Source organism: Rana temporaria, chromosome 4 (genome assembly GCF_905171775.1).
Source record: "Rana temporaria chromosome 4, aRanTem1.1, whole genome shotgun sequence".
Taxonomy (NCBI): Eukaryota; Metazoa; Chordata; class Amphibia; order Anura; family Ranidae; genus Rana; species Rana temporaria.
The window spans coordinates 85,785,677-85,857,765 of NC_053492.1; the positions used below are offsets into that span (position 1 = coordinate 85,785,677).

At 45.1% G+C, this 72,089-nt stretch overlaps 1 pseudogene; it reads left to right on the forward strand.

Moving 5' to 3' along the window:
* Positions 1-18,241: 18,241 nt before the first annotated feature.
* Positions 18,242-49,828, forward strand: LOC120935634 (annotated as a pseudogene).
* The last annotated feature ends 22,261 nt before the right edge of the window (positions 49,829-72,089 follow it).

A 72,089-nucleotide genomic window follows, 5' to 3' on the forward strand; every position in this document is an offset into this window, starting at 1 on the left:
GAAAAAATAAAAATAAAAATTCATGCGGGTTTACAACCGCTTTAAACAAAAGTCAAAAATCATATTTTTCCATTGACATGAAGGTAAGGTTACTAAAGCCCAGGGAGCTCAGAGTTCCCCCTTGCATCAGAGTCTGACGGATTTCCCCCTTACAGTGAAAGGGAACTCTGGTGTAAAGGGGAACGCTGCAGATCATGATCTAAGGGGGAACTCTGATGTAGAGGGGGTTTGGTGACCAGAGACCACCTTATATCCTCTGTCCATTGTGTTTTCTTTACATCAGAGTCCCCACTTGCATCAGGGTCCGCAGACTGAGTTCCCCCTTGCACTCTAAAAGGGAATCCTGCAGACTCTCATGTAAAGGGGAATGCCAGGAACTCTGATGTGGGGGGAACTCTGGTGACCAGAGACCACCTTCCATAGAGTAAATACACTAAGGTAAAGGGGGAGGGTTACTAATATAGGGGGGAAAATGTTATATCAGTGCCCCCTTACATTATTGAATGCACTCCCCCTTACATCAGCAACCCCCCCCCCTTCAGACTGGCCAGGTGGTGCTGTCACTGACCTCCTCTCAGGTGCACCATGTAGGACTCAGTCAGATGGTTCCATCTTGGCGGCTCTGGTTTTGTCCTATAGTCTCCTCTCCACAGTCCACCCATGTCTGAGTTCTCCTGTGATCCCTATCCTGGAGGCGCTCCCACTCTTGACTCCTCTCCAGACTCCTCCTCTGAGACCGCAGACATGATACAGGAGATGGTTGGAGGCTGTAGACATGATACAGGAGATGGTTGAAGGCTGTAGACATGATACAGGAGATGGTTGGAGGCTGTAGACATGATACAGGAGATGGTTGGAGGCCGTAGACATGATACAGGAGATGGTTGGAGGCTGTAGACATGATACAGGAGATGGTTGGAGGCTGTAGCCATGATACAGGAGATGGTTGGAGGCTGTAGCCATGATACAGGAGATGGTTGGAGGCTGTAAACATGATACAGGAGATGGTTGGAGGCTGTAGACATGATACAGGAGATGGTTGGAGGCTGTAGACATGATACAGGAGATGGTTGGAGGCCGCAGACATGATACAGGAGATGGTTGGATGCCGCAGACATGATAAAAAGAGATGGTCATAGACTGCGAACAGGATACAGGTGATGATCAGAGGCTGCAGACAGGATACAAGAGATGTAAAACTCTGGTTAAAGATAGTATACGCGCCCCTTTACCTTCTCAAACCACCACTGCGCACAGGAAAAATAAATGCAAATATATATATATATATATATATATATATATATATATATATATTATATATATATATATATATTATATATATATATATACATACATACATACATACATACATACATACATACATACATACATACATACATACATACACACACACACACACACACACACACACACACACACACACACACACACACACACACACACACACACACACACACACACACACACACACACGGCCAGATTCAGAGAGATCGGCGTATCTTTAGAGCGGCGTAGCTCATCTGATATGCGCTACTCCGACGTAACATAGAGAGGCTCGTACTGTATTCACAAAGCACTTGCTTCCTTTCTTGCGCCGCCATAACGTAAAATGGCCGGCGTAAGCCTGCCTAATTCAAAGTAGCAAGGCAGTGGGCATGTAGTATTGTGAATGCATGGCCGAACGAACGGCGCATGCGTGCGCATGCTCAAAATCACGTCGCAAACACTCCCTAAGATACGTCGGCTCAATGCTTTCGTCGTGAACCTAGGTTACCTACGCCCAGTCCCATTCACGTACGACTTACGTAAACGACGTAAAATCCGACGGCAGTTCCGACGTCCATACCCTAAACGACTTAGACCAGCTTTTTGGTGGTTTGAATTTACGCCGGAAAAAAGCCTTACGTAAACGACATAGATTACAGCGACGGGTGCAAGTACGTTCGTGAATTGGCGTATCTTGCTGATTTACATATTCGACATGTAAATCAACGGAAGCGCCCCGAGCGGCCAGCGTAAATATGCACCCAAGATACGACGGCGTAGGAGACTTACGTCGGTCGTATCTTGGCAAAATTCAGGCGTATCTCATTTAAAGAATCGGCGCATAGATACGACGGCGCTCATTTGGACTTACGACGGCGTATATGTAGATACGTTGGCGTAGGTCTCTGTGAATCCGGGCCAATATATATATATATATATATATATATATATATATATATATATATATATATATATATATATATATATATATATATATGCCTAAAGCTGCTACTTGAAAGGTTTGATATATATGCAAAAATGCAAATTAAAAATTTGTAGCGCTGTGTTCATAAATCATATAAATGTAGCGGGGTGCCACTTTGATATGGATGGAAGACTGCCGTCTGTAGATAAAGAAGGAACTCAGCTCCCTCCGGTGGCCAATTGTTGTCATAGCCACCTGCTGTTTTGTTTTACCATGATACAGCAATGAACTCTGGGAATTGAAGTGCAGGGAGATAAAGACTCCATTGCCCTGGTCAGTTGACGGACTACAATGTCCAGAGTGCAACTGTGCGTTCCCAATATAGTTTGGGCCCCGCACGGCCTGCTGGGGGAAGGAATTTTGAGGAGGACATCCTTGGCTCTCTCTCTGGACCACCTCTCCAAGCAAGGAGGCCTGTGTGAGGCTCGTCTCCTGGAGTATAGGCATGAGAAGCCTGGGGCCTATACTTGCCTATGGGGATCGCCCCATCCTGTGAGGGGGGGTTTTCTGACGGAGTGACCGGGCCGTGTTCAAGAGCATCTGGTGACCTGTTCGATCAGCAGTGTGTGACGGCAGCGTGGAAGACCGGGAACTGTCGGTGACGGAAAGGACCGAGTGTCTGAGTTTTCACCGACGGAACAATCTAGAGAGCCAGGCCTGGTTGGGTGAGACGGGCACCTGCCCAACAATATTTCAAATTACTCATTGCGTGCAAACGCATGCCAACGAGATTGTTGAGAACGATCGTATTGAGGTTTGGTCTGATCAATAGTGATTAGGGATGAGCCGAACACTCCCCCGTTCGGTTCGCACCAGAACCTTCGAACGGATCGAACGTTCGCGCGAACATATCGAACCCCGTTGACGTCTATGGGACTCGAACGTTCAAATTCAAAAGTGCTAATTTTAAAGCCTAATATGCAAGTTATTGTCGGAAAACGTCTTTGAGAACCCGGGTCTTGCCCCAGAGAACATGTATCAATGGGAAAAAAAAGTTTTAAAAACGGTCGTTTTTTCTGGAGCAGCGATTTTAATGATGCTTAAAGTGAAAAAAAAAATTGAAAAATTCCTTTTAAATATTGTACCTGCTGGGTGTCTATACTATGCCTGTGAGGTGGCACGTGTTTAGAACTGTCCCTGCACAACATGAGATTACTATAAGAAAAACGTCATTTAAGACTGCTTGCGGCTTTAATGTAATGTTTGGTCCCTGCAATATGGATGAAAATCACTGAGAAAAATAACATGGGTTTCCCCGCCCCCCTCCCCCCAGGTCATTACAAGCCCATTTGGCCATATATACTTTGTACAGCAGTATACAGGCGGTGCAAACAAGACAGGGACTGTAGGTTTGTTGTTAAGTAGAATCTGTTTTGTAATTTTCAACTGGTACTTCTTTAACGTGTAGCTTCAGCCATAAAATCTTTTTTTAAGCTTTTCTGAAAACATAGAGAAGGGTTATCACCTCTGTAACATTTGTTTTGCTGTCTGTGTGCATCTGTTCAGAAGATTGCACCTCACTTTCTGTCCAAATGACAAATGATTTTTTTTTTTTTTGTGAAACAAGGATATGTGATAAAGCATCAGTGGACAGGAGACACCTTTTACAGAAGATAATTTCCCTTCCTAGGGGTAGATTTTCTCTCACTTCTGTTGTCTCCTTCCGTTTGCAAGTAGGAGTCGTTTGTAAGTTGGATGTTTGAAAGTAGGGGCCTGCCGTATATACTCTGCAGAAATTTGGGCCCTAGGCGTTGGTGTTGCCACAACACTGTAAGCCCTCAGTTAATCTTGGTGGGCACTGGAACGCCCTGCTGTGAAATATTAGATCAAGGATTGTAATTACACGCTCCTGTTCAACAGGGGCAGAAAAATTGGGCCTTAGGCACTGGTGCTGGTGCCACAACACTTCAACCCCTCACAGATACTCTAGTTGGAGTGCAGGAATGAGCCCGCTGCAAAGCATTGCATCAAAAATTGTAATTACACGCCCCTGTTAAACAGAGGCAGAAAAATTGGGCCTTAGGCACTGCTGGCGGTGCCACAACACTGCAACCCCTCACAGATACTGTAATTGGAGCGCAGCAAAGAGCCACATGCAAAGAATTGCATAAAAAAACTGTTATTATACACCCCTGTTATACAGGGGCAAGCAAATTCAGAACATGAGCAAAACAGGGCACATGGGTCAGTTGTCCCTGTCGCAGGGCAGAGAGGAGGTTGGTGCCATTGTTGCTAACCACCATTCCTGGCTTAAGCTGGCGTGGCGTCAACCACCTCTGAGCCTGCCCCTGCAGAGCTGACAGAACCTCTGCCCCAGTGGGGCTCCTGTCTCCCAAGCACACCAGCTCTAGCACCGCATGGCATCTCTTTGCGTGCATTCCTGCGTAGCCCCTTGTACGCCTACGGAGCACCGCTGGTTCAGAGGACACATCAGCACAGGAAGAGGCCACAGAGGAAGAAGAGGAGGGGGTGGAGGACACTACTGTACCTTGCCCTGCGTCCTTGCCAGCAGAGTCACCCAATGCGCCGTGAAAGAGAGGTAACGTCCCTGTCCATGCCTGCTGGACCATGAGTCAGCAGTAATATGCACCTTACCACTGACCGCCCTGTCCAGCGAGGCATGGACATTGCCTTCCACATGCCGGTAGAGAGTCGGAATCACCTTCCGTGAGAAAAAGTGGCGTTTGGGAACTTGCCACTGAGGTACCGCACATTCCACAAACTTGCGGAAGGGGGCAGAATCTACTAACTGAAAAGGCAGCAGTTGAAGTGCTAGCAATTTCGCTAAGCTAGCATTTAACCTCTGGGCATGTGGATGGCTGGGAGAGTACTTCTTTCGGCACTGGGGCAGGGAAATTTGTCTGGTACAATCTGCCATCGGTGTACCGATAGTAGATTGCCCGCATGTACTACTGGGTTGTGACACACCTAATTCTACACCTTCAGTCCTATCAGTGCAGGCTTCAGAGAGGCCTGAGGGTAAAGTGGGGTTGGAGATCCCAGCTGATGAGGGGCAAGGGGAGGTCCGCTTTGTTCTTTGGTGTGGGTCTTTCAGGTATGCTTGCCAACGAACTGCATGGCAGGTTGACATATGTCTGGTCAAGCATGTGGTGCCCAAGCGGGTGATGTTTTGGCCATGTGAGATGCGCTTGAGACATATGTTGCAAATAGCAACGGTGCGATCTGATGCACATGTCTCAAAAAAGCCCACACCAAAGAACTTTTGCAGTAACGCTGAGACACAGCAGCGCCCTGCACAGGCGTAGCTCTGCGATGTAATGCAGTTGGTGTGCTGCCCTTAAGCTGGCCCCTGGAGGGCATCCTGCCTCTTTGGAGATGTGCCTCCTCCTCCTCTTCCTCCTCGCGACCTCATCATCCCCTCCCTTCTCATCACTGTCGAAAACCTGGCAGTATGCTGCAGCTGGTGGAACATGACTGCCAGATTACTGTCCTTCTTGGGCACCCCCTCTCTCTGGGCTCACATTACTGCCTTCATCTCTCTGTGTTTCATCATTGGAGCCTTCAAAACGCTGCGCATCTTCATGCAGCATGTACCCAACACTGTGTTCAAACAGTTCGGGGGACTCCTCAGGAGGACATGGTGGGACTAGGGAAGGAGTTAGTGATGCCATTGTGCAGAGGGAAGAGGACGCTTTGGCAGGTACTTTGCCAGACAAAGTAAGCTCAGCCTGGGTGAGAGAGGATGAGGACGGCTTGGTCATCCACTCTACCAATTTGTCTGCATGTTGAGGCTCAACACGGCCAGCTCCCGAAAAGGACGAGCGTGTCAAACGGCCACGTGCTGAAGAGGGTGCACTGTGTCCACCACCAGCACTGTTGCCTCTAGGCGCAGAGCCTGCATGCCCTCGTGACTCTCTGCCTCTTTGTTGTCCTTCCAGACATTATAATGGCCTGCAGAGGATAAAGTCAGTACACACACCTCGTAGCTTTAGGTGCACACTGCAGAGGACACGTGCAGTACACACCAAGTGGGTTTAGGTGCAAAGTAATGAGCACACTTGCACTATACACCAAGTGGGTTTAGGTGCAAAGTAATTAGCACACTTGCACTACACACCAAGTGGGTTTAGATGCAAAGTAATTAGCACACTTGCACTATAAACCAAGTGGGTTTAAGTGCAAAGTAATGAGCACACTTGCAGTATACAACAAATAGGTTTAGGTGCACTGAGCACACGGGCAATACAACACATGAGAACACTGCACCTAGCACAATCAACTGCCTGACAGATTAGGAAGAACCAATCTAACTAAACTATACAGTGTATAAATATATCTACAACACCTGGGATGTATATATATCCTCTACACACTGTAAATTTAACTGACTAGCCTGCCTGCTCTATCTAGCTAGAAAAAAAAACACTCTCTCTCTCTGACTGATCTCTGTTCAGCGCCGCAACACACTACACGAGGCCGCCCTGCAGGTGGCCTTTTATAGTGTGGGGCGTGTACTAAAGCCCTGAGCCATAATTGGCCAAAGCCACCCTGGCTTTGGCCAATTACGGCTCTCTTTACTGACGGCGCTGTGATTGGCCAAGCATGCGGGACATACAGCATGCTTGGCCAATCAGCGCGCAATGCCGCAGTGAATTATGGGCCGTGGCGCGTCACTCGAATTTGGCGCGAACGACACGTTTTGTTCGTATTTAGACGAACGATCGAACATACGATGTTCGAGTCGAACATACGTTCGACACAAACACGAAGCTCATCCCTAATAATGACGGACGAACATCTGACGGGGCAGTTCGCGAACGCTAACCGCGGACTTTCTCAAATGTTCGCGAACCGCAAGTTCGTGGCGGGCCCCATTGACTTTAATGGCAGGTGAACATTAAAAGCCTGCAGGTCATATTTGCAGCCACAAAATACTTACTAGCTGTGCACAAATAGTCCCACAACATGGACACTGACCTACCAGAAATATTAAGCGAAAAACCGGATACAGAAGTAAGTGTCGGCCATTACAGGCCCCAAAAATTAGCCCACAGGCGTTCACCTGACAGAAAACAACTTTGTATTCTGTGGCTGGAGGTACATTACCATTCACAGAATAAATAAGTGCAGGCCCCAAAAATTAGGCATTCAACGGACATAAAAGGCCTTTTATGCCGCTGTATTTACCCAAGACGGGACCATGAATTGATATGGGTGGTGGCGGATATTTGTGGCCTGTCATGAGGAGTTTGACTCAAACATGGTCTACTGGTCACATGTGTTGAATTCCTCCGAGATCCATGCCTCATTCATTTTTAGAAATGTGAGGTAGTCAACACTGTCGTGAGCTAGGCGAGTGCGCTTATCTGTCACGACCCCCCCCCCCCTGCTGCGCTGAACGTCCTTTCGGACAGGACACTGGATGAGGGGCAAGCCAACAGTTACATTGCAAATTGTGCAAGCTCTGGCAAGAGGTCAAGCTTGTCCACCCAGTAGTCCAGGGGTTCATCACTTCTCAGTGCGTCCACATCGGCCGTTAACCCGATGTAGTCGAACACCTGTCGGTCTAGGTGTTCCCTGATGCTGGATCCAGAGGACAGCTGTCGATGGGTCGGCTGAAAGAATGATCTCATATCATTAGTGACCAACACATCTTCCAACCGCCCTCTTCTTGCAGAATGCAGCATTTCTTGAAGCAAGGCCTGGAAGTGCTGCATTCAGATAGCCCTCTGTGATGGTGGTAACATTTCCACCATGTTTTGTTTGTACCGGGGGTCTAAGTACGTTGCCACCCAGTACTGGTCCTTGCCCTTTGTGCTTTTTATACGGGGGTCCCTGTTAAAACACTGGAGCATGAAGGCCCCCATTTGCACTAAACTGAAAGCTGTGTAGTGGGCTGGCTCCTGCTCATCATCCAGGATAATGTCGTCCTCGTTCTCCTCCCTCCATCCACGGACAACACCAGGGATCCCAGAAAGGTTTAAGGGCTCTTTCACACTAAGCGCCCGCACAGGTCCTTCTGTCAGTTTTTTTTGCGGACCTGTACGGGCGCTCCGTGCTCCTCTATGGAGCCAGGGATGTCAGCGGTGACATGCCCCCTGACATCCGACCCGCTCCGATCCGCCAAAGTGTGACGGAGTAAAAACCTACTTTTCCTTCCGTCTGGCGGATCGGATCGGGTGAACACAGACATACGGTCCGTGTTTATCGCTCCAGAAAGAAGGCGTAAGGTACAACGTCACTGATGGCGCCCTGGCTGCGACTGACCTGTTTGGTGATCCCATCAAATGGCCGCAGAAGTCTGGTTGAGTCGCGCATGAGCAGCCACTGGCGTGGTGAAAAAAAACAAGCTCCCAGAACCTGTCCTGCCGCAGAGTTCGTACAGGTAGTTGTTCACTGCACGTTTCTTCTGGAGCAGCCTATCAAGCATATACAAGGTTGAGTTTCATCGCGTCGGGCAGTCACAAATAAGACTTCTTAAGGGCAGGTTGTGTCGCCGCTGAATGTCAGCAAGGCGAGCCATGGCCGTGTAAGATCTTCTGAAATGGGCCAAGATTTTGCTGGCCTGCCGCAAGATGTCCTGGACCCCAGGGTAGTTGGCAACGAATTGCTGCACGACCAAGTTCAGGACGTGTGCCATGTTTCAGCACGCTCAGCAGATTGGCACCGTTGTCGCACACCACTTTACCAACTGTCAAATTGAGCGGTGTTAGCCACTGATCTGCCTGTGAACGCAAAGCTGAAAGGAGTGCAGGACCAGTGTGGCTCTCGTCTTCCAGGCACAACAGACGCAGCACAGCATGGCAACGTCTCACCTGGCATGTCGAATAGGTTCTGGGGATCTTGGGAGACGGTAGCATTGGAAAAGGAGGAGTCAGCCGAGGAGGAGAGGGATGATGGAGTAGGAGGAGGAGAAGGAGAAGAAGAAGAGGCAGGCCTGCATGCAGTGGCAGTAAAACCAAATCTACATGGGTTACATGCTTGACGGCCGTCAGAAGGTTCACCCAGTGGGCAGTAAAAGTTATATACCTTCCCTGCCCGTGTTTGCTAGACCACGTGTCTGTGGTCAGATGTATCTTGGCACCGACACTGTGTGCCAGAGATATTCACTTGCTGCTGAACATGGCCATATAGCTCTGGGATGCCCTTCTGTGAAAAATTTCCTTCATGGGGCCTTCCATTGTGGTGTTCCAGTGACCACAAATTTTCGAAAGGCCTCCGAGTCCACCAGTTTATGTGGCAGTATTTGGCGGGCTATCAGTTTGCGACAAGTCAGCGGTTAACCGTTGGGCAAGAGGGTTATCCGGCGTCGTCGTTTTTTTTACGATCGAACATTTGGGCCACGGAAGCCTGCCTTTTTGCAGAAAAAACGTGAGGACGGCGTGATGGAAGGTGGAGTGGAGGACAATTGTGAGTATAGAGGAAAAGGAGGAGAAGAGGCTGGACGGTGAGAGCCTGGAGTGTGGCTTTGTGGGTTCTGATGGCGTTGCTCCCACTGGGCTCGGTGATGGGAGGCCAGGTGCCTTCTTAAGGCGGTCATCCTAAGGTGAGTGTTGGGCTTACCGCGACTTATGCGTTGACTGCAAAGGCTGCAGATGGTAACACTATTGTCAGCAGCGGACACGTTAAAAAAAGCCCACACTGCGGAGCCATGGGCCGGCGTCCTGGGAGCGTCAGATGTGACTGTACATGGTTGATGACTCGCTCCTGATACATTAGCAGTCTAGTTTGTCCCTCCTGTGCAATGTAAGTTCGGCCTGCTTCTCCTCCCTATTTGCTGGTCCATCTCTCCCTCTGAACTCCCCTCCTCATCCTCTCTTGTGGGCACCCACGTGACGTCTGTAGACACGTCATCGATGTCACCTTCCCCACCACTAACATTAGAGATCTCGGAGTAGGCAGCAACAGCGGGAACCAACCTCCTTGGACTGATCTGGGTACTGTCATCAGACTGCTGAGTGGCGGCTGTTGCTACCTCCATTTCCTGATCCAATGCCAAGAATGGCTGCGCATCGGAAATGTCTTCTGATGGATCGGAAAATAATTCCTATGACTCAAGCGGAGGGTATATGGTGGTGTTGGTGGTGAGCCACTCAACCAAGTCTGGTGCGTCTTTGGACGTAATCGAATGCACCTTGTGCCACTTCCCACTTTGGCTCCGGCCTGTTGCTCCTGCCCTACCCCTACCACCCCTGCAGAAGGGCCGGCCCTTTTCCTCTGCCCTCTCATTTTTTAAATGAATCTGTGACAAAAGTCTTTAGAGAAGCGCAGTAAATGTGGAAGAAGGTATAGAACACCTCGCTTCAATCTGTCGTTTTGGGGCGCCACTGGTTTATCGCACCAGTTATAAAACTTTTTTTCAGGAACGTTTGTCACTGTGTGTAGCAGAGGTTTTACAGCTCCCCCAGGGCTCTTATCGCTTGCACAGTGCTCCTTGGGATGTTTAAAGCTTGGGAAATATTTTTGTATCCAAATCCGGCTTTAAACTTCTCCACAACAGTATCTCGGACCTTCGTGGTGTGTTCCTTGTTCTTCATGATGCTCTTTGCGCTTTAAACGGACCTCTGAGACTATCACAGTGCAGGTGCATTTATACGGAGACTTGATTACACACAGGTGGATTCTATTTATCATCATTAGTCATTTAGGTCAACATTGGATCATTCAGAGATCCTCACTGAACTTCTGGAGAGAGTTTGCTGCACTGAAAGTAAAGGGGCTGAATAATTTTGCACGCCCAATTTTTCAGTTTTTTATTTGTTAAAGTTTGAAATATCCAATAAATTTCATTCCACTTCATGATTGTGTCCCACTTGTTGATTCTTCAAAAAAAATTACAGTTTTATATCTTTGTTTGAAGCCTGAAATGTAGCAAAAGGTCGCAAAGTTCAAGGGGGCTGAATACTTTCGCAAGGCACTGTACCTCTCAGCAAATAGCTTGAAGTGTCTACTTTCAAAATGGGGTCATTTGGGAGTGTTTTGTGCTATCTGGACGTTACAGGGCCTCCAAAACTGTTAGGTAGTGAGGAAGTGAAATCACCATTTTACGCCCTTATGCCGCGTACACACGACCGTTTTTCGTGTTCGAAAAAATGAAGTTTTTAATGGTCTAGAAAAAACGTTTTTTTCAACCCGATCATTAAAACGGCCTTACCTACACACGATCGTGAAAAAAAAATATGCTCTAGCAAAGCGCGGTGACGTACAACGGCACTATAAAGGGGAGCTGCTTTTGCTGATTTCGTGTTACCGCGTGTTAGTAAAAGTTTGAGAGACGATTCGCGCTTTTCAGTCTTCGTGCATTAAAGATCGTTTCTGGTGGTCGGTTTGTGCTTGTGGGTTCCTATCTGTCTTTCAGTGCTTGTAGTCAGTTCGTATCTGTTTTTGCAGTGCGTTCTTGTCCGCTCGTTACTGGTTTTTCAAGTCGTTCTTCAGAGGGCTTGCTGTTCTTCAGTGCGTTCTTTTAGTTCGTTCTGATTAGATGATGTTTTCTAGCCATGTTGCGGCTACGTTCTCGTCGCTGAGATCGTGCTGTGCTTGGTGCTGGGATTTCTGCTTTATCCCGGCTCCGGTCCATGAACAGGGTGAGCAGGAGTTTGTGGGCCAAAAATTGGTTGCTCCAGCGGCACCAATTCTGTCACATCCCTCTGCTGCGGGAGATCCAGGAGAATAACCCTGATGACTTCAGGAATTTTCTGAGGATGTCTGACCCCGTTTTTCAGCAGCTCTTGGCTTTGGTGTCTCCCTATATCACCAGACAGGACAACGTTATTCGGGAAGCCATCACTGCTGAGCAGAGGCTAGTTGCTATGTTGCGCTATCTGGCAACATGGAAAAGCTTGCAGGACCTCAAGTTCTCAACAGGCATCTCCCCCCCAGGCTCTGGGGATCATAATCCCAGACACCTGTTCTGCTATAATCCAAGTCCTGCAGGAGGACTATATTAAGATAAGTTTTGTCCTTTAACCTCACAATCTATGTATTTAATGCTTGCTAATGTATTGTATTTTTTTTAATCAGTCCCTAATTAACATGTTTGTAAAATGCTGTGAATGTCCCTTTTTGTCCCCATGCATGCTGTAAGCTTTTAATGCTCTTTTTTGGCCTACATGCATATTTCCAATAGTTAACCTCTCCAACATTCTATCCTGGGCCCAAACACACCTAGCCTAGTCACTTCCCAATGTATTTTGTCTGCTCCATTGTAGTGCTTGCCCAACCCCCCCCCCCCCCCCCAAAATGTGTGCATTTAATATTTTTGGGGAATTCAGACAGAGTGCTAGATCCTTTTATTTCTGAGGTCCCCCCAACTCATCTTGAACCCCCCTCCCCAAAAACAAAATTTGTATTGGGCCATCAGAGGTGGTGATGAATCTGGTTAGTGATCCATTTATTAATTTTTTTGGTCTTAAAATACTCCTTCAAATTAATGATATACTGATGTTTTGGCAAGAATGTTTTTGGATAATCTGATTGCAATGTTTGTTTGAAAGTGTTTGTTTTTTTACTCCACAGTTCCCTTCTACTCCACAGGAATGTCAGACTGTGGCATCAGAGTTTTCGCAGTGTTGGAACTTTCCAAACTGTGAAGGAGCCACATCCGCATTGTGCCACCACCCTGTTCGGGATCCTATTATTTTAATTATAAAGGGTTCCACAGTATCATGAAGATGGCGGTGGTGTGGGCCAATTATGATTTCTAATTTATGGATGTGGGGAAAAATGGGCGGATGTCTGACGGCGGAGTGTTTGCCCAGACCGAGTTCGCCCAACGGCTCCAATCGGATGACCTGGCATTGCCACCTGCAGCGTTGAACGAAGAGGGACTACCCTTCGTGTTTATTGCAGATGAGGCGTTTGCGTTGGGTCCCCACCTGATGAGGCCTTTTTCCCAAAGAACCCTCACCCCTGAGAGGAGGGTGTTTAATTATAGGCTGGCCTGAGCCAGAAGGGTGGTAGAAAATGCCTTTGGCATCATGGCCAGCCGTTTCCGCTTATTTCTCACCTCCATTAACCTTGCGGAGTACAAATGGAACCATGTAATAATATGCTGTTGCATTCTACATAACTTTTTAAAGAAAAATTCTACAAATTATTTAACATTTATTGGGCCTGATGAGGCCATTCAACAATCACAAATGGCGTTGCCGGCCCATGAAGCTGGCCCTACAGGCTTGGCCCCCCAAAGCGCCCGTGATGCCCAGCAACAATATGTGGATTATTTTATGGGTAGGGGGGCAATTGGCCTGATGATGTTTGAGTAAAAATGTCAATTTTTTTTTTTTTTTGTAATGAAAGTCTGTTTTATTTTTTGTTTTTTTTAAATGGGTTTCTTTTATCTTTCTCCTAGGTTATCCTAGTGTCATGTGTATTTTCATTTACTAAATACCCATCATTGTCAATGTAAACACTACAAATATTTATTTGTTCTTTTAGGCAACATTGATATAAGAAGCCACACATTGTTGAGTTTAAAACATTTTTTTTTTCACATTTTAAATGTGTAATTTTTTGGGGTTAATTTTTTGTTATTTTTTTTAAATATTTTTTTTTAGAAAGATTTTTTTTCCCCAAAAATATATTTATTTTGTTTTTGTAAAAATAGATTTTTATTTTTTTATTTTTTTTAGAATCGAAAATTTGTTTTCTTGTTAACGCATGAACAATGTAACTTTTTAAAAGTTTTACATTGTTCATGCGTTTTAGCAAGTAAAACTAAAAATTCAAATAAAAACAATTAAAACATTACCAACAAACAAAATTAAAAGTATAAAATATTATGTTTTTTTTTTAAACCCTCCCAAGAACATCAATCACATATTTTATCCTTTGCTCCACCTGCTTCGTCTTTTGTCTTATATGCACCAAGCTTGTGTTGATGTCATCCAGGTCAGCAGAGCAGGCCATAACTTCACCAATAAACATCTGGGCGCTGTGAGTCAAATTGGTCAGCAGCCAGAAAAGCTCCTAAAATTTTGAAACACACCATGTATTATAAATATGCAGGCCTACATATATTACCTGAAGCTGTGGTGTATGACACTGACCTGTTGTGGTGCCAGTTTTGACTTCCTCCGCTTCTTCCTCCACATCCCGCGGGGGTGGGTCTTGGGTAGGAGGTGTGGGGTTTCTAGGCTCCTGTCTGGAAGCTCTTTGATGCCCTATGAGATTGTAACAAAAGGGATACTTGAGTCAAAAAGATTTGAGGCCTGAAAGAGGAATATGAATCATTCTTTTTGTAAGTGTGGTATAATTGTCTAGAGATGTGGGAGAGGGCGCTAGTGAGGTAAATCACCCGTTGTGAATAATCCTAACAATTGGGACACACCAGCTGGGAGGACCCCAAATGTCAGGGTGATAATACTATAATAAACACTCTATTGCATATGGATCCAACAATCAATAAATCTCTATCTAGAGATATCTTCAGTGTACACAAATAAACCAACAGATTAACGTCCGTGAAAAAATACAACAAAATAATAGAAAAAAAAATGTGAGAAGAAAAAAAAATGTGAGAAATATTGTGTCGCTTGATTAACACAATATGGTAAACACAGTTCGTAGGGGATCGTCTTCACAGGATACTTCAATAAGTGATCATGCAATCAATCCTGGTGATAAATGCAGCCTCCACCATAAATTTCACCCGACGTGCTCTTAACAGGGAATGCGCTTACCAGATTTTGTGGACCACTTTAATGAAAAAGTAGGTCTGCAAGGCAGAACAGGTTTCAGTGCCTGTACACTATACACCAAACGCTGACACTGCCACGATGCTGGTACTCATGATATCCCAGAATTGCATCCACAAAAAACAAGAAGCGGTCTATAGTGTATTACCGCTTTAATAAAACATCATTTTAAAAACAAGCTGAATGGCCCCTTACTTGTATGAGTGCCTACCCGGCACTAGGACTGCATGCGTAACGTGTAGACTCAATCTCGATCGCACAGAGAGCCGTGTGACTAGATGTCCAAATCGTAACTGCAGACCTGCACCGCAGACAAAAAGATCGTATTTTATTATTAGTGAGCGAATGAACGAAGATTCCTACGACCAATTATTGTGCCCACAAACATGAAACTTGACAGCTTGAACTGTACTACATGAAAGAAAAAGCACATGCAGCACCATAATATTAAAATACTAATCTGAAGTACACAGGAAAATTTACTTACGTTTTCTAATGACTCTTTTAATTTTCTGGTATTGCTCCGGCTCCCTCAACTTTATGTCAGACCATCTTTTGCTGAGCTGTTCCTTTGATCTGCACACCCCAAATTTGTTTTGACCACTTTGTCCATTATTTGGGCCTTCACCTTATTAGGGTATTTGTATGGGCCGGCCATGTTTAGCATCATAATCCTCCCTACCTCAATATTGCCACCATTTCCTTAAACGCCATGCTTGTGGCCTTGTATCTCCAGGATCTGGTGTGTGGTTCCACCTGGGTTCGCTCCTGGCTTGAGGTTGCCACTTGCCGAGTGTCTGCCATGTTGTCTTGCACTAGACGACCGAGAAGGGGCGGGGAAAGTACTAGAACGAACGTCAGGGGCGGGGAAAACGTGCGGAGCTTCACGCATGCGCTTGACTGACATTAGCTTTTTTGTATTGATTTTGACTTGCAGAAATCATACATGCTTTCAAAGATCATGAGTTTATGACTGAGTTTGTGCAGAGATGGAGGGATCTGACAATATTATGGCAGACAAAAAGCAACCTCAATAAAAACAAAGAAGCCAAGAAACAAGCACTGGAGAGCCTGCTTGCATTTGTAAAGACAAAGATCCCCACAGCAACAATCAAGGATGTGAATTAAAAAATTGGGACCTTTTAGGGGCACATATCGCACTCAACGAGCGCTAGTCATGAAATCAATGAGGTCAGGAGCAGCTGCTGATCAAATATACAAGCCAAACCTATGGTACTACAGCCAACTCCATTTCCTGGATGATCATCTGGAGTCGAGGGAATCCCTTTCAACCCTTCCCCCCCCCAGAAGTAGCTCCAGCCAACCCTCCAGCCTTCCCTGCAGCCAAGAGCAGCCATCTTCGGAGGAACAACCGGAGTTCCTGGAGGAGCCTGATTGTGACACATGGAGCCAGGTATTGTAATTTCCTCACGATTTTCTGTACTAAAAGTATAATGATGTCAAATTGATGTTACTAGTGCTCAAAATGTAAGTATTGAACAAAAAGTGTTGGACATATCAATAGACAGTAGTGGCCAAACATGATGGGGACAAGAATGAAAAATGCAGGGGTCAGAATGATTGTCTTTAATATTTATTAGCATTCAATCTGTCATGAGTTGAAAAATGTGCGATAGATGAAGACAAAAAATTAACTATGTACCTTTTTTTATTCTACACAGACAGAGCAAAGCCAGGAGGAGGCAGAGCCCACTGGGAGACAGGAGGAGGCAGGCCCCAGTGAGAGACAGGATGCACGGCAGCACACAATGTCGCAGATTCCTCTTCTCCGCACTCCAGCGAAAAGGGCCAGGAGGATTCTGCAAATGGAGGAGGAGACACAGGCCCTTATTAGGGAGGCTACTGCGGCCCTCCGAGAGCCCCCCACTGCAAAAGAGGGATTTGCAGCCCTAATTGCCAACAAGCTGCAAAATATGGAGATGGGCCAGCGTCTTGTGAAACACTGATTTTTAAGGCTATAAACATGGCCATGTTAGGGAATAACAAAATAAATAGAATGAATGCGGGGAAGGGAAATTTAGAAGAAAGGATGGGGGGATGGAGAAAAAGGAGGGAAATCAGCCAGTAAGGCTTAAAGGGATTACTATAGGCAACACTGTAATGATCAATGGAAAAAACAAAGATACATTTAAATAAATTTATTTGTATCAAAAATATGAAAGATAAGCATTAAATATTACAAGTTACATAATGAGTATTTAGGTTGCCATAAGGATATATTGAATGTGGCTACCTTAAAATTTACGAATAAACACTAAGAATTAGAAGACAAGACAGGGACAAACATTTAACAGAAAACGTGATCCGGACACGTGGTGTTCAGACCTATCATATATTGACACTCAAGTAAATATGAATTTTTAATGCAATAAACAAGTTAGTGAAATGAGAGGAAAATACAATGATTATCCACTCTGCAAGATCAAATGGGGTGTCAATAATAGATGGTGGGGCTGAACACTGGCTTGGTGGGGGATGGACGGTGGGAGGGTTAGGTGTGTTTAGGATGGATATGCATGTATCATGCTTATCTTGTTGGTCGACTTTGCGCTTGATGATTTGTTAGTTCACAAAGAGTTCAGTATTCAGAAGTTTTGACAATAAAGAAATTAAATAGTAATGGTTGGTAAAAAAATATAATAGTATAGAACAACTGGATATTGATCATTTGTCAATGTGACATTTGGCAGGGCACAAGTGGATTGCCTGGCATTGGTTAGTATATATAGACACACCAGTAGTTAGTTCAGAATCATGAACATGTATTTAGGCAGTTAAATTGATATGCCAAACAAAGGAGAAACGGGATCATTCATACATAGGAGGAAATCCAGCCTGTATTTGTGTACTAAACCGAACACCTGATTCAAGGATAGTTGCTGGTAAAAGTGTAGAGAGATGACATGACTGGCCGTCCCATTGAAGGGAGGCTAATACATTACCAGTCCGCTGCCTGTTAAGGTAATTGGATAAGTCCATCCATGAGATGCAGCTTTTTGTCAGGGCCACTCTGGTGCTCAACTACTTGCTGGCTGGTTAGTCACGATGTGCAGTTGTCACATCAGTGACATGCCGTATCAGGTTCAGTAAGGTGCATTCATCCGTGGATAAAGATCCGCTTGAGGTCTCCTTTTGTGCCGTATGGCAGCTCCAGGCATCAGGCGCCACTTACGGATCGAGCAAGGCCATCCATCCGGAGCTGATGCTCGTGAGTTTCCGTCCTCCGTCCAGCCAAACGAACCTCCGGGGTCACGTGATCACGTTGTTTCAGGTGACGTCAACGCGTTTCGCCATGCGCACTGGCGTAGCTTCGTCTTCGTCTTCGTCTTCCATGTTAGGGAAGCTGGATGACGACACAGACATTGTGCGGATCGCTCCTCCTGTTCCTGCTCCTGCTCCTGCTCCTATTCCTGATCCTGCTCTTGTTCCTGCTCTTGCCACAACCTCTACTCCAGGGACACAGCCTCTGAAGACTCCGGTTATCAAGGGCTGCAGGGAAGACTACAGGGAAGGCTAAAACCAAATCCAGGAAATTAACAGAAATGTGATTCTCTCATGGTCCCAATTTTTTTTGTTGACATCCTTGGTTGTTTGCTGTGGGCATCTGTGTCTGCACAAATTCAAGCAGGCTCTCCAGTGCTGCCTTCCTGGCTTCTTTGTTTTTATTACCTGAGTTTTTTTGTTTGCCTTAAGCCTTTATTTTATGTAGAACCAGAATAAATGGATTTTTTGATTTCTGACAAAACTTGACCATGTGTTTTTTATTAAAAATAGAGAGTTTGCTAGTGAGTAGGCAGGGACATTTAAAAAAAAAATATTTTCTAATTAACAAGGGACACTAACCTCCTTGTGGGTAAATTATACTAAATATTAATGTTGTTGTGGTAACTTGACACACTCCAAAATAAAACCAATCAATGGAAAGCAGTCTAAAATATTATCCAGTTAATAACCAAAAAAAGATCTACATTAAAAGATTTAAAATATGCAGAAAACTTTTTAGAAGGAGATCTGGCTTCCAAAAAATCAATAATATTCATGAGATAACAATAAATAATAAAGTAACAAGCTTGTCATAATAAAGTAACAAGCTTGTCATAATTATGTGAGAATATCCGCAGCAAAAGATTTGAATTAGTGTAGCATTAAAATTAAGAAAAGAATGCACTGCATTACACGATGCAATAATTTACAACATAACGAATGTGCTATCTCCATTACGAATGCTAGTTTTACCAGAACGAGCGCTCCCGTCTCATAACTTGCTTCTGAGCATGCACGTTTTTTTCACGTCAAAGCTCACACAACCTTAAAAACAACAACCTTAAAAACGTAGTGAAAAATTAGAGCATGTTCGAAATTTTTAATGCCCATTTTTTAGATCGTGAAAAATGCTCTGAAGCCCACACACGATCATTTTTAATGACATTAAAAAAGTCATTTTTTAGAACCTGAAAAACGGTCGTGTGTGTACGCGGTATTAAAAATCCTGAATACGGTGATTGGTTTTCACGTACGTGGTTAGGCTCCCAAAAAGTCTCACACGTGTGGTATCCCCGTAAACAGGAAAAGCAGCAGAAGGTATTTTGGGGTGTAATTCCACATATGACCATGGCATGTGTGGGCAATATATCGATTAGTGACAACTTTGTGTAAAAAATAAAAACATTTTGTAATTTTCCCTAAAACTTGTGCCAAAATATAAAATATTCCATGGACTCAACATACCTCTCAGCAAATACTTTGGGGCGTCTTCTTTCCAAAATGGGTCATTTGGGGGGTTTTGTGCTATCTTGACATTTCAGGGCCTCCGGTACTCAGGAGAAGCAGCAGAATGTATTTTGGGGTGTAATTCCACATATAACCATGGCATGTGTGAGCAATATCTCATTTAGTGACAACTTTGAGTAAAACCTTTTTTTTTTTTTAACTTTTCAATTACTTGTGACAAAAAATATAATATTCAATGAGCTTTTCAGCAATTTCCTTGTGGTATCTACTTTCCAAAATGGGGACATTTTGGCCCTGCCATTTTAGCGCCTCAAGAAATTAGATAGGCAGTGATAAACTCAAAGCTGCGTAAATTCTAGAAAATCTACCATAGTTTGTAGACGCTATAACTTTTGCTTTTTTACCCAAGACATGTGGCTGAATACATTTTGGCCTAAATGTATGACTAAAATTGAGTTTGTATTTTTTTTATAACAAAAAGTAGAAAAAAAGTTGCAAAAAATAAAAATCACAAGAAAGCTGTAAATATGGGAAAAAAGAAAACGCATTGGCCCGGATTCACAAAGCACTTACGCCGACGTATCTCGAGATACGCCGCGTAAGTGTAACTATGCGCCGTCGTATCTGTGCGCTGTGCCCACAGAACTAGATACGCCTCAATATAGGCTTCTTCCGACCGACGTAACTTTCCTACGTCGGCGTATCGTGGGCGCATATTTACGCTGGCCGCCTCATTGCAAATATGCAAATGAGGGAGATACGTCGATTCACGAACGTAGTTGCGCCCGGCGCATAATATACGCGGTTTGCATAAGGCTTATGTCCGACGTATAGTTATTCCCCATCTATGAGGCGCAACTCATGCAAAGGTATGGACCAGGGAACAGCCGTCGTATTTTACGTCGTTTACGTAGTAGTACGTGAATAGGGCTGGGCGTAGGTTACGTTCACGTCGTAGGCAGTGATTCAATGAATCTTAGGGAGTAATTTCGACGTGATTCTGCGCCTGCGCACTGGGTTGCATCCACGGGACGGTGCATGCGCCGTACATTATCGTATCTTTATGACGCTCAGTACATCATTTACATGGGGTCACGCCTCATTAGCATGGCTCACGCCCACTTCCACCTACGCTGGCTTACGCCGAGGAAACCCAGCGTAGATTTGGGGGCGGGTGCTTTGTGAATACTGTGCTTGGCGCTCTGCGCTACGCCGGCGTAGCCTAAAAAAGATACGATACGCCGGCATAAATATGCGCCAGTGTCTGTGAATCCGGGCCATTGTGTTTGGGTACAGCATTGCATGACTGCGTAATTACCAGTTAAAGCAGAGCTGTGCCAAATTGTAAAAAGTGCTCTGGTCATTAAGACCCCATTCACACCTGAACATTTTGTAGCTTGAAGCCTGAAGCTGCAAAACGCTGGAGGGGAAAAACAAATCTATTATTCTCTATGGAGATGGTTCACATTTCCACTCCAAAACGCCTGAAGCCAAAAGTTCCAAAACGCCTGAAGCTCAAAAAAGTTCTGTGACTTTTTTTTTTTTTTAGGCAGATTTGGGCGTTTTTCTGCTTTTTAACATTGGTGATCCTTTCAGGCTGCATTCACACCTGAGCGTTTTGTCGCCTGAAGCATGAAGCTCCAAAACGCTAGAGGGGGAAAAAATACATTATTCTCAATGGAGATGGTTCACATCTCCACTCCAAAACGAACGCCTGAAGCTCAAACAAGTTCTGGACCCTTGTCGCTCGAATTGAGCGTATTTGGGCATTTTTCTGTTTTTAACGTTGGTGACCCTAGACCTGTCCAAATTCCGACAAAACGCGGTAAACGCCGCAAAAATCACGGTAAAACCCGCCGCAAATATCGCGACAAAACGCTATGCTCAGGTGTGAATCAGTGTTGCTAACCGTCAGTATTTATACGCACAGTTCGTAAAAACTGGCACTTTTTTCCCCTGTTCGTTAATGTCCGTGGTTGCGGGAATGTGCCAGTAAAAATAGCCGAGATCGGTTTGGCTTGGAACTGCGTATGGAGATTGGAGGCAGGGGGTGATGGTGGCTGCGGTGGCATCGCAGAGGGGGATGGAGGCAGGGGGAAATTGGAGGCAGGTGGTGTTGGTGGCAGGGAGTGATTGGAGGCAGGGGGTGTTGGTGGCACCGCAGAAGGGGATGGTGGCATCCCAGAGGGTGGGGGATGGAGACAGGGGTTGTTGGTGGCACTGCAGAGGGGGGTGGAGGCAGGGGGTGATTGGAGGCAGGGGGCCTGGGGGAGATTGGAGGCAAAGGGAGATTGTGGCACCGCAGAGGGGGTTGAAGGCAGGGGGTGTTGGTGGCAAAGGGGGATGGAGGCAGGGGGTCATATGACTAAATAATTTACCCTTATATCGAAAATAACAAAAATATTTTTTTTTTACCTTAATATCTACCTTAAATCACATTGCTATTTGCCTAACGTTCTTGTTTGTAGCCTAAATACTGAAATTTGCACCTAAAAATTTAATTTAGTAACTTTTGTGAAATGCCAGTAAAAACGTGGCTGCACCAGTACATTTCGGGTGTCGTGCCAGTAAATTTCAATCTGGTAGGTTGGCAACACTGGTGTGAATGCAACCTCAGACCTGTCCAAAATCGTGGTAAAAAACGCTGCAAAAATCGTGACAAAACGCGGTAAAAAAACGCTGCAAAAATCGCTGAAAACGCTACGCTCAGGTGTGAATGCAGTCTAGGGGCAAATCCTTCTAGTCCTTAAGTGGGTAATAAACCACTTTTTGCTTTTTTCAGTGATTAGTCTGGTCATTTCTGTGCAGATACATACATATCTGGTTATGCTTGTTTTACAGGATATCAACACCCAGTATCCCGACAGACAGCATTCCGGTGTACACCCATGTTGGAACATCAGAGAAGTTTCCGTTGCATCCAATCACTTTTGTGAGAAAGATACCATTGGGCTCTGGACCAATTATACATTCCTCATGATGGTGAATCGAAGTAACTTGTTTAAAGACCTGGAGGCCAGACACCTGTAGAGAGCAATCGCAGAAAGAGGGAGATATTAACCAGTTAACAACCGCCCTATAGAGGAAATACGTCTACAAGGCGGTTGCTTAACTCTGGGAGTCCTCCCAGAATCGCGCTCCCGCGCGCCCTCTGGGGCGCGCACATGGGAATGTCCGTGGATCATGGATCACGGTAAATCGCCGCTGATAGCGGCGGTTTACCACGTGATCGCTCCGTCCAATGACGGAGCGATCACTTGTAAACAAACCGGCGTCATGTGATGACGCCGGTTCCTCCCTCCCCTCTCTGTACCGAACGGTACAGTGTGAGAGAGGAGAGAGCGGATGCAGCAGCAGCTGCTGTGGGCTGGATCTGTGACAAATGCAGTCACAGATCCAGCCATCCATCCCTCCCTGTGCAATACTCTGCAATAACACCAATACTCTGCAATACCCCCCATACTCTGCAATACCCCCCATACTCTGCAATACCCCAAAATACCCTGCAACGTCGCCTATGGGGATTTTTAAGTAGCGAAGTTTGGCGCCATTCCACGAGCGTGTGCAATTTTGAAGGGTGACATGTTGGGTATCTATTTACTCGGCGTAACTTCATCTTTCACATTTATGCAAAAGAATGAAGAAAAAATACTAAATTTGCTAAATTTTATATAACAGAAACAAAGAAAAATTCATTTTTTTTTACAGAATTTTCAGTCTTTTTTCTCTTATAGCGCAAAAAATAACCCAACGGTGATTAAATACCACCAAACTATTTGTGTGGAAAAAAAGGACGAAAATTTAATTTGGGTACAATGTTGTATGACTAAGTAATTGTCATTCAAATTGTGAGAGCACCGAAAGCTGAAAATTGGTCTGGTTATTAAGTGGGTTTACGTGCCCAGTGGTCAAGTGGTTAAGAAGTGTTCACTTCCTAGGATTGGTAATATACAGTAAGATATATTGTTGGCTGGTTGAAATATATTTGGTTTCTGCTGCATATTATGACATGCTGGTTCTTGCTATGTTGATTGAATTAATTGCATTTTGGTGGCTTTATTATGCAGAACACCATCAGCCCAACAACAAAGAACAATAGATATTTTGTTGGAAGTACATCTTGTGCTATCTGAGGGGCTTCGTTATCATCAAACAACCACCTTGGGAGCAAAGCTGAGGCCCTCTTTGCATGAAACACCATCTCTTCCATGCCTGTCTTCTCTTTTACAGTTTGTGGCATTCTTCATTAATTGGGCTTGTGACTCTGATAGAATGAATAGCTTTGACTTTAGCTTCCTTAAGGAAGGATTCACTGCCCGGGACATCCTGGAACAGAAAATCAATGAAGTTTCCTTGTCTGTAAGTATCTCAAGTAATGTTTTATAGAGGCTTGGTTGCAGATGTAATGACTGTTGAAATGTCTAACCTTAGTAAATTTCTTGCATTTTTCCAGGATGACAAGGAGGCTTTTTATGTAGCTGATCTTGGTGACATTGTAAAGAAACGTATCCGGTGGCTTAAAGCACTTCCACGTGTAACTCCATTTTATGCCGTTAAATGTAACGACGGCAAAGCCATTGTGAAGACAATAGCCAATTTGGGGGCAGGATTTGATTGTGCCAGCAAGGTGTGTAATAGAACACGAGCCAAGAGAAAAATCTATCTACAGTTTTCTTTTATAAATGCCATATGTGTTCTAATGTTTCCATTTTTCCTCAGGCTGAAATTCAACTTATCCAGAACATTGGTGTCCAACCAGAGAGAATCATTTATGCCAACCCATGTAAACAAATTTCAGAGATAAAATACGCAGCAAGCTGTGGTGTTAAGAAGATGACATTTGATAGCGAAGGGGAACTAATGAAAGTGGCCAAGAATCACCCCAATGCCAAGTAAGGAACTAAATGATATAAACTTCTGCTCGCCCCCTCAAGAGGCTTTCTCCACACCAGAGAGAAAGCCTTGTATTATGGTGTGTAGTTACAGACAGAAGAACAGGAAGTGAGGATTTCTCAGAAGAAATAAGGACATTTAAAAGCAAAATCAAAGGGTGAGGTCAGTGAAGGAGGACTGCACTAAGGTAAAGGAAGCTATTTAGGGAAAACATTTTTTACCTTTACAACCCCTTTAAGTTTCCCTTTTAACAGAAAAATTGAATGAAAATGTGAACTAACACCTTACATTCTCCACACCCCCCAGTCCCTGTACTTACCTTTTGTGGGTGATTATCTGTCAGTGCCCACAAAGCCGTTGTAATTGTTTGGGGATATGAAATTCCCCACTCTCCCTCCCCCTAGGGATTCCAGGATAGATCAGAGTGATTCTAATTGGTCAGTGCTGGAACGTTTACGATTTCACCAATTGGAGTCGCTCTGGTCTTTCCCAGAAGCCCTACAGAAAGGAGGGGAAGAGGGGGATTTCAAATCCTCGGACCACTACACCAGCTGTGTGGGCAGGGACAGCTAGGCAGAGTCCCTCCTTGCATGTGCCCAGCGGAGTCCCTCCTTACATGTTCTCAGCAGAGTCCCTCCACTCCTTACATCAGGTGTGCCCAGCGGAGCCCCTCCTTACATGTGCCCAGCGACGCCCCTCCATTTCTAGTCATAGCAGAGGGGCTTCCGATCTGTGTAGCTAATCGGCATCAATATACAAGTCAATTGTCTACTTGTACACTGAATAGAGAAGCTAATTGGCTGCACAGATTGGAGGCCCCGCCCCTTCCCTCTCCACTGAACACACAGGGAAAGAGACCTGCTAGGATCTGAGTCGTGGTCATGTTTTTGGAGCCTGCTACTGTGCCAAAAAACAGTCCTGATTGCCGGTACAAAAGCAAAATCCAGGGATTTCTATTGGGACAAGCTCCATTCGGGACTAGGGTCCAATTATCGCGATTGTCCTGGGAAAATCTGGACTATTGGCAAGTATGGGTGCCAGAGAGGTGAAGTCATATGTCAGTCAACTGCTGCTGCTGCTCTCAAACCACTCCCAGCGCCCATATCAAAAACAAACAGGCCTGCCTAAATTTACCTGCACTGGCTGCAAAAAAACTGCCTCTAGCAGCCTAGTAGAGGAAGCTACAGTTGCTTTGGGAGTGTATACACTTATTTGGCACAGGCCTGATCTCCTGTGGTATGCTAGAGCTGTTATGTTGGCAAATGGCTGGAGAAATACTACTAAATTCCTGAAGACTTTATATTGTACCATAACAAGTCAATTTTATTTTATTTGGATCAAAAGTGAGATGTTTAACAGTTTTTCTTTGGCTATAATGGAAGTATCTGCTTCTTTTTTTTTTTTTTTTTCAGGCTTGTTTTGCGAATAGCCACAGATGACTCCAAGGCTGTATGTCAGCTTAGTGTGAAGTTTGGTGCCACACTTAAAACAAGCAGGTTGCTTCTGGAGCGTGCTAAAGAATTGAACATTGATGTCATTGGCGTAAGGTATAGATGTTTGAGTCCCTCTTTAATTTAACCACACACAGATAAAAAACTTAAACTGTTATTATAAAATGTTAAGGTCTGATAATACTTTAGGACATTTTATGGAGAAGGAAGGAATAAATATATGTATTTGCCCATGGTGTAATAGTTGAAAGCTCTCAGGAGTGATGGTGCGTAATAATTTACATGTAGTCTGGATTACAATCTGTTCAATAGCTGATTTTTTCCACATAAAATTTGGCATTTTTGCCGAATCTTTGTTTAAGATGGGTCTGGAGTATTACGCCCAGAAGCGATTCAGTTCGCATGTGCCGCGCTATATACGTTTTTTCATTCATTTCATTCATTCATTCATTCAAAGTCTTATGACAGGGGTGTTGAATTAAAATTCACAGTGGTCCGGTCAGTATTATTTTCTTCCTGCAGGTGTCCGAATCCCATTTTTGTTCTGTAACTCAGATCCTTCACATCACAGTCCCTTTCTTCAATTACATGACAGACCCCCCCCCCCCCCCGCTCACATCACAGCCCCCACTTGCAACCACTTACCCCCCTTACATCACAGCAGATCCCCGTCATGCCCTCCTTTACATCACATCCCCTTTTACATTGGTGCCCTCAGCCCCCTCTTTCACATCACAGACCCCCCTCCTCACTTAACAGCCCCCCTTTTACATCACTGCCTCACATCACAATCCCTCTTGCCATCACAACTCCCCTCCCTGTATCACAGATCCCCCCCCCCTCTCACATCAGACTCCCCCAAACACATCCCCCTTACTATCACAACCCCGTATTAAATCACAGTTCCGAGTGCAGTTACAGCCCGTTCCCTTCACAGTACTACCTTAAACAAAACAGGGCACAGGGTGGAGGCACAGCAGGGTGGACTCCTCTTCTGTATGTACTTGTCTTGTCTACCTGCTGTCGCCGCCACTGCTATTAAACTTGCAGCAGGGCAGATGATACAAAATACTGAAGGTCTGCACTGAGGGTGGAAGCTGATCAACTCTTCTTGCTAACAAGCTAGTGATTGGTTGCTAGGAGCATCTATCTTCCTAGCAACCCTTCACCCACTTGAAATTTGAAAGGTTGGGCAGCTCCCACTCCACGTGTAGACCTTCTGTATTCCCCCCTCTTCCCTGCTGCAAGTTTAACAGCAGTAGCGGTGGCGGCAGGCAGGCAATGATACACAGGAGAGGAGTCCACTGAGGCTGCTAAGTGGTACAGCAGCGGTCCTGATAGTACTGTCACTCAATCCTTCTTTTGTAAAAAAAAAAAAAAAAAAAAAAAAAAAAAGCTTTGTTTAAGGGTCCACCATTTTAGCACCCCACTGTCTGCTGTGACTTGTAGTGCTGTTTAAATTTTTTACCATTAAAAGCAACTTTTTAAGAATTTTGTGGAAGTGCGGCTGTCCAGTCTTTTCTCCGGTCTCCACTATTTAGCAACACCTTGTATCTTATGATATCCCTTTTCTTTATTTAGCTTCCATGTTGGCAGTGGCAGCAGAGATCCACAAGCCTTTGTTCAAGCTATATCTGATGCTCGCTGTGTCTTTGATATGGGAGATGAACTTGGCTTCAACATTCACTTACTTGACATTGGCGGCGGCTTTCCTGGATCCAATAATTTCATGGTTAAGTTTGAAGAGGTAAAAATGCTCTTTATTGTGATTCTTAGCTAGGGGCAACATGGACTGATATTATTATTATTATTATTATTATTATTATTATTATTATTATTAATGACAGCTAAATTGCTAAGAACCGTAAATGTTTGGAACTTAGAAATTTCTAACAGATTGCAGGGTTTGCTAAAGTATCTAAAGTCTAGATCTTCTTCTTTTGTTCCATATACTGTATGTTGTCATTTTGTGGTCTGTGCTAATACCTAACCTCATAAGTGCAAAAGTGAGAACTGTGTAGCCATTTACCTGAATCCGTGGGGAGTATGATTTTAGTAACATTTAGGCTGTTTTTACACTGGGGCGGGGGCAGCGTCGGCAGTAGAGCAACGCAATTTTTGGCGGTGCTTTATTGTTGTTTTTGTGGAGGTATTCACCCGCTAGCGGGCAAAAAAGGGTTAAAAACCACCTGCAAAGCGCCGCAGAGCTGCACTTTGCTTGTGGTTCCGCCGCGCTGCCCATTCATTTCAATGGGCAGGAGCAGTAGAGGAAGGGTGTATACACCGCTCCTTCACCGATCCAAAGATGCTGCTTGCAGGAGTTTTTTTAAAGTCCTGCCGACGCATCGCCTCAGTGTGAAAGTAATCGGGCTTTCACACTGAGACAGCAAGGGAGCCGTTTTTCAGGCACTTTACAGGCGCTATTTTTAGCCCAAAAGTGCCTGAAAAACACCCCAGTGTGAAAGGGGTCTAATGGTGTGTCTATGTTAAACTCAAAACATAAGCACATTGGGAAAAATGTAGGCACGCAAACTGCTAAACCACAGGATTTAATCTTTTATGTTTGTGACTTGGGATTAAGGTCATAAATTTGGTGTAATTGGAAATAGGGATGAGCTTTATGTTCTCGAACATTGGCTGTTCGCCAATTTGGGTTGTTTGTGGCAAATTCGAAAAGCCACGGAACACCCGTTTAAAAATCTATGGGAGAAATCAAAAGTGTTAATTTTAAAGGTAAATATGCAAGTTATTGTCATAAAGTGTTTGGGGACCTGGGTCCTGCCCCAGGGGACATGTATCAATGCAAATAAATGTTTTAAAAACTGCAGTTTTTTCGGGAACAGTGATTTTAATAATGCTTAAAGTGAAACAATAAAAGTGAAATATTCCTTTTAAATTTCGTACCTGGGGGCTGTCTATAGTATGCCTGTAAAGTAGCGCATGTTTCTTGTGTTTAGAACTGTCCCTGCACAAAATGTAATTTCTAAAGGAAAAAAGTAATTTAAAACTACTCGCGGCTATTCATGAATTGTCGGGTCCCGGCAATACAGATCAAAGTCATTGAAAAACAACATCAGGGGTCCCCCCCCCCCCAGTCCATTACCAGGAACCTTTTGGGTCTGGTATGAATATTTATTGGAGAAAGCCGGGGAACGAAACCCCCATAACGCGTAAGAGGGGGCGGGGGGCACCCGTCCACGTCATTGGGCAAATATTCATACCAGACCAGATTGTTTCACTTTAAGAAGCATTAAAATCACTGCTCCCGAAAAAACGGGCGTTTTTAAAAACTTTTTTTTGCATTGATGCATGTCCCCTGGGGCAGGACCTGGGTCCCCAAACACTTTTTATGACAATAACTTGCATATTAACCTTGACAAATTTAACACTTTTTTGATTTTTCATGTTTCGTGTCCCATAGACTTGTGTGGATGGTGTTCGCATGTTCGAACACATTTTTTGCCTGTTCGCATGTTCTGGTGCGAACCGAACCAGGGGGTGTTTGGCTCATCCCTAAATGGAAATATAATGCACTCAAATATTAGGAAAGTGAGCTGGAGTGAGATTTTTTTTGTGCCATAAAGTAGACTGCTTCCTACCTCCCTGCTTAGCTTAGGTTTGTAATGAACACAGAATATTTTGTCTTGATGGACCTTAAAGTTTCAACCTTTTAGAATATGGAATATGACAATTAAGCCATTTATGTATGCACAATGGTTGCTCTTTTTATCTGTATGGCACCATCTTATGCCTATTCCTCTATTCCTCTAGTCTACCTAGAGTGCTCCTTCTCCTGCCAGCAGGATGAGGACATCAACTTTCCCAGTGTGTCTAATTTCAAATATATGTAGCAAATCCTTGTGCAAATCCTTGTGTAAACTAAATGGCTTTTGGAATGAGTCAGTTAGAGGGGTTTCTCCATTTTGCATTGAGTAGTGTTTATCGCGTTGAAGAAAATGCTTCTACATTAGTATGGTTATATTTACGTTCAATTGTCTCATAAGCAACTTAAAGGGGTTGTAAAGGTTTGTTTTTTATTTTCTAAATGGGTTACTTTAAGCTAGTGCATTGTTGGTTCACTTACCTTTTCCTTTTGATTTCCCTTCTAAATTTTTTTTTTCTTTGTCTGAATTTCTCACTTCCTTTTTCTCCTCGGTAAGCTTGCCACCATCAGCTGAGCGGTGGTTAGTCAGCCAGAACCGCTTACTGAACAGCTTACTGAGGAGAAACAGAAAGTGAGAAATTTTAGACAAAGAAAACAAAGAAAAAAACATTTAGAAGGGAAATCGAAGGAAAATGTAAGTGAACCAACAATGCACTAGCTTAAAGGAACCTATTTAGAAAATAAAAAATTAACCTTTACAACCCCTTTAAAGCGGCTATAAAGGATACATTTGTTTAATCAAAATAACAAACAAGTTATGCTTACCTGCTCTGTGCAATTGCATTGCACAACGTCCTTTTAACTTCGTCTTATGGGGTCCCCTGCTGGTGCTTTCGAACTACCCTCCTCTTCTGTGTATGCCCCAAAGCAAGCCGTTTGCTATAGGGGCACACCTGCAGGCTCATTTCCAAGCCTGGCTGTGTGCATCCATAGACACGCACAGCAGGGCTTGCCCCGCCCCCCCCCCCCCACTCCCTCTTTACAGGATTTGTCTGCTGCTGAAGACATGCACAGTGCTAGATCGGGATATGAAAGTATATAGGAAAATGGGGGACGGGATGGGTGGTACTTTTTTTTACCTTAATGCAGGGGATGTATAAACGCAGTACTCATTTTATTTAATTCTCTTTAGGTGACTTCAGTGATAAATCCAGCATTGGATAAATATTTCCCTGCTAGCTCGGGTGTGCTAATTATTGCAGAGCCTGGGAGATACTATGTGGCATCTGCATTTACACTTGGCTGTCAATATTATCGCTAAGAAAGTCATGCTGACTGAACAGATGGGCTCTGATGGTATGTAGTGCACATGGAAACAACTTGCTGGTGTCATCCTGAGCATGCTTTAAGTCTTACTTGCCGTCACCCATGCTCTTGTTAACAGGTTAATTTTTTTCTTCTTAGATAAAGATGTGTCCAAAAAAACACTCATGTACTATGTAAATGATGGAATCCATGGCTCCTTCAACTTAATCTCAAGGCTTAAGACGAAAATGTGCATAGTCAGAAAAAAGGTACGCTTTTACAAGTGTAAGCGCCCCCCTGACCCCCAACATCAGGGATGGCTGACATTTCACCTCAGGCTTCTGGTTTTTCGGCATAATGGGTGTGGACAGTTGCAGAAAAGATGGACGCTAGTCACTTTTTGAATGAAAAAAAGTGAGTTTATTGCTCACAACAATAAAATACAGAAAGAGAGAGTTAGGGCACAGATCACATTAGGACAGTAGGAATAAGATCAACAGACTCCGAAAACAAAACAACCAGGTAGCCAGCAATGCAGAACAAGGGCCTTGGGTCTACACCCAATGTTCTGTACCCAAGTGGCAACAGCTGTCACCTATAGCACCAAAAACTCACAACACCGTGGAGGGTTTCCGTGGATGAGTTCCTCTTGACACTTTCCCATTCTTTTTCTCTAGTCGTCTTCCAGGACAGCCTCTTGAGACCTTGGGCTCCTCCCTCCGGGACAGGAAACACGTACACCCTTTTCTTTAAAAGGCAGTCCTCCAGGTCTCCTCAGTTATTGTGTTTCCTGCCAGAAGGGAAGGAGCACGTCAGGGACTAAGATTCTGCTGGACTTCCCTCTCTGCCTTGGTACCCCTCTGTTCCTAGTCGGAAGAGGAGGTCACCGATTCCCACTGCTGTCCTTAACGCTCGGGGAGAGCGGGAACCCTTGCTGACTGGCACCCCCCCTATCCCCAGTACCTGAGACCACGGTCGGCGTTGGTATTTCCAGCCGAGGGTACAGCAGCGATGGCGGTGGCGAGTGACGCTGGCTTAGCCATGCCGCTCTGCACTGCAGACTTCCTCCTTCCGGAGCGGCGCTGAGGGGCGGGGTGGATGCGTTCCACGAGGCGGAAGTGCGTCAGAGGGAACGGCATCATCAAGGGGCATCGCCGGATATGGTCCCGTCCGACACAGGCGCAGCAGGGGAACGTAGGCACCCGGAGTGGTGTGTTACAGACGCAGCTGGGCTGCACAGGACACCAGGACTGATTGAGGAAGCGAGGGCGGCTACAGACTCCGGGTCCACCGCCTCCGGCATTTCCCAGGTAAGGTGGCGAGGCTGTTCATTCCTTACTCTGGGGGACCAGGTCTGAGACTCTCAGGACCATTATTTTTCTCCCTCCCTGGGTGGGGAACCTTTTGGTGGAGGGACTCCCCGCACTTTTGGCTGACATGAACACAGTGGTGTATGGTCAGGGGGACATTTTCTGATGGACTGTTGTCCTGGCTGTTTGTTTACTTTCAGGTCAAAGCTCAGGACAAGACACCGGTCGAAGCCCCTAAGAGAAAGTGCGCTGTATGTGGGGAGAAATTAGGATCTAACTGGAAAAAGCCTCTATGTGCAGAGTGCATCGCCAGTTTGGTTAAGGATGACTCTTCGGCAGAATGTCACAAGGTTTTAGCATCCGTCAAGGATGAACTAGCATCCACCTTTAGGTCCTTCAGGGGAATGATGGACAGGGTGCAAATGCCGTCCCCCATTTACAGGGCCTCTAGTGCGCCATCCTTGGCAGCCACGGCTGGGGTGTCTGAGCAAGAGAAGGAGGAGGCAGGCGGGTCTACACGATGAAACCTTAGAGATCCGAGAGGAACCTGTCCAGTTATCTAAGCACGACCAGTTATACCAGGGGTGCGGTGCTCAAAAGACCAGGGTCTTTCCTGTTCACAAGTCGCTTATAGAAGCAATCTTGCTGGAGTGTGAGCAGCCAGAAAAAAGGCCTTTTTTTGCAGGAAATTTTAAAACCGAGATTTCCTTTTTGAGGATGACGCATCACAGCCCTGGAACAAGGTCCCGAAACTTGATGCGCCCTTGGTCAGGGTTTCTAAAAGAACTGACCTGGCTTTCGATGACCTAGGGTCTCTTAAGGACCCCATGGATAAAAGGGGTGAAATCCTACTCAAGAGAGCATGGGATGCCTCCACTATAGCGCTGAAACCAGTGCTGGCGGCTACATGTGTAGCCAGAAATTTGGAATGCTGGCTCAACCAGCTCCAAGCTCACATCACAGCCGGTACTTCCAGGCAACAGATTTTAAAATAATTTCCATTGCTCATGAAGGCAGTCGGCTTTCTAGCAGATGCTTCCTCAGAATCTGTGAAGCTGGCAGCTAGATCAGCGGCGTTAGTTAACGCAGCCAGAAGGTCGGTCTGGTTGAAGACCTGGACCGGGGACGCCGCATCTAAGCTAAAACTCTGCGGCTTGCCGTTTTCGGGGGACCATTTGTTTGGGCCTGGCCTCCAAGAAGCGTTGGAAAGAACGCAGGACAAGAAAAAAGCCTTTCCCGAAAGGAAGAAAAAAGACGGGAACAGAAGGTTTTTTCGAGGGTTCAAGCAGAACCAGAAAGATAGCGATACCTGTCCTAAAAAAACACTGGTCAGGCCAGAAGGGACGAGGTAGAGGAGGAATCTTGTTTAACCCTCCTCAGGCTACCCCCAAATCCCAGTGACGCTCAGGTCTTTTCCTTCCTCAGGAGAAGATTCTCAAGCTAGAGCGGGCATTTGCGCAGCTGCAGACAAATCTGGGGACCAACATCAGAGAAGTGATGAGAGTTTTGGGCCTTATGTCGGCTTGTTTCCCGGCGGTGCCCTGGGCCGGGTCCCATCTACGCCCCTTAATGCTCAAGCATTGGAATGGCAGGAGGGAGGGATTGGACCTTTCAATGCCTATTCCAGACAGCATCAAGAGAGATCTGTGGTGGTGGCGGTCCAGAGGGAACCTAGAGAGAGGTCTTTCCTGGGATCCTCCAGCAGCCTTGGTGCTGACCACCGACGCCAGCAGAAGGGGCTGGGGAGCCCACTTGGAAGAAGATTGGACCCAGGGACGATGGTCTTCCTCAGAAGTCCTACGGTCGTCAAACCAAAAGGAGCTGTTGGCCGTTCTAAGGGCCATACAGGTCTTTAAGTCCCGTTTAGTAGGACAGCACCTACAAGTGAGAACAGACAATGCTGCCACGGTCGCCTACATAAACAAGCAAGGGGGCACAAGGAGTCCAGCCCTTCAGGCAACGGCTGCACAAATTCTAAGTTGGGCAGAGAAGAATCTAGTGTGCCTTTCGGCAGTCCACTTGAAGGGTTCTCTAAATACCCTGGCCGATTTTCTCAGCAGACAACCCATAAATCAAGACGAGTGGTCTCTGGACAGGGAAGTATTCAAACAAATAGTGTCTCTCTGGGGACTACCAGAGGTGGACCCATTTGCGGCAGAAGGGAACAGGAAGACTCTAGTGTTCTTCTCTATTCACCCACAGGACAGAGCGAAGGGAATAGATGCCTTCGCCCATCCCTGGCATTTCAGCCTGGCCTATGCCTTCCCCCCCCCAGTGAGGTTAATCCCCAAGGTGATTCGGAAGTTTCTCAGGGAACCTGCGGACCTGATTATGGTCACGCCGTTTTGGCCCAAGCAGCCTTGGTTCGCCAGCCTGAAAAGACTGGCCCTGTATCCACCTTGGACGCTTCCAGAAAGAGAGGACCTATTATCCATAGGTCCAGTCCTTCATCCTCAGATAAAGAGTCTGAAACAGACCGCTTGGTTTCTGAAGAGCAACTTTTGAAGGCCCATGGTTTTTCAGATAGGGTGGTTAAAACCCTCCTGGAATGTCGTAAACCGGTAACAAGTAGGGATGTCCCGATACCGATACTAGTATCGGTATCGGGACCGATACCGAGCATTTCCCCGAGTACTTGTACTCGGGGAAATGTTCCCGATGCTTCACCCGATACTTGGGCAGGCAGGGGAGTTGCAAATCTTCTCTCCCCCATGGTCACTGTTGTCTTCCCCTGTCCGTGACGTTCTCTCTCCTCCCCTTCCCCCGTCCGTCCATCCGTGCAGTTCTCCCCCCCCCCCCGTCCAGATCTCTCTCCGTCCGTCCGTGCAGTTTTTTCCTCCCCCCATCCAGATCTCTCTCCGTGCAGTTCTTTCCCCCCGTCCAGATCTCTCTCCGTGCAGTTCTTCCCCCCCCCCTCCAGATCTCTCTCCGTCCATCCGTGCAGTTCTTTCCCTCCCCCCATCCAGATCTCTCTCTGTGCAGTTCTTTCCCCCCCCCCCATCCAGATCTCTCTCCGTGCAGTTCTTTCCTCCCCCCCCGTCCAGATCTCTCTCCATCCGTGCAGTTCTCCCCCCCCCCAGATCTCTCTCCATCCGTGCAGTTCTCCCCCCCCCCCAGATCTCTCTCCATCCGTGCAGTTCTTTCCTCCCCTCCCCCCCCGTCCAGATCTCTCTCCATCCGTGCAGTTGTTCCCCCCCCCCAGATCTCTCTCCATCCGTGCAGTTCTCCCCCCCCCCCCAGATCTCTCTCCATCCGTGCAGTTCTTCCCCCCCCCCAGATCTCTCTCCATCCGTGCAGTACTCCCCCCCCCCCCCCGTCCAGATCTCTCTCAGTCCGTGCCGTTCTCTCTGCATTCCCCCCCCCCGTCCGTGCCGCTCTCCCCCCTCAATCTGTCAGGGGGGAGAGCGGAGGTAGAAGCCGCTAAGCCCGGCTCCTACTTTTTCCGAATGAACAGAGTCGGTGATCACCGACTCTGTTCATTCATATAACTGAGCATCGTAACCTCCTGTGTTTACGATGCTTCAGTTTATGAATGGAGGAGCTTCCCTCCATTCATTTCAGCTGAGGCTGCTGAGAAAGGGACTGGGGAATCTGTTTCCCTAGTCCTTTTCTCTGTCTTAAAGGGGAGATGCCAGAGGTCTGTTAAGACCCCTGATATCTCACCAAAGCCCCCCAACAGGGCTGATTAAAAAAAAAAAAAAAAATTGCAATAAATATTAAAAAATAAATAAAAAAAAACACACTGACAATTCACCCCCCCCCCTAAAAAATAAAAATAAAAATAAATCACTGTAAAAAAAAAAAAAGTAAAATAAAAAAAAAAATACTGCCACTGTCACATGACATTAAAAAAAGTATCGGTATTCGGTATCAGCGAGTACTTGAAAAAAAGTATCGGTACTTGTACTCGGTCTCAAAAAAGTGGTATCGGGACAACCCTAGTAACAAGGGCAATCTACTCCAAGATCTGGAAGAAATTCAATTCCTGGAAGATAGAGCAGGGGTTGGCCGGGCCTAACATCCCAGCAGTACTGGAATTTTTGCAGGCAGGGGTGGAGCTAGGCTTATCCATCAGCACCCTTTAAGTACAGGCGGCTGCCTTAAGTATTTTTTTGGAGACTCCTCTTCAGCAAGATCGTTTCGTTAATTTTTTTTTCAAAAGCTTATCAAGGTCCAAGCCTGTTAGGGTCAGAGCCTGCCCCACTTGGGATCTTTCACTGGTACTGAAAGCTCTTACCAACAAACCGTTTGAGCCACTGGAGGAATCTTCATTAAAGCATGTCACGTTAAAAACAGCGTTTCTAGTTGCTATAACCTCAGCCAGGAGAGTTAGTGACCTACAGGCCCTTTCTATTAGAGAGCCCTTCCTAAAAATTTTGAATGACAGGGTCATTCTTAGGACGGATCCTAGTTTCTTGCCTAAAGTGGCATCGACCTTTCACAGAACTCAGGATATTATCCTGCCAACTCTTTATTCCTCTTCAGATGATGATGAGGGGGAATTGTTGTCCTTATTGGATGTTAAAAGAAATCTTTTATTTTATTTAGAAATCACAAAGGAGTTTAGGCTTAGTGATTCCCTTTTTGTTAATTTTTCGGGTGCCCGTAAAGGCTACGGGACATCAAAATCTTCCGTCGCCAGGTGGCTTAGGATGTTGATTACTGAGGCTTATCAGTTAGGGGGTAAGGAACCACCTACAGTCAAAGCCCATTCTACCCGGGCAGTTGCAGTTTCCTGGGCAGAGAGAGCCGGAGCTTCCCCGGAAGAGATCTGTAAGGCGGCAGCCTGGACATCTTACTCAACCTTTTGCATGACATTATCGGTTGGACCTGCTGTCAGACAAAGATCAGGCCTTCGGACGGAGTGTCCTCCAGACAGTGGTCCCGCCCTAAAAACGAGTAAGTTTCTTGCTTGTCATCTCAAGAGGCTGTCCTGGAAGACGACTAGAGAAAAACCGGAGTTAGGCTTACCGGTAACTCTGTTTCTAGGAGTCTTCCAGGACAGCCGGAGTTTTTCCCACCCGGTGTCAATTTAGGAACTGGTATTGTGGTAATGATCTAACGACGTGTTAGTAGATTGTGTCTTTCTGGATCTTCAGGTATTTCTCGGGCAAACTGAGGAGGAGACCTGGAGGACTGCCTTGTAAAGAAAAGGGTGTACGTGTTTCCTGTCCCGGAGGGAGGAGCCCAAGGTCTCAAGAGGCTGTCCTGGAAGACTCCTAGAAACAGAGTTACCGGTAAGCCTAACTCCCGTTTTTTTTTTTTTTTTTTTTTTCGGGAGCAGTGATTTTAATAATTCTTAAAGTGCAACAATAAAAATTAAATATTCCTTTAAATATTGTGCCTGGGGTGTCCTTAGTATGCCTATAAAGTAGCGCATCTTTTCCATGTTTATAACAGTGCCACAGCAAAATTACATTTCTAAATGAAAAAAAAGTTATGTAAAACTGAGATCCCTTCACTGGTTGCCAGTAAAAGACAGAATTGCTTTTAAAGCACTCTGCCTAACGCATAGATGTATCCATGGGAACGCTCCCCATTATCTGTGCGAAAAAATAAAAGCCCACAACTCCAATCGCGTTCTGCGATCCACCAACCAAAATCTGCTTCAGATACCGAAAGCCAATTACAAGTCCAAAGGAGAAAGAAGATTCGCTGTCCAGGGTCCTAGACTATGGAATGCTTTACCAACCAGCATTCGGTTTGAGGAAAACCATTTAGCATTCAGGAGAAAGATCAAAACTTATCTCTTTTGATATCAAAGGAGACAGGAACAACAAGCGCCCAGAGGCGATTTAGTTTGCATGTGCTGCGCTATATAAGTTTTTCATTCATTCATTAAAACTGCTTGTGGCTGTAATGTATTGTCGGATCCCGGAAAAATAGATGAAAATAGCAAAAAAAATGGCGTGTGGTGCCAGACCACTGTAACCCCTCCCAAATTCTCTTGTTGGGCGCAAGAACAGGCCCTGCTGTGAAATATTTGATTAAAAATTGTATTTACATGCCCCTGTTAAACAAGAACCAGCAAGAAAACTGCTGGCAGAGCTTTCTTGCCGAGTATACCGAGCGTGTGTATGAGGCTTTCAGCAACCGAGCGTTGCCCAAAATCTCGACGAGAAAAATCGAAAACCTGCTCGCTATTTTCTCGTCAGTGTTTTCCTGCCGAGAAACCCGAGAGTGTGTATACTTATAGTACCTGTCGCCGTGGAAACCCGCGCATGCTCGAAATGACTTCGACACATGCGCGTTGGCTTCCTAGGCATAGGTAGGGTGCAGCAAGATGGCGGCGACGGCATCAAATGTGGCGAGTGCATGCTCGTTGTACGCGATGACATCACCGCGTTCTTGCCTTTCAAAAGAACCGCAGTTCTTTTAAAAGGAGTGTCTGTACACTCGGGCGGCAAGAGATTCTTGCCAAGAATCTAGTCAGGAAAATCAACTTTTTTTTCCCTGACGAGATTCTGGCCCGTGTGTACAGGGCTTCACTCTTGGGTGCAGGAACAGGCCCTGCGTTGAAATATTATATCAAAAATTTCAATTACATGCCCCTGTTAAACAGAGGCAGAAAAATTGGGCCTTTGGTGGTGCCACAACACTGTAAGCCCTCAGTTACTCTTGTTGGGCGCAGGAATGGGCCCTGCGTTGAAATATATGAAACATTTTAATTACATGCCCCTGTTGAACAGGGGCAGGAAAATTGGGCATTGGGTGGTGGTGGTGGTGCCCTAAACCAAACCTATTGTTGGAAGCTAGCATCATCAAGATTGAGGAGGAATAGGATAGTCAGCATAGGTAGTCTTTAAGGGATCCCACATCCATAGAAAATTCAATCAGTTACATCAGCATCAGGTGCTTGATAGCTGCTGTTTCAAGACTGATTCATTTTTATAAATGTGAGCCCATCAACGGAGTCTCTGGACAGGCGCACTCTTTGATCCGTTACAAACCCTCCAGCAGCACTGAATGTGCGTTCAGAAAGCACGCTGGATGCCGGACAGGCCAGAAGCTTAATTGCTTATTGGCCAGTGGTCCATCCTCAAGACCCAGTAACCCAGTGGATGCTCTGTTGGAAAGGTATCCAAGTTTGCTCCTGCCCCTAGATATTCCTGCACCATGTAATGCAGACACTGGCGATGGTTGCTTGAACCGATCAGACCTTGGCGCTAAGGACTGAAAAATTGTTTAAAGGCATCGGTCAGCCGTCCACCTTCTTCACCACTCATCCTCTGACTGAATGAAGCCTCAGCAACATGTCGTCCAGCACCAGGAACTTGTAACCTCCCAGGGTCTGGAAATGCATTGCAGAAACCTTTCTTTAAGGCCTCCTGAATAGGGATGAGCTTTGTGTTCGACTCGAACATCGTCTGTTCGTACGTTCGACGAATTTCGAACAAAACGGTTCGTTCGCGCCAAATTCGAGTGACGCGCGTCGGCCCATAATTCACTGCAGGGTTGCGCGCTGATGATTAGCCAAGCATGCACCATGACCCTGCATGCTTGGCCAATCACAAGGCGCACAAAAAACGAAGAACCACAATTGGCCAAAGCCAGGGTGGCTTTGGCCAATTATAGCTCAGGGGGTTTAGTACACGCCCCACACTATATAAGGCCGCCTTAGTGTGTTGCAGCTTTGTTAAAGAAAAGAACAGTCAGAGAGAGAGAGAGAGATAGATAGAGACAGTGTCTTTTCTACCAGATAGATAGATAGATAGAGCAGGAAGGCTAGTCAGTTTAGTTAAATTTACAGTGTGTAGAGGATATATATACGTCCTAGCGTTGTACATATATTTATACTCTGTATAGCTTAGCTAGATCAGCTATTCCTATTGTTAGGCAGTAGATTGTGCTAGATGCAGTGCTCTAACGTGTTGTATTGCCTGCATAGTGTTTAGTTTACACCTAAACATAGTACTCAGTGTTAGTGGACGTGTGCTATTTAATTGCCCATAAACGCATTAGCTGTTACTGCACGTGAGCTATTTAATAGTGTATAATGGGATATTGCGTGAGTGAGAACATCGTTCGCAGTCGGTAGAAAACGTCAAAACGATCATGCAGTACGACAATACGAAACTTGATTTTTGGAAAGCTAAGGCTTGACTGACATTAGTTTTTTTTTTGATACATTTTGACTTGCAGAAATAATGGAGGCCTTCAGAAAACAGGAGTTCTTCACAGAATTTGTTCAAAGGGGGCCCCGGATGGCAACCCCCCTTTTTTTCTAGAATTTTTCTTTCCCAAAAAATAATTTATTGAGCCAAGATCTGGCATTGTAATGGCCCCCCAACCCCTAAAATAATCGACATATTGTTGCCACACAGCACGTGCACTTTGGGGGGCCAAGCCTGTATGGACAGTCTCACGGGCCACCACCACTGGAACATCAGTGGCCTCATCAGGCACAAGTGTCATGTAGTTTGTTGAGGGTCTCTTTAGGAAATTGTGCAATATGCAGGAGCAAAGTATGACATGGTTCTGATTCTACTTAAGAAACCTACAGTCCTTATCTTGTTTGCACCGCCTGTGTACTGCTGTTCAAAGTATATAGGGCCAAACGGTCTTGTCAGGGCCGATCCTCGCTATAGGCTCACTATGCAAGCCGTTTAGGGCCCCTCAAAGCTGCGAAGGGCCCCCCAAATTACTAGAGGGCCCCGCCTGGTGAGAAGTCATTTTCGCCCCCTCACCCCGCTTCTAAACTCGCTGGCTGAGTAAGTTCCAACAGCAGAACACCCCCTCCCCCCGCTTCTCAACTTTCTTTAATGTGACATGTCACTGTCGTCAGCGCCACCCCGATTCTCATTTCTAATGTGCCATGTCATTTTGCTTAGGGCCCCAGGGAGGTCAGGATCGGCACTGGGTCTTTCACTTTAAGCATCATTAAAATCGCTACTCAAGAAAAAACAGTTTTTAAAACTTATTTTCCATTGATACATGTTCCCTGGGATAAGACCCGGGTTCTCAAAGACGTTTTCCAACAATAACTTGAATATTGGGCTTTAAAATGAGCACTTTTAATTCTAGGGACTCCTCAGTGCATGATGGTGGGGCTATGGATGGAGTGATTGTGGCATAGGCGTGCACAGCCTATTGCATTAGGATGTGCACCCCAAAGCTCAAACAGACAAAAGTATTGGGACGCCTGCCTTTACACGCACATAACCTTTAATGGCATCCCAGTCTTAGTTCATTGGCACTGGCAGGTGGCACTGATTGGAAGCACTGATGGGCACTGACAGGTGGCACTGATTGGACGCACTGGCACTGACAGGTGATACTGATTGACACTAACAGGTGGCAATGATTGGAAGCACTGATTGGCACTGGCATTGATTGGCACTGACAGGTGGCACTGATTGGAAGCACTGACAGGCGGCACTCCATCACGCCAAGCACCAAAGTCAAGTCTCTGAGTCATTTTTGACTCTGACATGACAATGGATGCACAAATAGGATCAGTAGTTAGTGGATCCCACCATCTTCTACGTCTCCTACGAAGGAGACGTAGATTAACTCTATTAACTCTAGGTTAGAATATGCAAATTCCCTCTACCTGGGACTCCCAAAATACCAGCTTTCCCGTCTCCAAGTCGTCCAGAACACGGCAGCACGACTGGTAACAGGGAAAAAACCCTGGTAACCAATCACCCCATCCCTGAGATCCCTCTATTGGCTGCCTGTAAAAGACTGAGTCACATTTAAGGCCCTATGCCTAACACACAAATGTGTACACGGAAGTGCTCCCCAATATTTAAGTGAGAAAATAAAACACCAAAACCCCAATCGAGTTCTTCGATCAACTAACCAAAAATCTCTACAAATCCCCAAAGCCCGCTACAAGACCAAAGGAGAACGTCGATTTGCAGTCCAAGGACCTCGACTGTGGAACGCATTGCCAACTAACATCCGAACAGAAATTGATCATCTGGCCTTCAGAAAAAAACTCAAGACCCACCTATTCTGAGGGATAAACAGAAGGAAAATGGATACCAAGCGCCTTGAGGCGATTCAGTTCGCAATTGTAGCGCTATACAAGTTACTCACTCACTCATTGGCACTGACAGGTGGCACTGATTGTAAGCACTTAGCACTAACAGGTGGCACTGATTGGAAGCACTAATTGGCACAGACAGGCAGCACTGGCACTGATTGGCACTGACAGAAGGTACTGATTGGAAGCACTGATTGGCACCCATTGGCACTGACAGGTTGCACTGATTGGAAGCACTAATTGGCACCTACAGGCAATGCTGGCACTTATTGGCACTCAACAGGTGGCAATCATTGGAACCACTGATTGGAAGCACTGATTGGCACTGACAGGTGGCACTGATTGGAAGCACTAATTGGCACCTACAGGCAATGCTGGCACTCATTGGCACTCAACAGGTGGCACTGATTGGAAGCACTAATTGGCACTGAAACTGACAGGCGACACTGGCATGGACTAGCACTGACAGGTGGCACTGATTGGCACTGACTGGCATATACAGGTTGCACTAGTTGAAAGCACTGACAGAGAGGGGGGTTTCACATTGTGCCGAAATTGGGGGTTTTAAGATCTGCTCAGTGTCCGACACTGTCCTGTATTGTAACTGCATGCAGAGAGAGAGAGAGAGAGGAGCTGTCAGAATTCAGCAGTGATGTCGGGTGGGCGGGACCGAGCAGCTATTGAACATCGGCCAATAATTGAGCAGCTTGAGAAAGGGGGCCGGGCTACATACACGTAGCGGCCCGCCCAGACCCCATCCCATTGGCTGGTGTTCGATACCTGCTCGGTCCCACCCACCCCCGACATCACCAATTAATTCTGACAGCTTCTCTGTCTCTGCATGCAGTTACTATACAGGACAGTGTCACACTGCCAGGATCTTACAATATGGGCACACCTATAGACTGTGGACAAGGAGTCGGTGGAATAGGCCGCTTTGGCAGCTGCATTGGAAGGCAAACTAATCTGAGCCTAGGTGACAGAGGATGAGGATGGCTTTGTTATCCACTCCACCAACTCTTCTGCATGTTCTTCCTCAATAACATGGCCAGCAGCAGAAAAAAAGCACAAGCGCGTCCCACGGCCACCTGCAGAGGATGCACCATGTCCACGACCAGCACTGTTGACTGTAGACACAGAGGCTGCCTGCCCTGTTTTAGTGGCCTGTGAGTGTCTGCCTCTCCTTGGTGGCCTTCCGGACATGATGTATTTTTTGTTTTGCAACACCACACTATACTGTATAAGATACTGTGTACACCGCCTGCACTGTATTAGAAACTGTACTATGGCTACACTGTAGTGTGTGTGTGTATGTATGTATGTATATGTATATGTATGTATATATATATATATATATATATATATATATATATATATATATATATATTAGGGCTGTGCGTTAAACGCGATATTAACGGCGTTAACGCAAACCCATGTTAACGCCGTCAATATTTTTATTGCGCGATTAACGCAGGAGCGCTCGGGGTGGACGTGCAGAGTGTGCAGCGGCGCGGCTTACCTTCTCGCTGGATTCACAGGCAAGTTACTCACCTTGTCCCTGGATCCAGCGATGCCACCCCGCTGTGTGATCGAGCGGGTCCTCCTCGCTTGGCGGGTCCTCCTCACTCGGCGGGTCCTCCTCGCTCGATTCACAGTGCCTGTGTGCCGCCGATCTCCGTTCCCTGCGACGTTACGACGCACGGGAGCGGAGAACGGCGCCAAATTCAAAAAAGTAAACAAACACAATACACACAGTATACTGTAATCTTATAGATTACAGTACTGTATGTAAAAAATACACACCCCCCTTGTCCCTAGTGGTCTGCCCAGTGTCCTACATGTACTTTTATAAAATAAAAACTATTCTTTCTGCCTGAAAAACTGTAGATTGTCCAAAAGTGTCCCTTTATGTCAAAAATGGTTTTAGATCAGCTAGAAAACAGCGATCATAAATTATAATCACTTGCAGAATTGTGCGATATTTGTGGGGAAATTCGTCATAAATTAGATAGATTAATCGTGAGTTAACTATGACATTAATGCGATTAATCGCGATTAAAAATTTTAATCGTTTGACAGCACTAATATATATATATATATATAATCTCTCAAATACACTGCCACTAACTGAATAAACTGCCTGCTTAATCTAAATCAAGCTATCTCTCTCTGTCCACGCCAACAACACTACACACAGCCGCGCCAACAACACTACACACAGCCGCCGTATATGCCTTATATAGTGTGGGGTGTGGACTTAGTCCCCCTGAGCCATGATTGGCCCCTGCCTTTGGCCAATTATGGCTCTCTTATTAGAGCACGCTGTGATTGGCCAAAGCATGAGGGCCAAAGAATGCGTCTGTTCAGCAGCTGGATGAGGGTACGGGAGATGGAGCAGTCGGCTCATCTCTCCAGCCACAGATCACAGCATGTATGGATTTACTTGACTTTTCATCAGAGGATGTTTTTGTAATGTTTGTGATAGATCACTGTAACCTTTGCCCTTTTTCTCCTGATGCATGATGGGGGGGGGGGGGGGGGGGGAGCTGTACCAGGAAGTCAGACAGTGTGTGTGTGGAACTGGAAGCAGGCACATGAGGCTGAGAAGGGATTATATCTGATAAGAACAGAAGCTGTTTGGATTAAGACTCCTCCATGTAAGAATGCCATAATGTTTCTGAGTAATAAACCTTGTTTCTCCAGACAAGCCGGCCTCTAAGCCCCTGCCTGAGTTAATTCAGACGTTACATACACACTACAACCCGAAGCCGTTAGAAATCGCAGAGCGGTTTAAATTCTACAATAGGAGGCAGCAGGCCGGGGAGGATATAAAGTCATATATCATTGCTTTACTTAAACTAGCTGCCACTTGTCAGTTTGGAGACTACCTGCAGAGGGCTCTCCATGACATGTTCATCACGGGACTCTGCGACCCAGCCATACAGAAACGTTTACTCACAGAACCCGACTTGACTCTGACGAAAGCCACTGACCTTGCTACTGTCATGGAGTTGGCAACACGGGACGCCACCCTACTGAAGGCACCACCTACAAATCCTACAAGCCAGGGTGAGAAAATATTCCACACTGCTATCACTCAACCCTTGAGACGCTCATCCCCTGCCACTCAGCTTAAACCTCGCCACCCTAATTCTTCTGTCTCTGGGACCCCGACTTGCTACCGTTGTGGTAACACTACTCACAGTGCACCTGCTTACAAGTTCAAGGATGTCGTTTGTTTTCGCTGTGGAAAGACTGGTCATATTGGGTGTGTTTGCCGCAGCTCTCGCTCCCCGAACACTACCACAAAAGATAGACGTAAACAGACATTCCGTGTTGATATGGACAATACCAGTTTCAGCTCTGATGAGGAGACCTGTGTCCAGCATGTTGGACTGTTTCGAGTAGCTGGGAGCACTCCTGCGATTTAAAGTGGATGTCACACTCATTGGCTGTCCTGTCTCCATGGATGTTGATACAGGGGCAGCTGTGTCTGTCATTTCATGGACTGATTTAAAGGCATCGGGTCTGTCCCTGCCGCTCAAATCTACAAAGCTCACATTACAAACCTACAGCAAGGAACTACTACAGCCCTTGGGTTATGTGAAACCCCTTGTTACATTAGGCAACCGCAGTCAAAGTCTACGCCTTTATGTTGTAAGGAAAGGAGGTCCTCCGCTGTATAGAAGGGACTGGATCAAAGCCCTGGGCATGCCTCCTTTTGCCATTGCCCAATGTACATTGCTTTCTGAAGTAGACCATTGGGTGGAATCCCCGAAGTCCACGTTTTTAAAGAGGTTTTTGAGGACTCTTTGGGCACCATAAAAGGAAAGATGGCCCACCTCCTTTTGAAGCCTGGTGCTACACCTCGTTTTTGTAAGGCAAGATCAGTACCTTTTGCCTTGCGGAAGAAAGTGGAAGCAGAACTGGACCACCTATTGGCTGAAAAGATCATAACGAAAGTTGATAGAAGTGAATGGGCATCGCCGATTGTGCCTGTCAAGAAAAAGAATGGAGACATTAGGATTTGTGGCGATTTCAGGGTAGCCCTGAACAACCAACTTCTTGTGGATCAATACCCATTGCCTCGACTTGAAGATTTATTTGGCTCACTGGCTGGGGGGCAAAAGTTTACAAAAATAGACTTAAAGCAGGCTTACCTGCAACTGCAAGTACACCCAGATTCACGCCATCTGTTGACCATTAACACTCATAAAGGATTATTCCAGTATAACCGCATGGTTTTTGGCATAGCCCCAGCTCCAGGCATCTGGCAGCGGATCATGGATGAGGTCCTGGCAGGAATACCTTTCACCCAATGTCTACTGGATGACATGCTCATCACTGGTCCCACTGATGAAGAACACAAAGAATGTTGAAGCTGTGCTAGAGAGACTCCAAAAGTATGGTTTACGTGTCAATCTTTCAAAATGCGAATTTCTCAAGTCTCAACTGAAATTTTGTGCCCACACGGTGGACCGACATGGATTACACACTACTGAGGAAAAGGTTAAAGCCCTTACCCATGCCCCTACTCCCCAGAATGTCACCCAGCTCAGGTCCTACCTTGGCCTCCTAAATTACTACCACCGTTTCTTGCCGAACCTCGCACACCAGCTCTACCCGTTACATCGCTTACTCTTACTGGATGCAATAGCTAAATGGAGTCACCTGCCCAAGTGTTGGCACTGGGCTCAAGAGCCACCAGCCCATGCCCTGGGCTGTTAGCAATTCCGGAGACTGGGGATTTGATAGACTTTCCTGTAGAAGAGGAACCATCTAACGTCCTGTTGAGGACAAGGGTTTGTCACAGGCGCGTCAGGATATTCAAATCCCAAATCCAGACACTGATCAGGCTGCACTGCTGGACACAGGTCAGGCTGCACTGCTGGACACAGGTCAGGCTGCACTGCTGGGCACAGGTCAGGCTGCACTGCTGGGCACAGGTCAGGCTGCACTGCTGGGCACTAACCAGGCTGCATGGGCACTGAGGAGTGAGCGGCCCGGGGCCTGGGCCCCACTTTGCACAATAAATACAGGCAGCCTGAGGAGAGGGGCCCTAGGTCGGCACACTCTGCACTCCCGGCCTCACTCCTCTGCACAGACCAACACATGTGTTCGGACGCCTTGGGACGGAAGGAGCCCCTCATATTGGAGCCTGCATACAAACATAGTGCAGGAGGGGGCCCCCAGACCTCAGAAAGACCTTGCATAGAGACATAGTGCAGAAGGGGTCCCCAGTCATTGCAACATGTTTTAGAAATTCCCTGTTAAAGGGGGAACTATTATCAGTGTTGTGGTTCTTTGTTAGTATAGCATATAGGTTAAATTATTTTATTTGTTTAATGCATGTGAATTTTGGAGGTGTCCTCGTAAACTGCCACTTTATTTGTTAAAAAAAAAGAGTACGTATTATATATATACATACACACACACACACACACACACACACACACACACACACACACACACACACACACACACTTTTTTTTATATTTGAGGTGGGGAGTCTTGAGTTCCCACACTTTTTTTTTTCCCCAGGACTAAAATCGTGCCAGGCAGGCTGCCCACCTCTGCTCCAAAGCCCCCATTTTGTGGTCTTCAGGTAGGCCAGCGGGTTGTCATCCATAAAGAATTTGATGTTGGCCCCGAGTGAGGTACTCTGCAACATTTTCAGTGATAGCCCAGACCAGACCAGGGTGAGAACTGTAGTTGTGGGGGTTCTTTTCAGTAGGCTGTAGGCTTTTGCTGGCATAGGCAATCACTCTTTCTTGGCCACCCTGCACTTGGTCCAGGACAGCCCCCAGACCCTAAAGGCTCCCATTCCTGTATGTCTAGAATGTTTTGGTTTTAATCAGCATAGACCAGTAACAGGGCTGAGTTCAGTCTTTGCCATAACAGTTTCACAGGCAGCAGATAGTGAGAATTGCCAGAGCTGTTCAGTGTATGAAACGGTCAGATAATGACACAACATGCAGGGAGAGACATTGGCTGTTAAAAGTCAGAGGTGATGTAGAGGGTGGGCAGAACTGAACAGTTATTAAACATCAGCCAATGGGATGGGTCTGGGCGGGCCGCTACATTTATCTGGCTCTGCCCCTCTCTGAAGCAGCGAATCATTGGCTGGTGGTGTTGGCGTTTGATCTCGCCCACCCCCGACATCGCGGCTGAGTTGTGATGACAGCCCAGACCCATCCCGTTGGCTAGTGTTTGATGGCCGTTCAGTCCCGCCCACCCCCAAAATCACCACTGACTTTTGACAGCTGGTGTCTCTCCCTGCATGTAGTGTCATTATCTGACAGCTTCATACACTGAACAGCTCTGGCAATTCTCACGATCTGCTGCCTGTGAAACTGTTTCACAGGCAGCGGGGGCCACACACTCTCATGGATGCAGCATTTCTGGGGAGATCTCTGGAGACAGCAAGGGGTCTATTGGATGCTGTGCCCACACAGTAACTGGGTAAGCAAGGCGGTTATCTGGAATTTTGGGATGAACCACTGGTAATCCCCCCCCCCCCCAGACCCATGAAGGAACATCGTTTTGGGGGGGCAAGCCTGGATGGCTGTACTTTGCCTGGGTCTGGGGAAACATTTTCAGTTTCAACCATGTACCCCAAGTACTGGCTCTTTTGTCTCATCAGGTGGCACTTTCTGGGCTTGTGTTTTAGGCCATAATGCGCAAAATGGGAGGACACTCAGTCCAGATGTTTCACATGCTCCACAAAAGTTTTGGAGAAAAAGATAATATCATTGAGGTAAAGAAGCACAGTCTCTAAATGGACAGTGGCTTTCCTGGATCACCCCACCTTGTAGCAAATTGTGGAGTAAGTCCTTAACCTCTTGGCACAAAGCTGGGGGATGTGGCAGTACCTCTCCCGGATGGGCAGTGTGTCCCCTGCATGAATAGGGTGGTCAATGGCTTCAGTGAATCAATAATCTTCAGGGCTGGTGGCTAACACCAATAAGTGTTTTTCCAACAGCTGATGAAGCAGTCTCTATTGAGGTCACATAAAGTAGAGACAGTAGACTGCATCTACATACAACCCTTTAGTCCAGTTAAATGTAAAACTAAACTTGTTAGTGGAAATAAGATTGGATATTCCGATTCCTGCATAAACCCAGAGACCTCTCCCTTTTATTTTTTTTAATTGCAGAAATCCAAATCGGATGAGAAACTCTATTCTAGCAGCATTTGGGGACCAACTTGTGATGGGCAGGATTGCATTATTGAACAATGTGACCTACCAGAGCTGCATGTTGGGGACTGGATACGGTTTGAGAACATGGGTGCCTACACCGTGGTTGCATCTTCTGCATTCAATGGATTTCAGCGACCAGCTCTCTATTACGTTATGTCAAGAGCACACTGGTAAGAAAAGTCACGCTCTAAAGAGACTATTAGAGGAAAGCTGGTATGGGAGTATAAAATGGGAGTATAAATTTGAAAATGTCTTTTCTTTCCTCATAGGAAATTCATGCCTACTATCCAAGAACATGGTATTGTTCCTGAGGTGCCGGAGCTGAGTGATGTCCATGTTTCATGTGTCGCAAAGAATAGAATCAAGCTGAATTCCATTGCTTGTGTTGTGTAGTTATCATTGTCCAGTGTATTTAATGTTAGTAGTTATAGTTATTGGCACAAAATGACCAAAACGGCTCCAGGTCAGTTGACCACTATACAGGCATACCCCACTTTTAAGTACACAATGGGACCGGGGCATGTATGTAAAACTTCTAAATGTGTGCATGGGGGTCAGGGGATGTAGTGGGGGGTCAGGGCCTGTAGGGAGGGCTATACTCCACTTGCGCGTATGCAGACTGCAATTCTAGGCTGGCTGGCGAGCAACTCTGGGCTGGCGGGCAATGCTGGGCTGGCTGGCGGACACCTCTGGGCCTTGGTGCTGGCTGGCACCTCTGGGCCTTGGTGCTGGCTGGTGGGCACCTCTGGGCCTTGGTGCTGGCTGGCACCTCTGGGCCTTGGTGCTGGCTGGCGGGTACCTCTGGGCTGGCAGGCACGATAGGTACCTGTAACAATGAAAAGAACAGTGGGGGGGTCAGGGGCTGTAATGTGGGGTCCAGGGCCTGTAGTGGGGGGTCCAGGGCCTGTAGAGGGGGGTCCAGGGATGGTAGTGGGGGGATCAGGGCCAATAGCGGGGGGGGGGGGGTTATACAGTACTTGCGTTTATGCCGACTGTGGCTGGTGAACAGCTCTGGGCCTCTGGGCTGGCGGCACCTCTGAGCAGCGCTGGGATTGCTGACAGGCAATGCTGGGCTGGCTGGTGGGCACCTCTGGGCCGACAGGCAATGCTAGGCTGGCTGGCGGGTGGGCCGACGGGCAATGCTGGGCTGGCTGGCGGGTACCTCGGTGCCGAAGGGCAATGCTGGGCTGGCTTGCTGGCAACTCGCAGGAACTTTGCATCTTCCCTCACAACTCTGGGCGGTCGCTCCGCCCCTCCAGGTCATACTGCGGCTGCGCGGCACGGGAATGTCCGTAATGTCCGTAATTGCGAGGCACTTTACGTACACTCGCGGGCATGTCCGTACTCGCGAGTGTACGTAAAAAGTGAGTGTCCGCAAAGCGGGGTATGCTTGTATACCTCGCACACGCTCTTTCAATACAGGTACCAGCCCAGCTCACAAAACGGCCTGTATTTGATTGAGCTCTTAAACAACGTGCTACACATCAACCTTCAGCCCACCATTGCTCTTTCTGTGCTGTTGCTTGTCATTTTAAGAATATGCTAAAATAAAGGTGTCTTTTATGATCAGAGTGCAGATATCTGGATTATCCTTCCTTTGTTATAGTTATTAGCAGGTATTGTACTTGGATTCAGTCTTAGGACTGTTTTCACTTAGATTTAGGATCCATGCATACTGGGCTTGTAAAAAGTCTGTTCTCTTGGGAGTAAAAATCGCTCATATGGAGGATTTTTTGTACAAAGTTTAGACAAGTTTAGGAGAGTTTTACGTTTTTTTTTCTTCCAGTAAGCAAAGTAAGTAAAAAAATTCTGATTTAAGAGCCCTCCAATGCTATGTAGTCGAGCATGGGCCCCATGCCAATAACTAGAATATAAGCCAGCCAAGTGGGGACTAGCAAAATTAACAGGTCAGTTCCCATAGACTGCAATGGTGTTTTATAACATTTGCCTATATTAGGCTGTTTGTTTGCTCCCTGGACCATTGTTTGTCCCATCCGTAATTTTGTAACATGCTGGATGATGTGCTTAATTTTTGACAGGGGTGGCCTATTTTGTGCTAGCTGCACTTGTATTGTTCTGGGTATGCTCCAGGATTTTTGGTGTGTGAACTGCATTTGGGTTGTTCTGGCAATCCTCAGAGTTGTTTTAGCCTAGGTTCACATTGAAGCGATTTGTTATGCAATTTGAGTTATCAAATTGCATGACAAGTCACAGCCTATTGGAAGCAATGGCACTGTTTAAATTGGTATGATACCGATTTTGCAGTGCCACACCAATTTGCAAAAGTAGTTCCTGCACTACTTTTGCCAATTTCAGGTGCGACTTCAACAGACATCTGTGTATGAAGCCCCACAGATGTCTATCAAGTAGCACCTGAAATCGCTTGACCATGCTACTTTGAAATCACGCAACTTCAAGTAAAGTAGCGTGATTTCAAAGTAGCATCAATTTGAACCAGGGCTAGGAGCAATGTTTTTTTTTTTGGGGGGGGGGGGGGGGGGGAGCATGTGATATTTTTCACTAAAATATTTGTGATTTTGTCAATGTGTGTCGTTTTGTAGGTTGTTAGTTTCACTTTGATTTAATTGTCCGTGCTGCATTATTTTGCCAAATCGTCCTCAAGATGTTGTGACTAATGCCGCGTACACACGATCGTTTTTCGGCATGAAAAAAAACTACGTTCTTCAGCATGTCCAAAAAACAAAGTTTTTCCAACATCATCATTAAAAACGATGTTGCCCACACACCGTCGTTTTTGAAAAATGATGAACAAAGCGCGGTGACGTACAACACGTACGACGGCAATCTGAAGGGGAAGTTATATTCGCCTTTGGGCTGCTTTTAGCCGATTCCTTGTTAGTAAAAGACTATTCGCGCTTTTTTGTCTGTTACAGCATGATGAATGTGCTTACTCCATTATGAATGGTAGTTTTACCAGAACGATCGCTCCCGTCTCATAACTCATTTAGGGGCATGCGTGGGCTTAAAACGTCGTTTTAGCCCACACACGATCGTTTTTTACAACCCGAAAAACGAAATTTTTCAGAAGCCGAAAAACGATGTGAAGCCCACACACGATCATTTTAAATGACGTATTTAAAAACGTCATTTTTTTCCATGCCGAAAAACGATCGTGTGTACGCGGCATAATGTTTTAAATCCGTTCGCTTCATGTACATGGGACGTTGTTCAACCTCTCCTGAACGATTTTACTTGACAGCTAGAAACCAGCGTCTAAAAAATGGCTGTTTAGCCACGTTTGCGTCTACAAGCATTTGATGAAAAAAAAATATTTTTTTATTTTTATTTTTTGGTTAAAATGAAAAACGTCTGTAATACGAAATGCTGCTAAACGTGAGTTGCCGCATTTAGCCATGTTTGGCGCTTGAAATGCCTCTAAACACAGCTTCTGAACGCATTTTTTGGGGTTCCAGAAAAAGCCTCTAAACTCAACTGCCTAGAAAGGACTATAAGGCTGGACTCACACCTATGCATTTTTAGTGCTTTTTGCAGATTTTCTCTACAGAAAGCGTTCCATAGGAAACCATGTTAAATGGACTGTAGTGTAAATCTGCAAAATGCAAAAAAGCACTAAAACTGCATAGGTGTGAATCCAGCCTAAATGACTGTGTACATGTACTTATAAGATAACACAGAGGATAGTTCAGGAACGTCCGTTTACCAGCAGCAGTGTACAGCCATGTCCAAAAGTTTTGAGTGACACAAATACTAATTTTCACAAAGTCTGCTTTCTTAGTTTTTGAGATGGGAAATTGCATATAATCCAGAATGTTATGAGGAGTCATCAGACGAATTGCAAAGTTCCTCTTTGCCATGAAAATTAACTTAATCCCATAAAAAAAATTCCACTGCATTTGTGAAGAAGGCTTCAGGGTGCCCAAGAAAGTCCAGCAAGCGCCAGGACCGTCTCCTAAAGAGGATTCAGCTGCGGGATTGGAGTGCCACCAGTGAAGAGCTTGCTCAGGAATGGCAGCAGGCAGGTGTGAGCGCATCTGCACGCACAGTGAAGTGAAGACTTTTGGAAGATGGCCTGGTGTCAAGAAGGGCAACAAAGAAGCCACTTCTCTCCAAAAAAAAACATCAGGGACAGATTGATCTTCTGCAGAAAATATGGTGAATGGACTGCTGAGGACTGGGGCAAAGTCATATTTTCCGATGAAGCCTCTTTCCGATTGTTTGGGGCATCAGGAAAAAGGCTTGTCCGGAGAAGAAAAGGTGAGCGCTGCCATCAGTCCTGTGTCATGCCAACAGTAAAGCATTCTGAGACCATTCATGTGTGGGGTTGCTTCTCATCCAAGGGAGTGGGCTCACTCACAATTTGCCCAGAAACACAGCCATGAATAAAGAATGGTACCAAAACACCCTCCAACAGCAACTTCTTCCAACAATCCAACAACAGTTTGGTGAAGAACAATGCATTTTCCAGCACGATGGAGCACCGTGCCATAGGGCAAAAGTGATAACTAAGTGGCTCGGGGACCAAAACGTTGACATTTTGGGTCCATGGCCTGGAAACTCCCCAGATCTTAATCCCATTGAGAACTTGTGGTCAATCCTCAAGAGGCGGGTGGACAAACAAAAACCAACTAATTCTGACAAACTTCAAGAAGTGATTATGAAAGAATGGGTTGCTTTCAGTCAGGAATTGGCCCAGAAGTTGATTGAGAGCATGCCCAGTCAAATTGCAGAGGTCCTGAAAAAGAAGGGCCAACACTGCAAATACTGACTCTTTGCATAAATGTCATGTAATTGTCGATAAAAGCCTTTGAAACGTATGAAGTGCGTGTAATTATATTTCACTACATCACAGAAACAACTGAAACAAAGATCTAAAAGCAGTTTAGCAGCAAACTTTGTGAAAACTAATATTTGTGTCATTCTCAAAACTTTTGGCCACAACTGTACATGAGGCCTAAAACTGTCAGCTTGTGGGAGCAGTCCTTTTAACTCCTTTTAATTTCCTGTGCAAAATGGTCAGACCTCAAAACCATATTCTGTTATTGTCAAGAATTAACATACATGTGTTTTTGCTTTACAATCTCTTTTCCAAGTCCTGTTTTGTTTACCAATACATTTTTAAGCCAAATTTTGTGTTTTGTGTGTTTTTTGTTTAGGTTTTATTTGTTTTGCACATGCATGCTCAATCCAAGTAATGTAGTTTACTCTCCCTCCTAAACAATTTTCCTGAGCTGTAAAGCCTTGTGTTTTTTCACCTTAATGCACAGGTGTCAAACACAAGGCCGCGGGCCGAATCTGGCCCTCCAGCTCATTGCATGTGGCCCTCGCACCTCTCCTGCAGCTGCAGGAGAGCTCCAGCCCTCCTCTGGTTCTCCTCCAGACCCTTACTTTCTGCTTTTAAACAATACATCCAGCTTCTTTCCAGCCGCAGCATAAGGTAAGGGGAGTGCACTGTGATTTAAAGCGGAGCTCCACCCTTCCCCTTTACTCCCGCTCATCGGAACCCTCCCCCCCTCCGGTGTCACATTTGATACCTTTCAGGGGGGAGGGGCTGCAGATACCTGTCTAAAGACAGGTATTTGCACCCACTTCCGGCCACACAGTCTGCGGGTAGACTGCGGGCAGGACGTCAGATTCCGCCCCCCGTTGTGTTCTGGGAAACACACAGCTCCCAGAACACAGCAGGAACCAGTCAGCACGGCGCAGCGCGACTCACCACTTCCTGGTTCCCTCACCGAGGATGGCGGTGGGGGCAGTAGAGTGACGAGCGATCGCACAGATCCACAGATACAACGGAGAAAAATCGCTGAACAGATGCTTTTTCTCTTCGCAGAGAAAACTGAGCTGGAATTCACACCGCACACGTGTCAATCCAGCCTAAAGGTGATGGACTGGCCAAGCATGTCTCCAGACCTAGGACTCTAGTGGCAACCTTTGAAGCTCTGGTGAGCTCCATGCCCAAGGGGGGGGTTAAGGCAGTTCTGGAAAACTATGGTGGCCACATAAAAGGTTGACACTTTGGGCCCAATTTGAACATTTTCACTTAGGGGTGTACTCAATGTTGTTGTCAGCGGTTTAGACATTATTGATTGTGTGTTAAGTGATTTTGAGAGGACAGCAAGTTTACACTGTTATACAAGCTGTACACTCACTACTTTACATTGTAGCAAAGTGTAATTTCTTCAGTGTTGTCACAGGAAAAGATAATAAAATATTTAAAAAAAACGTGAGGGGTGTACTTACTTTTGTGTGTGTGTGTGTGTGTATATACACACACAGTACATATGTGTATGTATAGAGAACAAGAGCGAGATTTTGTTCAAGGTTTGTGTTATTCTACATTTAGGATTTGCATGTCTCATGTCAAATTTCGAATTGCTTTCCTTAATTTTCCCCCACAGATTCTCCTCCGTAAAGAACTACAATTGCGAAAAACCGATGCTGGCAAGTGGAACATTGTCCGGCATGTCCGCCACTGGCTATAGCAGCGTTTCCACCATCGGCCAACAGTGCTGCAGGTGCAAGAAAATATAGTTTGGAATGTGCAACTGGGTCATGGCACATCTACATTCCAAATTTAGGACTTTAGCTGGTCATGCAATCTGATTGGCCAATCTCTGAAAAATAGATAATAGGAAGACTCACTTAAACAATTAATTCAAATTGTAGGAAATCAAACAGGAGGTTTCTGCCCTCCCTGAGCTCGCCTTAGGACACCTGCGTTACCGCTTGACAGGTGTATCACCCAAGTCAAACTCCCCATCTGCCACTGACCAAATCTAATTTATGTAAGATCTGATTGCAGTGTATGGTCACCTTTAAAGATTGGGTTTAGAAACACTGCTCTGTTCTTTGTAATGTATTGAAAGATTTGGGTAAAACAAGAAAATAAAAAACACATTTCAAAGATATATTAGAAGTAATATGAATGAGATTAGCATCAAAAGGGGTTAATAAAGCACCTACTAATTGCCTAACAAGACACAAAATAACTGTATTGGGTGTGCACTATTATCAACGAGAAAATCGCATTTACTATAGCGTCAGTTGCATTTTAGATATGCAGGTATTTATTATCGCAATTTGTGCTTCAGCGTGTGCTTGTTGGCATGCTCAATTAAAGATTTTGTGGTGCAACAAGAAGCAACATTTTTTAAGCCAGTGTGCACAGAGCCGAAGCCCAGGTTCACACTGAGCTGCGGAAATGAAGTCACGCGAGTTCAGCTGAACTCCCGCATGTCAGTCCCGATTTTGGCATCGATTTCACAGACCTCTGTGTTGGTTTCTGCCCAGATGTCAATGGAAATCGCACCCCAAAATCGCAAAAAGTAGTACAAAAACTACTTTTTGAAATCAGTGTGGCGCCACAAATGCAGCGATTAGAATGGTGCCATTGCTGCCAATTTGACATGCGATTTGACATGTCAAAACACACCAATGTGAACCAGGGCTTTAAGTAAATTCTCAGCATTATTACAACATGTATGACTGAGATGGGGGCCACATTTATCTGTGTTCCTATGAAAACTATAAGGCTGGGTTCACACTATACTACACGACAGCAGTACGATTTTCATCCTACTTTTCTCTGTGACATCGGTCCTACATCCATCCGACTTTCATGAACAGGATACTACTTTGATCCAACTTTGTGATAGTCTGACTTGTTCTTTGACCAATCAAAACAATCCCAGAGTGAGATAAATTCCTTTTACTGCTGCTGTAATCACCATGTCTGATGTCAAAAGTCAGATGGTAAGGACAAGGATCCTACTTTGGTCCGACTTCAATGATATTCAATGGAGTGAAGTAGAATCAAAGTCAGACCAAAGTAGTATAGGGAGCATTTTCAAAGTCTGACCGACTTGTGTCGGACCAGTTAAGATGGCTCTCATAGGGAAACATTGATTTTCACACGTCATGCTACATGAGATCCTAATGTCGGAGCGTTTGTCGGACAAGTGTAAACCCGGCCTCAGAGTTTACTTGTTCTATTTTTGTTTTAATTGTATTATAGAGAGTATAAGATGTGCAGCTGTTCCTACAGGTGGTTGTAAACTCAGGTAAAAAAAAACCCTGCAAGACAAAGGCATACTAGCTCATTATGAATACTTACCTTAGATCGAAACTGTTGCAGCGTTCCCCGCACATCCGCTGTGACATGTCTCCCGGAGTTATTTCCGGGTTCGTTGTGATTTGCCAGAGCAGCATGTGAGCCGCTGGTCACGGCACGGCTACTGAAGAAGCAGCACGAGCGGGCCGTATCTTAAAGCGGGGGTTTACCCAAAAATCAACTTTCTGCCATTAGATTCAGCATACTGCTGACATCTGCAGTATGCTGTTTTTTTTACTTATCGTTTTATCAGCCGTTGTTATCCGGCTCCGAGCGGGGATTCCTTCCGGGTATAGGCGTTCCTAAGCCAAGCTGAGTTGATTGACGGGCTGCTAAAGTGCGTCACGCCTTCCGAAAATACCCGAAGTGACACTCGAGTGTTTACGGGCGCCTGCACAGTCAGCTCTACACGGCAGGCGCAGGCGCCGTAAACACCCGAGTGTCACCACGGGTATTTTCGGAAGGCGTGACGCGCTTTAGCAGCCCGTCAATCAAATCCGCTTGGCTTAGGAACACCTATTCCCCGCAGAAATCCCCGCTCGGAGTCGGATAACAACGGCTGATAAAACGATAAGTACAAAAAAAAAAACAGCATGCTGCAGATGTCAGCAGTATGCTGGATCTAATGGCAGAAAGTTGATTTTTGGGTGAACCTCCGCTTTAAGTGCGCATTTACCAATGACGTTGGTACATGCGGATACAGTGAATATCTCCTAAACTGTGCAAGTTTAGAAGATATTCACGGCACCTACAGGTAAGCCTTATTATAGGCTCACCTGTAGGTAAAAGTGGTGTAACAGGGTTTAGAACCATTTGTAGCTTATTCACTTGAAAGTAATCTAACCTGTTTTTACATAGTCGATTATGTTAAAAACTATGTGCTGGCTCAAGGCTATGGGTTTACATGCCTTTCAAAAATGTCATAGTTATAGGCACAGTGTGTGACGTGCAACAATTACATGCATGAAGTACCATATTGGACTTGTTTAATAAGGTATTGTGTACACACAGGGTTTCATTTGTAAAATCAGACCTGTACTTTTACTACAATTTTACTTGTGAAACATGCAACATACTGCCATTTGCTTGCAGTCTTCCTTGGTATGTACATTGAGCTGTGAAATCACCTGTGTGCCATGATGACTGCACTTCTGCGTACACGCAGGAGTGACACAATCCCATGCCAGACAAAGACGGCCGCAGTCTGGCACCTGGAAGAAACCACTTAGAAGATGGGACGCTGGATGTTGCAGGAAAGGTAAGTATCATGGAGTTTAGTTTTGGCTTTAAAAGAGAAGCTAGAGATTTTTTTTTCCAAATCATACTTACCTAGGTGACTCCTTTCACACTTGTGCGACGTTTCCTGCAACTTGGTGGTGATCTGCAAATTTTTCCTTTGCGTTATGGCGATGTTGCAGCGGCAAGGTCGGACACTTTTGACACATTTTTGTGAGCATTGACATTTACAGAGCGATCAGTGCTATAAATATGCACTGATTACTATGCAAATGTCACTGACCGGGTCAGGGAAGGGGTTAACACTAGGGGGCGATCAAGGTGTTAACTGTGTTTTGTGTTCTAACTGTGGGTGGATGGGGACAGACTATAGGAAATGACAGATCGTGTTTTCTACTTTGTAGAAAGACAATCTGTCTTGTCTCCTCAGCAAGCATGGTGATTTATGTGTTTACACACACAAACCCCTGTGCTCCTGCGTGTGATTGCGCGTGGCCTGCAGCGATCGCGCCCGCCAGCCATGTGCATTGGGTGCATGTGCGGGCGCCCTCTGGTGGCTTTTCTGGGCAAAGCCGTATATATACACGTGCTTTCACCCAGGAGAGCCATTCTGCCACAGTATGTCAACATATTCAAACTACAACATAGTGCTAACACCCACCACCAACCTACTTTCCACACATACTGTATACAAATGCTGGAAGCTGCATTTCTGTGTACATGATTAAAGGAGAAGTCCAGCCTGAGCTTTTTAGGCTGGGCTTCTCCCATGAGTCACAGGAGTGCAATTCATTTTGCACTCCTGTGACCCGTTTTCAGCGGAGAGCGGTCTGGAGTCCACTCTCTGCTGACATCACAGGAATCAGTCCAGGCAGTGCGTCATCCCAACTGCCAAGTCTGGATCTACCAGCTGCCTGGACTGGCAGTCTCAGCCTCTCAGGGAGCGGCTGAGACATCCTTTCTGGGCCCCTCCACAGCTCAGCACTTCAATGAGAGATTCTGACTGACAGGCAGCAGCTCTCCACTCTGGGAGGTGAGATAACCAAGACATCGGCGGTGTTTGGTGGCTCGGTTCTCAGCTTACCTAGGTGGATGCTGCATCCACCTAGGTGAGTATAAAACGGCAAAAAACACCAAACCCATACTTCTCTTTTAAGAAATGAGTTCAAAGAGTAGAAGGTCAGCAGATGCTCCTAACCCATGAATGCATGGTCAGACAGGAACAATACACACAACAACATTAACAGCATTGCCACATAAACCCACTTTTGATGGGCAAAACATACAAGAACTTCAGCAAACAAAGAGCCCTAGTGGGGCGTTTGTCATTTCTAGATTGTAAGCTCTAACGAGCAGGGCCCTCTAAACCCTCCTGTATTGATTTGTATTGTGACTGTACTGTCTTCCCTGATGTAAAGCGCTGCGCAAACTGTTGGCGCTATATAAATCCTGTATAATAATAATCAGAGCTTTTTTTCTCAGAAAATAGGTGCAGGAACTCAACCACGACCAGTTCAGATTTCACAAACAGTAGGAGGGTCTTAAAGGGGCATTAAATACCAGAATTGCATTACATGCAGAGTGCAGGGTTCAGGGGGTTACAAAGCTGTCACTTCTAAACAAAGAAACCAGACTTCTGTGTTTACAAGTGATTGTGGTGAGCAGGCACCAAAGGGTCTGAGCCAAAGGTGGTGGAACTGAGTTCCTCCAAGTTCCCCCTGAAAAAAAGCCCTGATAATAATAATAATCCATAATATCATTCCCCCCACCCTCACTGCTGTCCTTTGTATAACATAGGCTTAATTGTTAGCACACCAACACACGCCCAATGGAAGTATTCGGGCGCCAGTGTCATTCAATCTGTCTTTGTGTATGTCTAAAGTGATTGCTCATGATGAGTAGGAACACATAATACTATTTCCAACTATGCTAGCCCTTGGCTATGTGCATCAAATCTCCATCTACACGTCAAAGAGCCAAGTCCATTTGCATGCACATAAACAAAGCAAACGTTTTCTAAACATATGTACCTGTGCAGTGTCATACCTACAATATAAAACTCCCTGGGCATGATTAATGCTAACAAAAATTAACATCATTAGCAAGGAGCTTTCAATCGAATGTCCAAAACTAACTTTCTTACATTAGAGACATTTTATACAGGAGCCCAAAAAAAATGCCAGCATGTTCTTGGAATGTGGCAAGAAACCTACACGGAGAGAACATATAAACGTCAATGCAAATGTTACCGGTCTCAAACGTGAGCGAATTTGCGAGTTTTATTCTGCCATATTCTGGTTCTTTCTCAAATTTATTTCCACTGTTACATGTGAATATAACACTTCAATACCATTAACAATATGTACAATACTGTGCCTAGGAGCATGTGTTTCATTTAGATAACAAAACTGATTTAAAACAATTGCGGTTTGCATAATTTTTGCATAATTTTTAAATGTGAAATATTTCCTATATACAGTATATAACACTGTGGGAGTTATTTACGAAAGGCAAATTCACTTTGTACTACAAGTGCAAACTACAAGTGCAAAGTGCACTTGGAAGTGCAGTCGCTATAAGGGCCCTTTCACACGGGACGGATCCATGATGATCCGCCCTGTGAACCTCCACTTGCTTAGCGGGGATCGTTGATCCCTGCTGAGCCGGCGGATGACAGGGCGGTCCCCGCACACTGTGCAGGGACCGCCCTGCCAGATCTCTGCTCTCCTCTATGGGGAGATCGGATGAACAAGGATAGTCTGTCCGTGTTCATCCAATCCGCAGACGGATGGAAAAATAGGGGTTTCCTCCGTCTGCAGAATCGGATGAGATCGGGTGTCAGTGGATGTTCATTCGCTGACACCAGCAATCTCATAGGGATCAATGTTTGTCCCTTTTTCATTCGTACACGGATGGATGAAAAAGTGGACATACGTTCCGCATGTGTGAAAGGGGCCTAAATCTGAGGGGAAGATCTGAAATGAGGGGAAGCTCTGCTGATTTTATCATCTAATCATGTACAAGCTAAAATGCTGTTTTTTATTTTCCTTGCATGTCCCCCATCGAATCTACAGTGACTGCACTTCCAAGTGCACGTTGCATTTTTAGTTTGCACTTGTGCAAAGTGGATTTTCCTTTGGCAAATAACCCCCTGTATGTCAAGTTGTGCATATGTTATTTTAGACCTATAATAGCAATTTACAAACACTTTTGACTGATTTTAAAGTTGGTACTTTTACATCTTGATCTAATCTATTTCTTATAATCTCATTATACTCAATACTGGTGTTTAACATAACATCCATCATTGAGGAGCCATTATGAGTCTATCCAAAACGAAGCAATGAAGACAGGAAGAGATCTGTGAAGCAGAGAAGGGATGGGGGTGGGGCTGGGCAGGTCTAGGCATGTCTGTTTAAAAAGGATACGAGGGATGGGGGTGGGGCTGGGCAAGACAGGGGTGGTTAGAATGAACAGTAGGCATGCCTGTGTAGAAGAGAAGAACAACATTTTCAGGAAGTGAGAGGCCCCCATGCAGAATTCAGAAATAAGGAAGTAAGGTTGTCCCTAAAGAACAGGAAGAAGCTGATTGTCTAGCTTTGATTAGACGTTCTAAGCTTGGCAATCGGCTATACAGAAAATGAATAATGTCAAAGATAAAGACATTTTACATTTTGTCTGGTGGACAAGATGGGAGAACTAGAGTTGCTACTGTATGAGGAGTAATTCGATTTTGTTGGAATTTCAGAGACCTGGTTCAATAGCTCTTATGATTGGCTGGCAACCATTCAAGGGTATTCCCTTTATCTCAGGGACAGGGTGGGTAAAAAAGGGGGAGGGGTATGCCTGTATATCAAAAATGGAGCAAGAGAAGAGGTGGAATCCTTATTGGGTAGAGTTACAAAGGGAGGAAACCAAGGAGAAAGTAGGACTGGGAGTATGCTATAAGCCCCCTAACCTGAGGGAGAAGGGGGATACAGATCTCCTATCACAGTTTGGAATGGTGGCAAGGATGGAAAGTATCATCATAATGGGGGATTTTAATTATACAGACATAGACTGGGTGGAAGGAACCACACATTCGTCTAAGGCTCGCCTTTTCCTAAATGTCTTACAAGACAATTTCATGGGTCAGATGGTAAAGCACCAACAAGAAACAATGCCTTACTAGACCTACTGATTACTAACAATACAGACCTGATTGCGGATGTAGAAATATGGGGCAACTTAGGAAACAGCGATCACAGGTCAATTAGTTTCAGCATAAATCACACAAATAAAAAGCATAAGGGGAATACAAAGACACTGGATTTCAAAAGAGCCAACTTCCAGAAATGACATTCCTTGCTAGAAGATACTAAATGGGATAAAATCCTAGGAACAAAGAACACAGAGGAAAAATGGGTGTGCGTTTAGGAGAAAATAATATAAGGGCATTGTGTCAAATAAAATACTTGCGCTGTAAAATATGAGGGACAGATAGTGGAATACAGTGATATACTACAAAGTAACTAGTGAGGATAATATCTAACATATACAATAATAGTGAATAAAAGAAATAATCCTTGATAAAATCCAGCACTCTGAAAAAAGTCCAGATCTGGCACAATTCTGCCGTGTATAGGTGTGTTTCATCAAAAGTGAATCCAATCTCCAACGGTGCAGGTGTTGTATAAATAATAATACAAAAAACACACACTTTTAAGGAAAAAAAAAAAAAAAAAGCACTGAGAATAGTTCTGGAAAAAGTACATATAAGACCCTTGGATCCGGAATGTAAGTGGGATAGAGTAGTTGAGCCAACACCAAGATTACATGTATACACCTCTGGTGGACCCAGCTGCTCACCTCAAATTGGCCGCAATATGTTTAGATCAACCTGGTCTGGATGCTTATAGTCCACAGATAGATAGCACATAAAGATCTCCGTCCAGTGTGTTATATGAAAAAACAAAGTAAAAAGACAACAAAAAAGCTGATGGTGAAATAACGTCACAAAGGGGGGCTGTAAATTGGGGTCTTGACGAGTGGGAGTGCACTCACGTGTAAGTGAGAGATCTCAGGCTCGTATCCACGAGCACCGAACTCGTAAGTCCCTCTATTTTTCCTCTATTTTTTGTTTGATCTCCCCAAGGGTTCAGCGTGTGTAGAGATGTCTCAGCTGGTATGGGCTAGTGGTGAATCCTATTCCTCTTTCAATGCCTCAGATGGAGCGCTCAAATGGCATGATGGTGGGGAAGAGGTGAGAAGACACATCCATAGTGTAACCCAGTCAGCGGTACAAACAATTTTATTAAAAACAAATTAAAAACTCACATAAAAGCTCAGGAACTCAGCAACAATCCTACGAGTGGCGAACTCGTGTGTCTGTTCGTCGGATGCTGGAGTGTGTCCTGCCTGCCAATCCCGACGCGTATCGTCACGGTCACCGTGACGATACGCGTCGGGATTGGCAGGCAGGACACACTCCAGCATCCGACGAACAGACACACGAGTTCGCCACTCGTAGGATTGTTGCTGAGTTCCTGAGCTTTTATGTGAGTTTTTAATTTGTTTTTAATAAAATTGTTTGTACCGCTGACTGGGTTACACTATGGATGTGTCTTCTCACCTCTTCCCCACCATCATGCCATTTGAGCGCTCCATCTGAGGCATTGAAAGAGGAATAGGATTCACCACTAGCCCATACCAGCTGAGACATCTCTACACACGCTGAACCCTTGGGGAGATCAAACAAAAAATAGAGGAAAAATAGAGGGACTTACGAGTTCGGTGCTCGTGGATACGAGCCTGAGATCTCTCACTTACACGTGAGTGCACTCCCACTCGTCAAGACCCCAATTTACAGCCCCCCTTTGTGACGTTATTTCACCATCAGCTTTTTTGTTGTCTTTTTACTTTGTTTTTTCATATAACACACTGGACGGAGATCTTTATGTGCTATCTATCTGTGGACTATAAGCATCCAGACCAGGTTGATCTAAACATATTGCGGCCAATTTGAGGTGAGCAGCTGGGTCCACCAGAGGTGTATACATGTAATCTTGGTGTTGGCTCAACTACTCTATCCCACTTACATTCCGGATCCAAGGGTCTTATATGTACTTTTTCCAGAACTATTCTCAGTGCTTTTTTTTTTTTTTTTTCCTTAAAAGTGTGTGTTTTTTGTATTATTATTTATACAACACCTGCACCGTTGGAGATTGGATTCACTTTTGATGAAACACACCTATACACGGCAGAATTGTGCCAGATCTGGACTTTTTTCAGAGTGCTGGATTTTATCAAGGATTATTTCTTTTATTCACTATTATTGTATATGTTAGATATTATCCTCACTAGTTACTTTGTAGTATATCACCGTATTCCACTATCTGTCCCTCATATTTTACAGCGCAAGTATTTTATTTGACACATTTTACTTCACTCCAGTCTATCGAGGTAGACCTTTATATTTGCAGCAGTATTTGTAGTTTTTAGTTCCTCCCCTCCCCCTCCCCCCCCCTCCTTCACTTTTTAGACAGCGCAGGAGTTCACGCTTATCCAATATAAGGGCATTAGCCAGTGCATCCCAAAGGGTAATACATTTAAAAGAGCTAATAAAAGCCCTGGGTGGCTTTACGCCAACGTAAAAATTCATATAAAAGTAGAAGGCCTTTGTAACGGAATGACCCGGGACAAACAGAGACTTTGTAAGGATGAGGGGTACTCCTGTACCGGCGTCACCAAGGAGTCTACGGTCACCTTATGTCCGATAGGGCCATAGGGTGACTGAGAAATTATATCCTAAATTACAGGACAGGGGACATCACTGATAGTTCATATTGCAGGATCTTGAGATATTGCAAGTTGTTGGTTAATTGTGACCCAACCAGTCAATAGTGACTCATTTCGATGATTAGCCCTGGCTAGTGACATGCTAATTGAGTCTGCTTCTGAAAGACCTCTCATTGTGTGATGCTGCTTTGTGTGAATTCAATTGATATAAGATGTGGAATGGAACTTGCCAAGCTGTATGCAGAGACAGAACGCCTGTCTAGGGATGTGGATTAAGAAGAGATCATTGTGTGATGGTGTTTTGTTTGAGTTCTGTTAATGAAGGTATGTGCAGTGATTAGATCATGATAATTATAGGCCGGCGCCGACATGTCTAGAATGTTTAGCAATTAGCGATCTGAAGGTGTATTGAAGCCCCCCAGGGTGTGGGTGGAGAGTTTGATTGTTCCTGTGCCTTGAAAACTGTATAAAAGCTGAGAGTGAACCATTAAAGTTGTATTACATTTGAAACCAGAGAACACGGAGCAAGTCTCCTTATTCTGGGAAATGGGTTGCCTGCTGGTTTGTCTGTGTGTCAGATGAGCTGTCGTAGTTGATGGAAGGTCGTAAACGGTAGTGACCGTTACACCCACCAACCCGGAATCTCCATTAGTGGGACATTCAATCTCCGACAAAAATTTGGTGTATCTTCTGGAAATCTTAAAGTTGCTGATCGGCCCTCTTTGCGTCCGGTTAGGCTAGCTGGGAATCCCCATGCATATTGAATATTCATCAACTTAAGTTGCTCCAATAATGGTTTTAATGTTCTTCTCCAGGATAGGGTTTCCGCTGACAAGTCTGGGAATATCTGCAAAGTTGTCTCGCCGTATTTAGCGGGTTGGTTAGATTTAATGTATGTCCTTATCTTGTCCTTGTCTTAAAAATTGTGAAATCTAGCTATCACATCTCTTGGCACGTCTGCAGCAACTTCTGGAGGTTTTCTGATCCTGTGGATCCTTTCATACTTAATTTTTCTCTGTGATTCTGTTTTTCCCATCATAGTTCCAAATATCTCATCCATTTGTTCCTGTAAATTCTCCTCTCCTTGTTGTTCTGGTAACCCTCTGATCCTTATATTTTTCCGTCTATTCCTATTCTCTTGATCTTCAATTTTGTACATCGTGTATCTTTGTTCTTTACGTATTTCATCCACCTGTTCCTTTAGTCCTTTTATTTCGGAACCATGATTGTCCAACCTTTCTTCTACTTCCTCTACTCTTTTTAGCATGTGTTTAATATCCTTGCGTAAACTAGTTATTTCCCCTTTTATAGATGTTTCCAATCTTAATACCATTCTTGCAAGCATTTCTGCCATTTCACCTTTAGTTAAAGGTTGCTTTTTTTGTTTAGTTTCCATACCCCCTTCCTCCTCCATCTTTTCACCTATTGAAAAGGCTGAATCCATGTTCATTTTAAATCCTGTTTTTGTACCGGAGCTTTCTTTTCCCCCCTCATATGTCATATATTTTTTAATGGTTCCTGGGCTCGCACTGGTTCTAGGGAGGTTTACTGCTGCCCCCCGCCCTGTTCTTCCCTTCATCATTATGTATTTAGAGACGCCCACAACTATAAACTGTGGTTTTCAGGGTTTACATAAATATAGGCTCCATCCAGTATCTCTTAATGTTTAAACAGTCTTAAAGATGTATAGCAGGATAATCAATTGGTATAATTTGATTATTTCAAACCGGATTAAACGTTTCAGACCGTGAAATTAAGATAGGTTAGATCGATTTTGACTGGTTAGACTGGTTTAAGGAGTCACCTTCTCAGATAATTCAGACACTTTTAACTAGAAATTATGGTTGTGTCCCTGTTACCTAATTATAATATTCTGGCATTTTAGCCTTTGCGGTCAACCTTTACAGTGGGACACAGATGTTGATATATGTAGCACCTGTTGTCGTGATATGATGATCTGAGGTTTCCCCGTTTCCAGTCAGTGTACTATGTGCATTCATGTACAGAACAAGTCAGTCCTCTTGGTCAGTGTGTTAGTCTAAGCAGGAAGCGGATACGATATATTCGCTCATTGGGTTTAATCTGGTTTACAGAAGTTTAAGAAAATTTAAGCAGCAAGTTTAGGGAGCTTGAACAGTTATAAACAAAGTTACATTTTTCCATCCATCCATGATTAAATGGTTCCACAAATTTATAAAATTAACCAGGCAACTGAGAAGGTCGCTGCATTTTATGGGTTATGCACTTTAAGCGCTTTTAGGCAAAACAAAAGAGATTTGTTATAGTCCACCAAGTAAACATTTGATCTTAAGGACAAGATATTCAGGCTTAAACGGGTTCAGCAGATATGCACTTCATGACAGCTACACAGTTCCGTGCAAGAGAACAATTTACCCCTTTCTGCTAGATTAAGCTTGACGTGATTGTAGCCGTATTAGTGCAATTGTGATAGAGAAAATTGAGTACTGTCCGTGATACTTTTGCTAGATTAAGCAAAATGTAGCGATTCATACGAATTAGTTATCCAATTTAATAGTTTCCACAGATTTAGTCAGGTAGAACAGGTGTAACAGGTATGGGGTTTCTGCAACTTGGAGAGGTTTAGGAAGGAAGGAAGGAGGACAAAAGGGTTTTACCCCTAGAGGTAACCTTTGGTAGTTTTCATAAAAAGCATAAAAAAAAAGAAAAGAAAAGACAGTCCAGCAATCCTGTAATCCAACAGTCTAGCAGGCAGCTTGCAAGCTACAGACTAATCTTACAGTTATAAGCGTGATATCATGTTCTTATTCCTAATCATCTTCTTGTTAGTAATATAGAAATAAAATCCTACCATTACTTTTTATTTTCGCTAAAATGATTTTCCATGATTCATGATTTTCTGCCGCTGCCATCTTCTGCCCGACATCTTCTGGTATGTCGGGCTGCTCTCACCAGCCGTCACCCCTCTTCGCAGCTACACCTGGCTTCACTGGTCTCACACAGATCTCACCCAGGCTCACTACAGGCTTAAAGGCATACTATTGACATACCATCCATCCCGCGCATGAGAAGACAGCGTTATGGACCTCGCCACAGAGTACAGGCTACGAAGATAGCTTCACTTGCTGGCTCCCTTGCTGGCTCACCTTCTCCTCCCCCCGCCACGCTACTTACCGAGGACCCAGATCGTGGACTTAGCCAGGTAGTACTTGCGGGCTTGCGGGCTTGTCAGGAGAACAGAGGGCCAAACTGCCAAACTGCACCGGGTTAGAGGGAGGCAAACGAGGGACGCGTGGATGAGAAGCCGGCATTATTCCCCCATGCCGCTGGAGGGTGGATCACCGAGCCTCAGCATACACACCTGACCTGCATCCGCATCAGGCCCCTCCCTCCCCTCTGCTTTCTTATTTATTTTAACTTTTTTATTTTTTGTTTTTACACTGTCCTTTTAAAAAAAATGCTGGTCACTTTTATTCCTATTACAAGGAATGTAAACATCCCTTTTTAATGGGAAAAAAGCATGACAGGATGTGACATCTAAGGTAAAAAAGACCACAGATCTCATATTTACACTAAAATGCAATAAAAAATAAATAAAAATGTAATTTGAAAAAAAAAATCTCCTTTTTAAAGGAACACTAAAGGCAGAATTAAAAAAAATAACAAACATGTTATACTTACCTCCACTGTGCAGCTCGTTTTGCACAGAGTGGCCCCGAATCCTGTCTTCTGGGGTCCCTCGGCATCTGTCTCGGCTCCTCCTCGCAAAAGCATAGGATGCATTAAGGTAAAAAAACTTTTACCTTTACAACCCCTTTAAGAGCATTAAGCAGAAGTGATGTTTTATGTCGCTTTTGCCCTCCAATGTTATGGAGCCGAGCGAGGGTCATCTTTCCCGATCTTCTGCGCCGCTACCGACGGCTTCGGTAAGCAGTGGAGACGGCCTGGAGTGCAGCAGGGGCCCTCTCCTGCCCCCCGATAAAAGCGATTGTGTAGTGAATCCACTGCAGAAACCACTTATATCCTAAAGAGAAATGCATGACATTCCTGAAAATACCGGGGTTATGGCAGCTAACTGCTGCCATAACAACGGTATTTGGCATCAAAGTACCGACATACGGGTACAGCAATTTGCGTGAGGTAGTAAAAGCGGAGGTCCATCCGTTTTTTTTTGTTTTTTTTTTAAAAGCCAGCAGCTACAAATACTGCAGCTGCTGCCTTTTAAAAATGGACACTTACCTGTCCAGCGCGCCCACGATGTCAGCAGACGAGGCTGAGCAATCGACAGGTATCTGCACCCCCCCTCCCCCTGAAAGGTGCTAAATGTGACACCGGAGGGAGGAGGGATCCAAGAAGCGGAGGTTCACTTTTTGTGTGAACCTCCGCTTTAAAGGGGTTGTAAAGACAAACATATTTTCCTCTTAAATTAAAGTCTGACAGTAGCTGATAAAGTAAAAAGTAATGTTTTGCATTATAACTAGTTTGATACCTGTTGAAATCGAGCTGTTTTATTCACCTCCGTCACTCCTGAATCATTATTCTCACTGACTTCCTGGTTTGCGGTGCGCATTCATTCTTGCTACATCACGGCCTAATGGGAACTACAGTTCCCATTAAGCTTAGCCTCCATGTCTGTGAGGGATAAGAGAGCATCTTCACGCAGGGCTGTAGTCATAGGGAGGGGGTGAGCACATTCTGCTTTCCACCATGCAAAACGGCTCAGATGCTGGTGGAAAGCAAGAAGAGGAGTGACAGGAAATGGCATTTTCAAACCTGGATTACTGTATTTTGGAGGTCAAAAGATTTTAGTAACGAGCAGTAATCAGAATGTATTCATGAAAAATCGTTCTTGCCAAACAAATCTATTCATCTTCTATGAGGAAGTGAGCTGCCAGTTAGATGAAGGAAGGCCTGTAGACGTGGTGTATCTGGATTTTGCAAAGGAATTTTATACAGTTTCCCACAAACGTTTACTGTACAAGCTAAGGTCTGTTGGAATAGACCAAAGGGTGAGTATCTCGATTGAAAACTGGCTACAATGGCAAGTTCAGAGGGTAGTGAAAAATGGGGAGTACTTGGAATGGTTCGGTATGGGAAGTGGGGTCCCTCAGGGTTCAGGATGAGATAAACGGTTCAACCTCACTATTTGCAGATGATACTAAGCTAAGCAGGGCAATAGCTTCTCCGCCGGATGTGGAAACCTTGCAAGAAGAGCTGAACAAATTAATGGGGTGGGCAACTACATGGCAAATTAGGTTTAATGTAGAACAATTTAAAATAATGCAATCTGCTCACTAAGAGGGAGAACCTCTGGGGGTCCTAGTAAATGACAGGCTCAGCAATGGCATGCAATGCTAAGCTGCTGCAAGCAAAGCCAATAGAATATTGGCATGCATTAAAAAGGCAATTAACTCCAGAGATAAACGTTAATTCTCCCACTCTACAAGATTCTGGTCTGGCCGCACCTGGAGTATGCCGTCCAGTTCTGGGCTCCAGTCCTCAGGAAGGATGTGCTGGAAATGTAGAGAGTACAGAGAAGGGCAACAAAGCTAGTAAAGGGACTGGAGGATCTTAGTTATGAAGAATAAAGAAAATAAAGAAAAAGAAAAGCAGGAAAATCTTATTCATTTGTTTTATTTTAGATAGCGAGACCTGAGTGCCCTGATGAAGCTCCACAGCGAAACGCAATGATGCACAGTGGCTCACTACCACGTATACTATACATCATGGGTCTTCAAAATATGGCCCTCCAGTTGTTCAGAAACTACAATTCCCATCATGCTTAGTCATGTCTGTAAATGTCATAGTTTTACAATGCCTCATGGGATGTGCAGTTTGAGGATCCCTGCTATACATGTTCACCAGTGTTATGTATTGCATGTATTCTATGCTTTAAATTCTTGATCGTTTTTTTTTTTTATCATGTACTCTTATAAAAAAAATATATCCTTTTATACTCATTACTGTCTGTTGTGCCTCTAAAGTCCGACCTTGGGCTATTTATATGGCCATTTTTTCTTTTTTTAACCAATTCCCCATATGGATGTGGCTATAGGAGTTTTTCATTTATATTTTCCAAATCTTTTGGGTGGCAAACACCAAACCTTTTCTATAATCACTCCGACTTGAATGTGTCACATAATTTTATGGAACACATTTTTTTTGTCTTATTAGTATTATCTTCTCTATTTAGACAATTTTAACCAATGCCCCTGAATTACCCAAATACATTATGGCAGACTTTACAGGCAACAACTGGGAAGGTTTCATGCTGGTATAGTCATACACTAGTATGTCCTAAGTATTGGGACACCTGCCTTTACATGCACATGAAATGTAATGGCATCCCAGTCTTAGTTTGTAGGGTTTAATATTGAGTTGTGCCACCCTTTGCAGCTATAACAGCTTCAACTCTTCTGGGAAGGCTGTCCACAAGGTTAGGGAGTGTGTCTATGTGAATGTTTGACCATTTATCCCAAAGCACTTTTGTGAGGTCAGGCACTGATGTTGGACGAGAAGGCCTGTCTCGCAGTCTCCGCTCTAATTTCTTACCAATGGTGTTCTATTGGG